We start from the raw sequence: 72,089 nt of genomic DNA on the forward strand, positions 1-72,089 counted from the left end.
CATCAGTCAAAGAAAACACTAAAGCCAACAAAGTCATAACCCACAATGTCCAAAAAATTTGGGACACCATGAAAAGACCAAACCTACAAATAATAGGGATAGAGGAAGAAGAGGAATACCAACTCAAAGGCACAGAAAATATATTCAACAAGATCATAGAAGAAAACTTTCCCAACATAAAGAAGGAAATGCCTATGAAGATACAAGAAACCTATAGAACACCAAACAGACTAGACGCCCCAAAAATTCCCCTTGCCACATAATAATTAAATGACTAAACACACAGAATATAGAAAGAATATTAAGAGCAGCAAAGCAAAAAGCCCAAGCAAATTATAAAGGCAGACCCATCAGAATAACACCAGATTTCTCAATGGAGACTTTGAAAGGCAGAAGGACCTGGACAGATACAATGCAGACACTAAGAGACCATGGATGCCAGCCTAGACTAATATACCCTGCAAAACTTTCAATCATCATAGATGGAGTGAACAAGACATTCCAAGACAAAGCCAGATTTAAACAATACTTATCCACAAACCCAACCCTACAGAAAGCAATAGAAGGAGAATTCCAACCTAAGGAAGTCAGACACACCCTCAAAAACACAGGCAATAGTTAACACCACAGCAGTAAGCCCCAAAGAAGAGAAGTACACACACACTACCACCAATAATAATAATAATAATAATAGGAATGAACAATCACTGGTCATTAATATACCTTAATATTAATGGACTTAATTCACCTATAAAAAGACACAGACTAACAGAATGGATACAAAAGAAGGACCCATCTTTCTCCTGCATACAAGAAACACACATCAAATTCAAAGATAGACACTACCTAAGAATAAAAGGCTGGGAAAAGTCTTTCCAATCAAATGGTCTTAAGAAGCAAGCAGGTATAGCCATCTTAACATCCAGCAAAATAGACTTTAAGCTAAAATCAATCAAAAGAGATCAAGAAGGCCATTACATACTCATCACAGGAAAGATCCACCAAGATGAAGTTTCAGTTCTAAACATTTATGCCCCAAACACAAGGGCACCCACATATGTAAAAGAAACATTACTAAAGCTTAAGTCACATATAAAACCCCACACATTAATAGTGGAAGACTTCAACACCCCACTTTTACCACTGGACAGAACTGCCAAATTGAAACTTAACAGATAAATATAGGGCATAACTGAAGTTATGACTCAAATGGACTTAACCAATATCTACAGAACATTCCATCTGAACAAAAAAGAATATACCTTCCTCTCAGCACCCCATGGAACCTTCTCTAGAATCAACATACTGGGCCACAAAACAAATCTCAACAGATACAAAACAATTGTAATAACCTCCTGCATTCTATCAGACCACCATGGTTTAAAGTTAGATTTCAACAACAACAAAAACTTCAGAAAACCTACAAATCTCATGGAAACTGAATAATGCTCAACTGCATGGGTTGAGCATTATTCAGTTAACCAAGGGGTTAAGGAAGAAATAAAGAAAGAAATTAAAGACTTCCTAGAGATCAATGAAAATTAATACACCACATATCAAAACTTATGGGACACTGTGAACACAGTGTTAAGAGGGAAATTCATAGCACTAAATGCCCACATAAAGAAGTTGGAGAAATCTCACACTAGTGACTTAACAGCACACATGAAAGCTATAGAACAAGAAGAAGCAAAGTCTCCCAGGAAGAATAGACACCAGGAAATTATCAAATTGAAAGCTGAAATTAATAAAATAGAAACAAAGATAACAATAAAATAAATAATGAAACAAAGAATTGGTTCTTTGAGAAAACCAACAAGATAGACAAGCCCTTATCCAAACTAACCAAAAGACAGAGAGAGAGAGCATCCAAATTAACAAAATCAGAAATGAAAAGGGGACATAACAACAGACAATGAGGAAATCCAGAGAATCATCAGGTCATACTTCAAAAACCTCTACTCCACAAAACTGGAAAATCTAAAAGAAATGGATAATTCTCTGGATAGGTACCACATACCTAAGTTGAATCAAGACCAGATAAACTATTTAAATAGTCCAATAACCCCTAAGGAAATAGAATCAGTCATTAAAAGTTTCCCCACCACCTATTGAAACTGAGCAACTTTTGTAGAGCAAAGGACATGGTCAACAAGACAAAGGGACAGCCTACAGATTGGGAAAAGTTCTTCACCAACCCCACATCTGACAGAGGGCTGATATCCAGAATATATAAAGAACTCAAGAAATTAGACATCAAAACACCCAACAGTCCAGTTAAGAAATGGGCTACAGAACTAAACAGAATTCTCAACAGAGGAAGCTCTAATGGCTAAAAGACATTTAAGGAATTGCTCAACATCTCTAATCACCAGGGAAATGCAAATCAAAATGTCTCTGAGATACCATCTTACACACGTCAGAATGGCTAAGATCAAAAACACTCAAGACAGCTTATGCTGGAGAGGATGTTGAGCAAGGGGAACTCTCCTCCACTGCTGGTGGGAATGCAAGCTTGTACAAATGCTTTAGAAATCAATATGGCACTTTCTTAGAAAATTGGGAATCAATTTCCCCTGAGACCCAGCCATACCACCCTTGGCATATACCCCAAGAATTCTCAAGCATACCACAATGGCACTTGCTCAACTATGTTCATATCAGCATTGTTTGTAATATCCAAAATCTGGGAACAACCTAGATGCCCTTCAACTGAAGAATGGGTAAATAAAATGTGGTACACAATGGATTACTACTCAGCAGAGAAAAACAATGACATCATGAGGTTTGCAGGAAAATGGATGGATCTAGAAAAAATCATCCTGAGTGAGGTAACCCAGACTCAGAAAGACAAACATGACATGTACTCACTCACAGGTGGATACTAGATGTAAAACAAAGGATGACTATACTGTTCCTTACAACTCTAGGGAGGCTGCCTCAAAAAGAGGACCCTAAGAAAGACACAGGGATCACCCAACAACAGAGAAATGGATGAGATCTACATGAGCAAACTGGACATGAATGGGGATAATGAAGGGCAAGTTTCAAGGGAAAGAGAGCTTAGGGGAGCGGGAGATCCCAGCTGGGTCAAGAACAGAGAGGGAGAACAAGGAATAAGAGACCATTATAAATGAAATACACATGAGAATAGGAAGAAACAAAGTGCTAGAGAGTTGCCCAGAAATCCACAATGATACCTCCACTGTAGACTACTGCAATGGTCGAGAGAAAGTCCAAACTGACCTACTCTGGTTATGGGATAGCCAAAAACACCGTAACTATTGTGCTAGATATCTCATCCAATGATTGAGGGAAATGTATGCAAAGACCCAAGGCCAGGCCCCAGATAGAACTCCAGGAGTCCAATTGGCAAGAAAGAGGAGGGATTGCATGAGCATGAATTGTAGAGACCAAGAAAAGCATAGGGACAAATAGCCAAACTAATGAAAATACATGAGCTATGAACCAATAGCTGAGGAGCTCCCAATTGGAACAGGCCCTCTGGATAAGTGAAACAGTTGATTAGCTTGACCTGTTTGGGAGGCACCCAGGCAGTGGAACCCGGACCTGTCCTTAGTGCATGATCTGGCTGTTTGGAGCATGGGGTTTATGCAGGGACACTTTGCTCAGACTGGGAGGAGGGGACTGGACCTACCTGTACTGAATCTTCCAGGTTGAGCTGAATCCCCAGGGGAGTGTTTGCCCTGGAGGAGATGGGAATGGGGAGTAGGCTGAAGAGAAGGTAGGGTTCGGGGGGAGAGGACAGGGGAATCCATGGCTGATATGTAAAATTAAATTAAATTATAAAATAAAAAATCCAATAATAATAATAATATTAACATCCAAGGAACTATTTGAAGGTAAATACTGAGACATAGGAACATTACACACTACATAGTCAAGGAAGAAATGATAGAGAAGCCACAGAGATATGTGAAGGGAGAGTACCCAGTCAGGGGGACAAATATGTGCAAAAAGCTCAAAGATGTAATCATCCTCAAGGGAAGAGAACAGAGGTTAGTTGATAGGGGAAGGGAGAGAGACATAATATCTGAAAGATAGAGGTGCTGGCCACAGGATTAACAGGGAACGCCATACATGGTCATGTAGAGTCTTGTAAATGATTGTAGAGTCTTGTAAATGATGGCCAAACAACCGTTAGGCTAGGTCAGATCAGGCTTTCTCTCAACCATTGCCAGCAGTCTACAGAGGATGTATCATTGTGGATTTCTGGGGACCTCTCCAGCACTCTGCCTATTCCTGTTCTCATGTGGTCATCATTTATCATGACAACCTAGATGCCCTTCAACTGAAGAATGGATAAAGAAAATATGGTACATATACACAAAGGAGTACTACTTGGCAGAGAAAAACAATGACATGAGGTTTGCAGGAAAATGGATGGATTAGAAAAAAATCATCCTGAGTGAGGTAACGCAGACTCAGAAGGACAAACATGGTATGTACTCACTCATAGGAGGATACTAGATGTAAAACAAAGATGACTAGACTGCTACACAACTCCAGGGAGACTACCTAGAAAATGGGACCCTAGGAAAGACACAGGGATCACCCAATGACAGAGAAATGGATGAGATCTACATGAACAACCTGGACGACAGTGGGAGTAATGAAAGGCAAGATTCCAGGGAAAGAAAGCTTAGGGACGCAGGAGATCCCAGCTGGATCAAGAACAGAAAGGGAGAACAAGGATTATCAATTTGTGTTTTTAAAGTGTATATAAGCTATTGTTCCAGCCAGCAGGATCTTTAGCAGAGACCCTAGAAGGGAGAATGTTGAATGAAAGGGACAAGAGACACAAAGAACTGACAGCAAGACTGTATTCTGATCAAGCTGCAAAATTTTATTTTTCTCAGGTGGGTTTTATAGTAAGCAGACCAGGAAACTTTCTTTGGGAAAAGATCAGGGGACTGCCAAGCAACCTAACCAGAAAACATTGTTACTAATGGTCACTGTAAAAGAAAGATAAGAAAATGTTACATTATTTTCTAATAATTCAGGACTTGTCCAGGCATGTCAAAATTTTTGGTTAGTGGCTTAATTCTGGACAACAGAGACTTTACTCAGGCAGACAATATGGCATGGCTCTTAAAATTGTCCGTGGCAAGCTATTACACTGAGAATAAACTACACAAGAGAGAACAAGACTTAAGAACTACTGCAATAGTGCCTTCTGGAGATAAAGGAGACCCAGACAAGAGTGGTACAGTGAAGGCAAAGGATGTTTTTTATCAGTTAGATGATCACAATCTCAGTGGCCTACAATAACCAAGATTTATTCTTTGCTATGGCGACCCATGTTATCATTTCTATAAACTTAGGCTGTCACAGAAGCTTCTTTCTCAGACACTGATAGTAAAAAAGAAACCTTGGGGTTAGTGAAGTGTCAAAGCAGATAAAAATGCTTTTTCTAAAAGCCTGGTGATCTGAGGTTGATTCCTAGAGTCTACCATGGAAGGATGGGATTGACTCTTGAGAGTTTTCCCTTAACCTCCACATATGACACATGTGTGGACCTGAACTCATACTCATATGTGATATACAAAGAAACAAACAGATAATTAAATAAACAAACAAACAAATAAATAAACTAGCCAAAGCACATTTTAAAACTGATCCTGGGCTTAAAAGAGGAAGGAAGACAATCTTCCCTTGGCAGAGGCAAACAAAAATCACAGCATTGATAGAACAGGTACAGGATTTCCTGCATGGTCAAACCCAGGCTCCACACTAGAGGCAGGGATAATGGAGTAGCTTTGGCCTCCACATGGGCTGGCCTGTTTCCTGGTTTCTTTTTGTTGCTGTGATAAAATGCCCTGGCAACAAGCAACTCAGGGGAGAAAGGAGCTTATTTTAGCTTATAATTCTAAGTTATAGTCCATAATTTCAGGGAATTCACAGGGACAAGAGATTCAGACAGTTGGCCACAACACAGCCACAGGGAAGATTGAGAGAAATAAATAAATGCATATTTAGTACTTTCTCCAATCATATGCAACCCAGAAACCAAACCTGGGGAGTAGAACCATCCACTTTCAGGTTGAGTCTTCCCATATCAATCAAGACTACCATATATACTCATGTGCCAACTTGATCTAGATAATCCCTCATGGAGACTTTCTTCCCAGGTGACTCTAAATTATGGCAAGCTAACAATTAAAACTCACCATCATGGTCTGAACCACTGGGAAGATGAATTTGTGATTCCCCAAGTTGGACATAACTGTAGGGGGAACAGGTGTGGAGTATTCCAGCTGGAGGGGCTGGTTAGATGCCTAAGTTTTATATATGTAATTATGGAGCCAGATACACAAATAATAATTTTAAAAATTTCAGGATGGTGATATGAATCCGGAGGTAGTACTCAGTGGAAAAAGAACAGAAGGTATATCATAGGTAAATATTCTAAAATGCATGTGACTTTTTAAAATAACTCCATGATCATTTAGCTAATAGAGATATTTGAAGATTCCAAAATGTAGCCACAAGCTCTCTAATGAAACTAACACATCAACATTAAGCTCTCTTCATCTCTGCCATCCTCCACCTATTCTCTGCTTCTCCAGCAGTGTAGGGCTGGTGCTCAGGCCCAGTCTAATGTATCCATGATATCTCCCACTCCAATCTGTCTACAGTCTGGAGCTCATGTAATGGATACCTAAACCCATTTCTCTCTGACTCTGAAATCCAAATTCCACTGTTCTAGTGGCTCACAGTTTCCCCCAGCTTTAAAATTCAGACCATGCACCTGGGTTGTAGCAGGAATCTTAAAAGGTCTTATTAATAAAACAAACCTGGAGCCAGGTATTGGGGTGAACGCTGGAAGATCAGAGAAGCAGAACAAGCCACAGCTACCTCACCTTGCCAGTTCCTCAGCTGATCCTGTTTCTTCAGACTGGAAGCCTCTGAGTCCTTATCTAAAAGAATCTCAGCTGAACTGCTGCTCCAAAGCCTGAAAGCTTAACTAGCCAAATGCTTCTAGTTTCTAGTCTTCACACCTTATATATTTTTCTGTTTTTGCCATCACTCCCTGGGATTAAAGGCTCACTTCTTGAGATTAAAGGCATGTGTCACCATGCCTGGTGTTTCCAATGTGCCCTTGAACTCACAGAGATCCAGAGGGATTTCTGACTCTGGAATGCTAGGATTAAAGGTGTGTGCTACCACTGCCTAACCTCTATGTTTAATATTGTGTCTGTTCTGACTCTGACCCCAGATAAGTTTATTAGGGCACACAATATTTTGGGAAACACAATACCACCACACTGGGTATGGCTTAACTACCACAAGGAATTACAATAGAACCATTTTAAAATACACAAGTCCCAAATATCATGAATATTTAAAAGCCATGAAGGGCAATGACTGACTTTATGTAAACCACCTCCTTGCCCACCACTACCACCACTGGAACATTCTGAACAACTTCCTGGCCTCAAAATATCATACAGCTGTGGCTCAGTCAACATTTAGTGAACATTTACTCAATATTTTCTCTGCCACAAGTTTTGTAATAGATGTCTTAGACAACACACAAATAATCAAGAATCCGCCCTGCTGTGAAAAATCCTGTACTGTCTAGGTAGCTTTCTTTACTTTGGAGCAGACCCATTAGACACATTTTCTGATGTACATTCAGAGTATTCTGGACAAGAGCAATAGGAATACTATGCATGCCTTAGGATGACAGATATAATAGTTACCTTGATTTGATCATTGTACAGTGTGCACATGTATAATAGATGAATGTTATATCCAATAAATATTTATGATTATTATGTGGCAGTCAAAAATAAAACACAAAAATTTCAGCTCACTACAACTTCTACTCATTGGCCATTCTACATTTTATCCACTATAAAGTGTCAAAAAAAGAAGATGTGGGTGGAAAGGGATATTTCTTCTCCCTTGTGGGAGTTGCCAATTTAGTGGGTGGTATTTCAGGCCATAAATTTTGCCTTGCTAGGGCAGAGTTACCATGTGTGACTCACATGATGCATATGGCTTTTCCCTCCATGTTTTTTTCCACACAGAGGGCTTAGAAGCTATAGCCAACTTAATGTCCAGCTATTATTACTTCTTGTTTCTTGCTTGCATGCATATCCAACAAGCTTGTGATCATTTTGTTTTCATGAACAGTGCCTCAAGATGTGGAGCTCATGATGTTAAGATCCACTGGAACATGCTATAAGATAGAAACCTCAATGTTCCTACATTGCTCTAACAACTCTGCACCAGATGTTCTCTTGTGAGGTCAAACAATGTCCCAATCCATCACAAAATATTTTTCTTATTTACGTTTCTCCTTGTAAGTAGCTTGCCTAAGAACATCATAAGGAGAGGTTGTTCTTAGCTTTCTTGACTATATTTCCATCAGAATCCCATCCCAGTTTTAAGAGAATGAACTTACAGTCTTTCATAGTAAAGTAAGTCATTTTTTGCACAAATGCCAATAGTCTCTTCTAAAGAAATTCATGCAGACTGTTTTTATACACATACAATGGCAGGGACCTTGTGACCTTGCAAATCCTCTTTCCAAACTTTGTACACTTTTGAGGAATAAAAAAAAATTTTTTTTTTCATAAGTGAAGATCCTCTATAACTTCTATTTCATGTCCTTTATATTATTATTATTCCTTGTGAAATGGGATAAATTTAACAACTTTTCAACTCAACTACCTCTTCTCTAGTTATATCACAGTCAGGACATACCCTCAAGAAAGAGGTATCACCAAGCATCTGCTCTTTTCCTGTAATTGACTTTTCTGCTCAGTGCTCAGGTCAGACAAGCCACTGTTCATCTGCTGATCAGAGATACCCTTGTTCACACAGCCAATGAGCATGGCAGCTGGGGTAGAAGTACTGCTAGGGATGAACTTCAGGGTTCTATACCTCTCTATTTCATTTGTAAGGAAATAGTCTCTTCTCCAGGCCCTAAATGAGACTTGGCATTTTGTTTTGTTTTGTTGTTTCTCAAGACAGGGTTTCTTTGTGTAGCCCTAGATGTCTTGGAACTAACTCTGCAGACCAAGCTAGCCTTTGTGCTGGGATTAAGGGTGTGTGCCACCATCCCACTGACACCTGGCTGAGACTTGGCTTTAATAATCAATGATGCCAACATTTTGGTGAATGTGCACACAAGTGATACTCTTGCTGAGATGTCAGATGGATGGGTTGGAACTAAACTAGACCTGGTTCATATCTTATCTCTATCATTTCACATCTTTGGCTCTCATTGCAAGACAGATTTCATTTCTGTCTCATATTTGCAAACCAGAGAGGTAATGCTCTCCTCACAGGGATTATGTAGGGATAAAACAAGTCAAAGGTACAAATATAGCATCTGAAGCATAATAGATGCCCTAAAATGTGAGTTAGCTTCAATTCTCCAGTTTACAAGGCTGTTTGAATGTATTATCCAATGACACTTTGAATTTATTTGATCTAAGTTTCATCCTGCAGGCAATGTCATTGTGTGTATAAATATATTCTTCTCCACAAAGAAGAAAAAAATAAACTGTACAAGAGATTGTGCAATCTTCTTCTTGAAAAGTTCTCCATTATACCCAACTTTCATTATTAATGCTTCCATCTATCTGTCTACAAAATGCTTAGGTTGAACTAGATGATCCCCAAGGCCTTGCACTCTATTCTTACTCTCATCTATTATCTTGATGCAGTCTAAAACTATTTTTATTCTGTTCTTGAAGGAGAAGATGAGGAGAGGAGTTACATTCTGAGTGCTCCTTTCCTCTAGAGATTTTGTGTGTCTGTCTGGTTCTTTTCTATTCTCACTGCAAATCATGATGAAAGTATTATTATCACCCTTTTCTCATTCATAGGTGGAAAAGGTCATATGGTTGATACACTGACCAGAGAAAGTATCAGAGGTTTTTAAGTTCTGTCTACAGTTTGTAATCTGTCCAGGACACAACTCTGAGAGCTTCCAGAAACTTCTCCAGGTATTCAAACATTTCATTACTATTAAAGATTTGTTCCACTTTTTGAAAGCATTTTATGCCATTACATACAGATTAGCCTTTCCACGATGCCAGCTAACTCAGCATTTTGATAACTAGAGCAGCTACATCAGTCATCTTTGAGATAACATCAGAGTGAATGGAGACCCACTGAGGGCATTCCCTGTCTCCAGAGGCAATTGTGTTCAAAGTCTCCTGGATATCCTGGATACAAGTCCATTAATATTTTCACAGACAGTATCCTGTCTCCACTCAGGAACAGTGGGCAGTCTTGACAGACAAGTTCCCTGATACAAACTCTATTAAAACAGAAGTTAGAGGTATTATGAACAGAATTTATGGGTCCAGTTAGCATTTATGCTGAATGACATTTGAAATCCTTTGAGATTTCAATTGTACATATGTCTAACATCTTCATATTAACTGCAGGATTGGTTGTGCAGTTTTCAGGGTACATTACCTAAAATGACCACTAAAGTAAATTAAGTGTGTAGAAATTATAATTGCACATAAAAATGTAAAATCAAGATAACTTGTATGATTAAATGCAGATATATACTGAAAAAATGTTCATATGCAATGTAAAATGATTGTGAATTTGTACCATTTTTCTCTCTACTCCTGTTAAACTAGATTGTTTTAGATTCCAGATATAAGTGGCAACATATAACTTTTTCTGTATTGGGATTCTTCCATTTAGCATAACAATTTCATCCTTGTTGGTGATAATCTGGGGGGACAGGAAGAGTGAGCAGTGATAATTAAAGGATACAAATCTTCAATGAGACAAGAATAATTTTGGTGTTTTACTTTTTGAATGCTTTTGGCACAGTATGGTGCTTATAGCTGCTAACTGAGTACTATTTGTATTGGTAGGAAGATGTCTTAGTTTTACTTCTTGTTGCCATGATAAAATACCCTAGCAAAAGCAACTTAAGAGAAAAGGGTTTATTTGAGCTCACCATTCTAGGCTATAGTCCATGACTGTGGTGAAGTCACAGTGGCAGGATCTCAAAACAGCTGAGAATGTTGCATCATAGTCCAAAAGGAGAGCAGAATAAGTTAATACATGCATGATTGTGGTCAACTTGCCTTCTCTGCCTTTAATCTCTTCAGGACCCCTGCCTAGAGAATGGTATCACCTATTGTGGGTGAGTCCTTCTACTTCAACTAATGTAATCAAGACAATCCCCACAGACATGTTCACAGGCCCACTTGCTCTAGACATTTTCTTTTGAAGCTTTCTTTTCAGATGATCTTAGATAGTGTCAAGATGACAATTAAAACTATCACAGAGGGTATATCTCAAATAGTCTTATTGGGAAAAGAGAAAATAAAATGACAAGTACCTGAGATGATTGAGTAGGTTAGTTGAATTGATCATCCCACATTATATTCAAAACTCATATTAACATTTTTACTTTAGACTTATAAATGTATGCAGATATGGTTTGTCAAAAATTATGGTGATTTATCTTCTCAAATCATTATGAAATTCATGATAGTAAGGTAGAACATTAAGCCAAGTGTAGGGAATTTATGAGTCTGGGACTAGAACAATTGCCTAAGTTAAGGACTAGACATTTTTTCCCTTGATATCTATGAGTACAAGCTCTACTTACTAATTTGATGATATTGAGGGTGTTGGTGGATATATTGAGGTCAGTACTATCCCTAGGCAGATGCACCTGGAGTATATAAGAAAGATAGCTGAATATAAACCTAGGAGAAAGCTAGTTAAGAAGCATTCTTCCATGGTTTCTTCTTCAAGTTCCTACCTTGGCTTCCTTACGTGATATATTGTAACCTATAAGATAAAATACCATGCCTCCAGTTGGTTTTGTTTGTGGTGTTTATCACAGCACCAGAAAGAAAAACAGAACAGAAATATGTAGCAATAATAGTTACATTGCTGGATAATATACTATCAGCTCATTTCCCACATTTTATTTATATTTCATCAGCTGATGGATCCTGGAAGTCCTAAACTGCCACTCCCTTGGTATTTAGCCTGACATTTTAGATTCTCTAAATGGCCTAAATGCTTGGGAGTGGGTAGGCAAGTTGTGTGTGCTTTTACTATATCCTGCCCACATTCCTCCTAAGTACCTATTGCAATGAAAAAAGACCATAGTATTTAAATGAATGCATGTAGGGTATCTGGAAAAATGCTTGAGATAAGCTGAGTGTTCCTCATGGGAAAGCCACTGCCATTGTTGTTGGAGTGATTTATTAAACTGTGAGCACCATCAGTTTACAAACCATGCATATCTCATCCCCTACTATATATTCAGTACCAAAACTCCAACATTGAGAGGACACTCAGTTTGTTTAATGAATGGATGGATGATGATACGTGCTTTCCTAAATTTAGAAGGGAACATTGTGGTAGTTAATACTCGTTGTCAGCTTGAATGGATTTAGAGTCACCATGGAAACATGCCTCTGAGACTATTTCTTTCAAAGGGAGAAAAATCCACTCTCAGTGTAGGGGACAGTATGCCATGGGATGAACTTCCAGACTAAATAAAAAGTAGAAATTAAGCTGAACACCTGCATTAATCTCTCTTTTCTTCACAACTACAGATGTGGTGTGACCAGCTACCTCCTTCCCTTCCCATCATAAGGACTTTGCTACCAAGATGAACTATACTCATGAACCACATAAATCCTTTCTTCCTTGATTTATTATTACATGCTATTTATCACAGCAACAAGAAACTAACTAATACAACATGGACTCAGGGAAGGGGATGGCTGTCCATCCTACTGCTCAGAAATATAGTTACCCCTTTGGTAACACATCACAGAACAGAGAAAGTGCATCTTGTCTCAGGAGTCAGGAAACCCACCTTTCAGCATTTACTCTACCTCTAACTTGCTCTTTAACCCTATTCTGTTCTCCTTTTGAAACCCAAGTTCTTATCAAAGGGAAACATACAGTAGTAGAATCTGATTTAAATAAGGGCATGTTCTCTAGGTTGCACCCAGCCATCAGCACATGTGCACTATCTTGCACTTGGTGGAAAGTAGTGGGAGGGATTGCTAAATTTAAACCAGGAAGTTTCATATATAACTTTGGATGTACATTCTTCCCTCAAAACCTTGGAGATCTTAGAAATAAATAAGAATGTCAAAATTGGAAAAGAAGAAGTTAACTTGCTCCTGTTTATCTGATCTTATATATGAAATCCAGGAAGAGCCAAAAAAAACCTTATTAGACTTGATAAATGATTTCAATAAAATTGTAGGCTACAAAGTCAAAATACACAAAATAGCAGAGTTTGTAGTAACAACGAGGTTCTGAAAAAGTCAGGAAAACCATCCCATTTATAATAGCTACAAAGATAAAATAAAACACTTAGGACTACAATTAATCAAGGAAAGGAATGACCTATGCTAATAAAATACTAGTGAAGAAAATTGAAGAGATAAGTAATTAAAACTCCACCAGACTTCCCAGAATAAATATCTTGACAGTGAATCCCAAGAGTTTGTGTCTCACTAACTGCTTCAGACAATTCTGAGAAGATCCTCAGGACAGGTGACACCTGTACACACTTGGCAAAAATTCCACCATGTGTGATTCTCAGGCTGACATCAACCCTAAGGGAGGCATGGGTATGAAAACTACTAGGATCAAGCCCCCAAGGTGGGAAGCTTGGTAGCAAGTCAGTAACCCAGATGTACGGTCCTTCTCTGAGTTGAATATCTACCATACTCTATGTATGCTTCTTCTCTCCTTTTCTCATGTACAAGATAAAGACATTATTATTCATGGCAAGAGAAAGATACAGACATTTACTCAAGGGGCTTCTGGAACTTGGGTGAGGCAACATGATGGGTTCTTCACAAAGAGACATTTGCTCATCATTTTGTCTCTCTGGTCTTCATCCTTAAGGAAGTGGCTCATGCTTTAAGCAATGAATCAATAGAAAACTAAATAAACAGTACAAAGTCTTTATAGATAGAACATGGACCATGTTTCCAAAGTAAGAATATGTTCAGTTCCTGGTTTCAACTCTCTCCTTCTTCTAGTCCAAATTCCTGGGGCAGGCATACAGTTAAGTGACAGACCATTTCTCATCTCAAAGGCTTATCTCCCATGGCCAAAGATATAGGATCCCTAATAAACATGAAGGAAGTGAAAGAGCATGAAGGAAGTGAAGCAAGGTCAATGAACTCACTAGGAGAAATGTTCATTTTGTGAAGGATAGGTGAGAACTCTCCAGACTCCTTGCAAAGACCGGGGTTGTTGGCACCATAGAAGCCAACACTGTTTTTACAACTTGGTGAGTGAAAAGACAAAAGTTACAGCTAGCATGCACAACAGTGAGGAAGAATTTTATTATCTGCAGGCAGGAGTTTCCTGAGATAGCATTCTTTCCTCAAAGAATAAGTAAGGAACTTATTAAGGATACCCATGCATAGTTATATGGAAAGGTGCTTTGGAGAAGGTACACATGCTCAATTTAAGGTACATACTTCTGACAATGCTGTTAGAGTCATAATGCCCTCATATATGATGAGGTGGCATTGTAAAGCCATGGGGTGGGTGACTCCAAGTGGTGCATTCAGCAAGTGTCATGGGTGCTCAACAGGAACTCGAACTTTCTGGTCACCTCTGGCTGCATCATCAGTAGCCTACAAGTGAGGTAATAGGAAAGAGAAAGCAAAGAATGATTAAGCTTGACTTCTAAAAGTAATACAGAGATTCCAGCAGACTAACCACCTCCTCCAGGCCTTTTTCCCCAAGCTTCACATCCTAGCATTCTGCACAATGTCTCCCATGCAGGGGAGAAAATCTTCAAGCTTTTAATGACCAAGTAAAAGAGTACCTTTGAAGAAGAGTTGAAATAGATCTGCTCCCAGTCCCCTGCACTTTTATAGCCTGTAACACCATCATGTGCAGGGTAACAACAGAATCCTGTCAGTCTCCATTGGGTGTCTACAATTTATAATGCTAGATGCCAGTTTTTAAAGTTCACAGACAAGGAGGACTGAACACACATATAGTAAATGGAAATTGAATTTCCTATTCTATAAATACTTCAGAGTTTAGTATAAACAAGGGGATGTGTCTTAATATAAATTACTATTATCTTCAATGCAGGTTATGTTTAACACTAGATTACTGAATCCTCATGTTACATAAGAATATGAAAACGTCCCCCCCTCTGTTTTATAAGGTCGTTAAACACATAAAATTATTTTTATTTACATTTAGATTCCAAATTGGCATAATATAGGAAATCATATGAGATAAGTATTTTCTTACTAAACCTAAGCTGTGGAACCAGCTCCTTCTCCAGCCCCAGCAGCAGCAAAATGGGCAAGTTGGATTTCATGATGCCTTACTGCTGAAACTGTCTAGGTTTTATTCATGTCCTGTTTATGGGTAATTTGTGACTGCACAGATGTCTAATAGGTACAGTACACTCTCATTCCTTTACTATAAATAAAAATAATAAAAGGACCATGTACAGCAGTTGGGAAAACCAAGAAGTGCTAGTAGAGCATCTAGAAATTAGTGACCCTGGGACGCACTTATCCTATACTTCAAGAGCTTATAACCTCAGGGAGGGAATTGCCTGCAGCTGGCAAGGAGGGAGCAAAAAGAACAATAGCTGCACCTTCAGACTCCAGAAGGTGAATTGTAGTCACTGAACTCACTCAGAAACCAAGGTGTAGGGGAGTTCTGGGCATCTACATACTGTGTAATAAGGATAGGTGCCAGATGTGTCTGCCTCCTCTCTCAACCCATATAATCGTCCCTGCCTCCTCAGCTACTATAAGGTGAGCAGCCACACTGTTCCATTCTCCTGCTACTGCCATGATGTTCCTGCCTTGCGTCAGACCTAAAACTGACCAAGGAAGGTTGGAAATCTCTGAAGTCATGACCTAAAATAGAGCTTTCTTCTAATCTGCTTCTTCAGGTATTTGCTACAGTGACTGAAAACCTGGCAGTAATTCAATCTTAACACTAGAAGTTAGAGACAAGCTGCTGCTTTGTCCTCAGTCAAGGACAGCAAGCCAGCTGAGAACCACCTCTAAGGTGACACACTCCCTCCTCTATAGGTACCTTTCCTCAGTCTCTCTCTCTCTCTCTCTCTCTCTCTCTCTCTCTCTCTCTCTCTCTCTCTCTCTCTCTCTCTCTGGTTCTTGCTAATTAAGACCTTTTAAACTCTCCTCTAGTTCATCCTTTGCTGTACTTTTTTTCTGAAAAGCCCCTCCAATACTCCTCCCCTGTTCTCATGGTCAGTGTAGGGAACAGCCATCCTCAGCTCCTATGTCCCTTAGACTCTTGGTGGCTTCAGCTACTATGAGACACTGAACTGAAAACAGGGAAGAATATCTTGGGACTCTCTTTCTCTCTGGCTTTGAGAAACATCTCCAGACACAGTCACCTCATGATGGATCTGCTCAAGAATCCATCTCTGCTGCTGTTCTAGCTTTCACTGAGGAGACTCCCACTATGCCTCTCACCCCCAAGGGAGTAACAGCTTCTCCTACTGGAACTTCGATGTGGCTGTAGGTTTGACTTTTACCCCAGTACCCTCAGTGAACCTTCTTATATTAAACTCCCTCTGGTCTACATACTTTCTGTATTCTTGAGTGGCCAGACAGCATCTCAGTCCCCAAAGAGAGAGGCAACCTGGAGCTATGACAAGAGCATTCACCAGACTCACAAAAGATGTCGGGAATCAGATTAACATTCTGCCGTTTTCATCTTGGTGGGCAATGTCTGTAACCTCTGCCCAATGATAAAGATACTTTTACTCAGCCTTACTGGGAAGATTTTAACCCAATTCACACATATGAAATGACATAAAATGACCTGAGCTACAGTAGATGCTGAGAAACCTAGAATCCGATTCTTTGATAACAAGAAATAGATTCATCTCTTTTGCTGGTTACTCAGTTCAAAGTTGTTAGGGCTTCAGCTGTTTGCAGATACATAGCCTACAGTCATTATGGTAAAGAACTGGAAGGAAGTGGGGGTAAACAGAGTAAGAGAAGGCAAGCACAAGCCAGGCATGGTGGCACACACCTTGAGCTCCACACTTAAAAGGCAGAGGCAGATAGATGTCTGTGAGTCTGAGGCCAGCCTAGTCTTTCTTTTCTGATGTTTTTTAGTCATCAATAGGAAAGCAGGCAGACTCCAGATTAATATTTCAATGGTATTTGTTAACTTCCCAGTTTAACTCACATTCTTTTATGACATTCAGCCATGCGAATTTGAGATCATTTTTCTGAAATTGCACTAAAATTACTTATACTTGCCTGTAACTTTTTTTAAATGTTGATGAAAGAACACTACAAACATACCACTAGTGAGGCAAAATAGGAACAAAGCTCAAAACACCAGACAAAAACCAAGAAAAAGTAAAAGTGCTCATTTTATCAATCTGTTGTTCCCATCTCCACTGTATAGCCCATGATGGCCTGCTGGAATTTCAGGCCTGTATTATCACATCTAGCTAATCCTCTTTCAAATATTTGAATGCCCTCAGTGTCTGAGTTTAAACTCTTCCAATGTTAAATGGAAGGCTGGTATGGATGGAATTATTGTCATAAGAGTCTAGAACAGATAAGCCAGGCAAACGGCCCCACTGGGTGTTGCCCATGCACACACCCTACTTAGACCAAACTACTCAGGCTGGCTGGGCTCAGATGCTGAACTGGACCTTGCAAGTCATTCTTACTCATTGAATTCTATTTTGTTCCATATTTGCTTGTTCCACTATTTTGTAATTAGGACAAGATGAGAGGTTCAATTAGTCTAAGAATGCTTAGTCACACCTCAAACTGTCTTACTCAAATATTTTTATCCTTCTGAACATATACCTAATTTACACCTACAGTTATTTTAAAGATGACAGTAAGTCATCTGAAAAGACAGATGTGTCATGGGGCTAAGGACTGCCACCACCCTTGGGCATGGCTCTGGTGAGTGAGTTGCTCAATGTTGGTGGGCAGGACCATCTAGTGAGTTTTCTCCAAGAAGACCTTGCAGCACCTGAGGCATTGCTGGTACACCACTTCGAAGTCAGAATCATTGCCATAATAGGAATCTTCAATAATCCCAAGTAGCTTAATTTTAGATTTGCAGTTTTTAAGTTGATTACTTCTTCTATTCAAATCTCTCAGATTGCTTTCATCCATACATAGTATATAATAGATTGTGGCAAGTCTTCTCTTGTAATATGTCTTGCCTTATGGGCTGTGCTAATGCCATGACTTCTTAGCTGACAGCTCTTGGGGTCTGGGGGCCAGCCAATATTCTAGTCAAAAGCAGCGCTGCTATCAATGGTCCAATTATCTGAAACATTTTCATCAGTTACCAATTTTCTGAAAACTGCTTCTGCAATGGGTGACTGGCAAATGTTACCCAGACACCTGTACAACATTGACTTAGACCCAACCTCTGCCATCTTTCAGTACAGCCTAGTCTACATACAAAGATGCAGGCTAATTGGGGCTCCATGATAAATTATTGTGTAAAATATAATAATAATAATAATAATAATAATAATAATAATAATAAAATAATGGTGATTCCATTCTAGGAGATGTGCTAAGTCCCTTAAGTAATTTTCTTGACTATTTAAAATTATATTAAGTTATTTTTTGTATTATTAAAAATTTTTATTTATTTTGCATACCAACCACAGCTTCCCCTCCCTCCTCTCCTTCTGTTCTCTCCTCCACCTCTTTTCCACCCCATTCTCATTCACTCCTCAGAAAGGGTAAGGTCTCCCATGCATGTCAAAAAGCATGGCATATCAATTTGAGGCAGGACCAAGCTCCTCCCTGCTGCATCAAGGCTAAGCTAAGGCATCCCACCATAGGAAATAGGTTCCAAAAAGCCAGCTTATGCTCCAGGGACAGGTCCCGATCCCATTGCTAGGGGCCTCACAAACAGACCAGGCTATACAACTATCATCCCCATGCCTAGGTCAGTCCCATGCAGGCTCCCTAGCTGTTGGTGTAGAGTTCAGGAGCTCACATGAGCTTGGGTCAGCTGTCTTTTTGGGTTTCCTCATCATGATCTTGACCTCTCCCTTGCTTATGTAATCCCTCCTCACGCTCTTCAACTGGACTCCTGGAGCTCAGCCTAGTGCCTAGCTATGGACCTTTGCATCTGCTTCCATTAGTTAGTGGGAAAAGGTTCTATGATGACAATTAGGGTAGTCACCAATCTGATTACAGGAGAAGGCCAGTTCAGGCCCCTCTCCTCTATTGCTAGGAGTCTTAGCTGGGTTCATACTTGTGGATTCCTGGGAGTTTCCCTGGCACCAGGTTTCTCCCTAACCCCATCATGCCCCACTCTATCAAGATATGCCTTTTGTTGCTCTCCCTCTCAGTCCCTCTTGCAACTGAACCATCTGATCCTTCATATTCCCATCCCCCATTCCCTCCCTTATATCACCTCCCCTGCCATTAGTTAACCCAGGATAACTTATCTATTTTCCCTTCCCAGAGTGATCCATGCATCCCTATCAGGGTTCTTCTTGTTACCTAGTTTCTCTAGGAATGTGTCTGGTTATTCTTTGCTTTACATCTGATATCCACTTTTGAGTGAGTACATACCATGTTTGTATTTCTGTGTCTGGGTTAACCTACTCAAGATGATTTTTTTCTAGCTCTATCCATTTTCCTACAAATTTCATGATATCATTGTTTTTTTATCACTAAGTAATACTTCATTGTGTAAATGAACCACATTTTCTTTATCCATTCTTAGGTTAAGGGGCATCTAGGTTGTTTCTAGGTTCTGGATATTACAAATAATGCTTCTATGAACATAGCTGAGCAAGTGTCCTTGTGGTATGATTGAGCATCCTTTGGGTATATGCCCAAGAGTACTATCACCAGGTCTTGAAGTAGATTGATTGCCAATTTTCGGAGAAACTGCTATACTGATTTCCAAAGTGGCTGTACAAATTTGCATTCCCACCAACAGTATAGGAGTGTTCCCCTTACTCTGCATCCTCTCCAACATAAGCTGTCATCAATTTTTTTTTTTATCTTAGCCATTCTGAAAGGTGTAAGATGGTATCTCAGAGTCGTTTTCATTTGCATTTCCCTGATGGCTAAGGATAGTGAGCAATTCCTTAAATGTCTTTTAGCCACTTGAGATTCTTCTGTTGAGAATTCTCTATTTATACCTGTACCCCATTTTAAAATTGGATTATTTGGTATTTTGATGTATAATTTCTTGAGTTCTTTATATATTTTGGAGATCAGCCCTCTGTCAGATGTAGGGTTAGTAAAGATCTTTTCCCATTCTGTAGGCTGTCCTTTTGTCTTATTTACCATGTCCTTTGCCCTATAGAAGCTTCTCAGTTTCAGGAGGTTCCATTTATTAATTGTCAATCTCAGTGTTTGTGCTAATGATGTCATTTTCAGGAAGCAGTCTCCTGTACCAATGTGTTCATGGCTATTGCCTACTTTCTCTTCTACAAGCTTCAGTGTGACTGGATTTATGTTGAGACCTTTGATCTACTCAGACTTGAGTTTTGTGCATGGCAATAGATATGGATCTATTTGCATTCTTCCACATGTTGACATCCAGTTATGCCAGCAACAATTGTTGAAGATGTTTTCTTTTTTCCATTGTGCAATTTTGGCTTCTTTGTGGTGTTCGTAGGTGTGTGGATTTATGTTAGGGTCTTTGATTTGATTCCATTGATCAACATGTCTGTTTTATGCCAATAACAAGCTGTTTTTATTCCTATAGCTCTATAGTAGAGAGTGAATTCAGAGACGGTTATGCCTCCGGAAGTTCCTTTGTTGTACAGGATTGTTTTAGCTATTCTGAGCTTTTTTTTTTTCCATATGAAGTTGAGTTTTGTCCTTTTGAGGCCTGTGAAGAATTGTGTTGGTATTTTGATGATGATTGAATTGCATCTGTCCTTGTAACTCTCTCTGAGCAGAGTAGCTATAAGCAGCTTCTTCCTGTGAGTAATTTTGGAAAAGAACTAGCAAGTTCGAAATGAATGACTTACAAACATTTTCTTTGCTAGAAACAAGAGAAAGGCATTCCTTGGAGAGTTAACTACTGTGCTAAGGTAATGTCTCAGCAGTTAGAGTACTTGACGTGTGAGGTGATAACCTGAGTTCAGATCCCCAGAACCTATATAAAGCTAGATACAGAAGTGTGCATTTGCAACCCTGCTGATCCCTTAGGACCATGGAGGGCACAGGCTGGAAAATCCCCAGAAACTCACAGGTCAGCTAGCCTGGCATAAACAAGCAACAGTGAACAAAAGACCCTGGATCAAATAAGGTAGAAGGCAAGGACTGACATTTATGTTGTCCTCTGATCACCACATGTATACCATGGTACACGTGTGAGCATAAGAAAACACAAAAATTAAAAAGAATGAGTTAAGTTCTGAGTATTACATTTAATCATTCACTTCCAGCAAATGGAGGAACACTTTTATGGTGACCTCACAGATGATAATGACCTTGAGATGACAAGGTCTCTCTGTTGCCACCTTCTCTACTTCTATTTCTTTTTGCCTTCAAAGATGTCCTTCAGAGGTGGATTATGTCTCCTGTGACAGTTTCCTGAGACAGAATTTTCTTGGAACTGGGAAGCTGGGGAGGACTCTGCATTAGAGAGAAGCAGCTGCTTATCTCCCCTGTCTCTGCTGCCTCCTCCTTATCTCTCCTTGGCTCTTCATATTCTCCAACTAAATCACATTTCTCTTAAATCTTTTTTTGTCCTTCTGCTTGCTCATGTCTCTTGGGTTTGCTTTACAAGACTAAAAGGAAAGAAGCTTACTATCCTCTGTCTTTTCAAGAAAGTTTAGCACTTTTTTCTTCAACCTCATATTCTCATTTGCAACTTCAGATAGTGGGCATGGAAAGTTTTAGAATCTAACCACTGAACTAGTTCATAATGCTGCACAAGACTTCTACTATATCTTTCAAAGATCTGGTTTTTTCCTCCGTTAAATTCAGGGGACATTCCCTTGAGGCAGCCCCTGAGATACTACCCCTGTTCCAGCAGAGGACAATACTGAGTGGATTCTGTAGGTTTAAAGAAAACAAAATAACACAAGGAGTTTGGAGAAAGAGTTGCAGGAATACCTAGAGGGAGAGAATGAGGGTAGGCTTGGTCAAAATACCTTACATTCATGAATGAAATTCTCAAACAATCAAAAATAACTAAACTATGCTGGTTTTTTTTCATATAAAATTAACTATTGTTCTTTCAAGGTCTGTGAAGAATTATTAGGATTTTGATGGGGATTGTATTGAATCTGTAGATTGCTTTTGGTAAAATTGCCATTTTTACTGTTAATCCTTCCTATCCAAGAGCATAGGGGATCATTCCATTTTTTGGTATCTTCTTCAATTTCTTTCTTCAAAGACGTAAATTTGTTGTAATTCAGTAGGGTTGCAAATGCCCACTTCTGTATCTAGCTCTACATAGGCTCTGAGGATCTGAACTCAGGTCATCACCTTGCACGTCAAGTACTCTAGCTGCTAAGACATTTCCTTAGCACAGTACTTAACTCTACAAGGAATGTGTTTCTCTTATTTCTAGCAAAAATGTTCACAAAGCCATTCATTTCTAACTTGCTAGTTCTTTTCCAAAATCACTCACAGGAAGAAGTTGCCTATAACTACTCTGCTCAGAGAGTGACAAGGACATAACTGAGTTTAGGAATAACCAGCTGGACCTTGCTGCACACCTGAGCAGTGTCAGGAAAAATGCCCCAGAGTCTCTGCTTCACTCCTTCATCTAATAATTTTCTCAGCCACACCCTGGGATGGACATCACGATTTCCTTGGATAACAGTGTGGGGTAACTAGCACTCAGAATGGTTAATGACATACCAGGGTCATATGAATCTAAGATCTTCTGTATCTAGGCCAGATACATTTCCTGAAGTTATACACACATACACATACACAACATACAAGATTGCTGTAGGTGTGTCACTTATAAGCCCTTACAACAAAATGTTAGGACTTAATGAGTTTATTAGAGTAAATTTTTATATAATGAATGTCTGGTGAAAATCGCATACCAACTAGTATGCAAAATTCATAAATCAATAATATCACTGCTCAGAGGAAACTAGTTATGTATATTATTTTATAAGGCTATTGAGTCTATGATAACACTTAATAATGAATATAATAGGTAATATTTTATAGGTTATAGTCTAAGCTAATCATAGGTATAAATGAATGTGTATAATTAGTTCTAATAGGTTTGATATTATCATTTTATGCCTCTATGTGGCCACACAGCTTGTAAACAGCAAGTTAGGAATTTGAATTGAGGTAGTAGATATGGAGAGGCTGTGCTCTAAATAACTATTTTAGCCACTAGGTTATGCCCCATTTGCGTGCAGTTTAAAAGTAGATATTCTATCATGAATCTCAGGCGTGTGGGCAGAGACATTGACAACAATATCTATTGTGCCCTTCTTACAGAATAGTAGAATTTGGTCTCATGCATAGAAAGTTAGCAGCACAGACTAGATTCTGGCCAATAGAGAACTAGCAGAATGAGCATATCAGGTTCCTGGCATGGCCTTCTTTGTTCCTGCTGCTTTCTAGCTGGAATGTGAAAGGATGGTAAACACACTGGACCACACAGAGACAAGCCACCAGAGAAGTCAGAATGCAAAGAGCAATTTCCAGAGCACACAATAGGTAAAGGAGTCTTTCCATGACCTTAGCTTGCTTCTGCAACTTCTCTGCTACTTCCCTGAGGATCAACCCTTGGCTGTGTGATTCCAGGTAGCTTTCCCACGGTCCTTGGAGAGTCAGAAAAGAGACAAGAGCAGATATGAAGAAGTGTCCTGTTAGAAGCCCCTCCTTCACCTGCTCATGTCACTCACCCAACTGATCTTGGCCCCACTGAAGTGGGGGAATAATCAGGAGACAGCTCTGAGGAGCAGGAACTGAACATGAAAGCAGTAAATGGAATAGCACTTGAGCAAACTTGGATTCTAAAAAGCACAATGTGTTAATGACTTTCCTCATCGCTGTAGTAAAATAACTGAAAAGAAGGAACTTAAGAGATTGATTCTGGCTCACACTTCTAAGTGCATGTAGTCCTTGATGGCAGGAGAGGCACATATGTGACATTTCATGGTGAAAGGTGCTTGCAGTGACTGGTTACATCACAGTACCAGCCAGCATTCAGAAAACTCCACCAGGAAGCCCAGTTGGTCAATAACTCTCTTGCTCTACGCTTGGGGCTCAATTCAGCCCCATGTCCAAATGACTGTATGACCTCCTCAAACAGGACTACCAGCTGATGACCAAGCACTCAAATCTGTGAATCTGTGGGAGAAATATTTCACATCTCTATCACAATACAAATGGAAAGTGGGAACACTCTGTAGTGCTCTCAGGTTCCAGGGAGATAGAAGGCACTCCTGCACTGAAGACAATTTTGATCTCTTTTAAAAGAATATGTTTTGGATGAGAGTTCCAGCACAACTATTAGGGTGTTTGGCCATCTGATCACCAGACTAGGTCAGATAAGGCTTTCTCTCGACCATTGCTAGCAGTCTACAGAGGATGTATCATTGTGGATTTCTGGGGACCTCTCCAGCACTCTACCTATTCCTGTTCTCATGTGGTCTTCATTTATCATGGTCTGTTATTCCTTGTTCCCTCTTTCTGTTCTTGATCCAGCTGGGATCTCCTGCTTCCCTAAGCTTTCTATCCCTCAAATCTTGCCCTTCATTACTCCCACTGTCGTCCAGGTTGTTCATGTAGATCTCATCCATTTCTCTGTCATTGGGTGATCCCTGTGTCTTTCCTAGGGTTCCATTTTCTATGGAAGTGGATGCAGAGATCCTCAGCCAGGCCCCAGGTGGAGTTCCAGGTGTCCAATTGTTGAGAAAGAGGAAAGACTGTAAGAGTGAATTGTTGAGACCAAGATTGGAAAAAGCAGGTGAAGCTCCAGGTGTCCAACGGTCGAGAAAGAGGAGGAACTGCAAGAGTGTGAATGGTTGAATCCAAGATTGCAAAAAGCACAGGGACAAATAGCCAATCGAAAGAAAGCACATGAATTATGAACCAATGGCTGTGGAGCCCCCAGCTGGATCAGGCCCTCTGGATAAGTGAGACAATTGAATAGCTTGAACTGTTTGGGAGGCATCCAGGCTCTGGAACCAGGACCTGTCCTTAGTGCATGAGCTGACTGTTTGGAACCTTGGGCTTACACAGGGACACTTTGCTAAGCCAGGAAGGAGGGGACTGGACCTACCTGTACTGAATCCACCAGGTTTAAATGAATCCCCAGGCGAGTCTTGGTCCTAGAGGAGATGGGAATAGAGGGGAGGGAATGGGGGGAAGGTAGGGGTGGGGGCGGGAGGGGGAAGACAGGGGAACCCATGGTTGATGTGTAAAATTAAAACACAAATATAATAATGAAAAAAAGAAAAAAATATGTTTTGCTCTAATGATGTATTTTATAATTCAATGATTTATCATTATCCACAAAGGGTGCTGAAGAAGGAAAAACTGAGTCAAAAAAACTGTAAAATAAATTAAATGACACTCTCTTCTCCACATGGTCACCATGTGAGAGAAGGTGGAGGTGAGATAAAACAACAGACAAGTAGAGATCAACACTATGCCAAGTCCAATTTGTGATTTGATCTCAAAGACAATGGCATTCTTAGACAAGTGCTCCATTGGTGAGAAACACCCTAGACCACTTGGAGATTTTAAGGCAAGTACCAAAATCATATTTTCATTTTTTAAAAGTTCACAGTAGCGTCACCTCAAGCTCTTTAGAGATCAGTTCATACCATACCAGGAGACAGTTTGGAGTCAAAGGGGGAAGCAGAAACCCAGCTTCTTGTGGTCTACACTGCCAGTTCTGACTTTAACGTCTGTGATTCAGGCTCCCAGCTAATAACAGGATAGCATATTTCCATCCCAGAGGTGAAGTAAACTAATCTCTATAAGCACTCAGAACAATGACTGTCACATAAGACTTGCCTTTATTGTCTCCAGCTGCACAGCATCTCTTCAGGAGTCAGATCTGAAACTATATGCTCGTCTTTATAGCAATAGTGATCAGTGTTATCTCTGTCCAGGGCCTCTGTTTTCTCAAAGTTTTAGGAATGATTAACACTATATACAGGGTCTGGAGACAAACAGATTTTTCAAGCAGGTTTTTTTTTTTTTCCCAGAAGAATTGGGAGCACATGTTTAAATTTTATGATTTGCAACCAGATTCAGCAAAAAGCAAGAACAGCTCAGGTATTCTTTTTATAATGCAATCAATAAAAATGGAACAGAGAAGTATTTGGGAATGATTAACCTCATTGCTACACCCTCCTGAAGTCTCATAGATTGGATAGAGGGCTGGGAAAAATTGTCAGGCCCTTAGCTGGCTATACTGGTTAAAGATCAGCTTCACAATGGTTCATCCATAGCTCTACTATCAAAAGGAGAGAAATAGCCAAGGTTTGCTTCCAAACATCCATCTGTAAATGATTCAGAAACCTCAGGCTTCTTTTTCCTTTTCTTTTCAGAATATAAAGCAGTATCTCAATACTGGTAACTACTTGAACTGCAATGGAATCCAAGAGTAGGAGTTATAAAATCATCTCTTACAAGTTCTCAGCTAACTTGTCCCTAGGAATTATTGAATGTGTGGAGGACAACCAACATATTAAAAAGTGAGCTTTATAACACAGTTCTGTTTATTCTCAATATCTTAGTAGTTCCACAGGTTAATTTATAACAAATATATTAACCGATCTTCTGTCCTGAGAACAACACTATTACAGGATTTGTGTCTTAGAAATGTGAAGAGGTAAAACAACTTGCTCAAGATCATGTAATAGGGCTAGGGATACAGCTCAGTGGTAGAGCACCTGCATAGTGTGAGTGGAGCCCCAGGTCCTATCCCTCACAACAAACAATAAAACACTAAAACGATCACTGTGGTGGTTTGAAAGAAAATGGCCCCCAAAGGGAGAGGCACTCTTAGGAATTGTGGCCTTGTTGGAGGAAGGCATTACTGTGGGGGTGGGCTTTGAGGTCTCTTTTTCTCAAGCTTCCCTCAGTGTAAGAGTCAAGTGACTTCCTGTTGCCTGCAGGATGTAGCACTCTTAGCTCCAGCATCACATCTACCTGCAGGTGGCCATGCTCTGCTTCATGACTATAATGGACTGAACCTCTGAAACGGTAAGGGAGCCATCCTCAATTAAATGTTTTCTTTATATGAGTTGTGGTGGTTACAGTGTTTCTTCACAGCAATAGAAACCTAAGTAAGACAATCATGCAATATAAAAGCACTTTGGTGGTCTAGTAGTCTGGCTTGAAAACTAGATGATAGAGCCCTGCTTTTGTGTTTTATTACCATTTCCATCAAGTTATAGTTAAAAGATGGGCACATCAATGCTTCCCTCTAAGATCCCCAGTTCATCCCAGCTCTGCCTCTGCTGTTCCTCATTGTGGTCAAGGTCTTCCTATTTCTTTTTCCTGCCCTCAGGCAAAGTCTGACTTCATATCTTTTATGGACACTAAGAAAAACTTTGTGATGGAAAGTTAAATATTTAAAGATCCAGTACTATCTGAGGTTTGGTAACATTCAAATTCATGCCCCAAATAATTAAATTTCCCAAAAGATGTTTTCAGTTTCAGTTTCAGTGGAGGCATATTGTAAGGTTTTTTTTTTTTTTTTTTTTCATGAACCCAAACTCCACAACTTGAAAACAGACAGCACTCTTTCCCATAGCCAGCTACGCAGGTTGGCCATTCTCATGTTTGTTTGTTTGTTTTGTTTTCCTTCTGAGTGGTAGGGCACTGCCATGGAGAGAAAATGGGCTTTGCCTCCTGGCAGATCTGATCCTCTGGGCTAATTCTCTCCCCACACCAAATTCCAGTCAACAATGTGAAGTCTGCAATGTCTCTCATTGACCAAACACAGATCATGGTGAGTGTTACTATGTTGTACATTTCCCAGAAGGAACTTCAAGTGCAGATCCACCTTTCTCTGCGACCAGAGACAAGCTACCACTCCACAGTCTCCCCAGCCAATGGGCTATGTGGACATAAGCACTGGCCTTACATTCTTACAGTTCATTCCATCACAGTTTGTGCTCCCACCAAGCAGCCATCCCTAGCACTTCCTAGAAGCCGCTCAAATCAAAGTTAATAATGACTGTATATTGCTAAATCCGTGGTCATTGCTCATTTCAAGTAACACATTCAGCAGCAGCATTTGATACATGCAATGATTCTTCCTTTTTACTTGAGTCTAGCACAAAATAATTGCTTGGTTTTTGCTGCTATCTTTCTTGATGTGCCCTGTTCAGATTTTTTAATATTTCCTGAACTCCTCAGCTCTCTAGACTCAGTTCTAGAAACCGTCCACATATTTCTAGAGCACCAGACTTCTAGTTCCAGCACAGAGCTCTTTTCATACCACAGGCTCATCAGTACAACACCTACTGCCATCTGCACTCAGAAATCAAGCAAGGATATTGAATTTAGCTCATCTAATAATTTATTCCTAGCCACATAACTCACCTGCACTTGCTGCATTCTTTATTTTTGTATATGATCCCTTCATCTTACCAATTGTTTAAGCTAAAAACCTTAGCGTTACAATGATTCTTTGCCCACACTACTTGAGACAGTATCTAGTCTTTTTCTAAAATACAACAAAATGTTTAATGAGCAAATTCATATTAGCAAATATGAAACTGCCACAGAGAGGAGAAGTGGGACAGAGACCAAGGGTTGAGGGTCAGGATAAGACTAAAAAGAAGAATCAACTACTTAAGAAACCTGGGTGGAGAACAGGGAAGACCAGAGAACAGGAGCTGGGGTCCTGCAAAGAGAGGGCAGGGCACTGAGGGCCAGACAACAAAATTTAAAATAGTTTGGCCATAAAATATAAACACGTTATGTTCCTACTATGGGGAAAGAGAAGAGGAAAGGGGTGTAAGGGATAAGAGGAGGCCATTTGGGACGGGGTTTGGGGGTCCTACCCGCCCTGCTGTGCACACAGTCCCTGTCCCAGGCCATTCCCTCTGTGTCTGTGTGGGTGCATGTGTCTGTGTGGGCCTGTGTGCACTTGCCCAGACCCCTTCCTTTGATGGCATCATCTTCCAGGGTCAGTCATTGAAGATTCGAAGGCCTCATGACTACCAGCCACTGCCTGACATATCAGATAACCCTACTGTGTATGTTCCCAAAGTTGTGTCTACTGTAGTCCCAGACTCTGCCCACAAACTGTTCATCGGGGGCTTGCCCAACTACCTGAATGATGACCAGGTAAAGTAACTGCTGACATTCTTTGGGCCTCTGAAGGCCTTCAACCTGGTCATGGGGCTCTCCAAGGGCTGTGCCTTCTATGAGTATGTGGACATTAACATTACAGAACAGGTCATTATGGGGCTGAATGGGATGCAGCTAGGGAACAAGAAGCTGCTTGTCCAGAGGGCAAGTGCAGGAGCCAAGAATGCCATCAATCAGACACTTGTGACCCTTTAAGTATCTAGTTTTGTGTGACCTGAATGTGTCTGTAATCTGACAATTTCTTACCATCTCCCTTGCTATTAACTTTTGCTATAGACTCCAGATCAGTCTCCTGCCTTTCATTATACTCTTACAGGATCTATATACTCTACCCAGCAAGCAGGAAATACTTAGAAAATACTTGTTACTTCCCACCACTCATCAGCTAAAACTGTCCTCTGCTTTCTCATGAGCTCAGATTCAGATCAGCAGTCTGGGGACTGAAGACACAGCTTGGTCAGTAAGATGCTTGCTGTGCATCAGAGTTTGCCTCCAACACCCATGTAAAAAGGCTGTGTGTATTTGGGGAGGCAGAGATGGGAGGATCCCTCATGCTCCCTGGACAACCACTCTAGCTGAAATGGCAAGTGCCAGGTTCTGAGAGAGACTATATCTCTAAAGATAAGGTGAAAGGTGATTGAGGAAGACACTAAACATCAACTCTGGCCTGTACTAGTACTAGCATGGGTGCAGACACATGCACATACACACAGATGACTCAGATGCACATAAACAAAATATTACAGTACCATACTATACATGTATATTGTGTTTCCTGATTTCCCTCCAATTCTATACTCTCCACTCCCCCATACTCCCCACCAAACCAGCTTCCTTGCTTTTCTCAGTCACACAAAGGGCTCTGTTTCCCCAGCTATGTCACCTGTGTTCCACCACTGCCCCACACCAGCCTATTTACATGTAACCTCCTCAGAGAGCTTTTCCTGGATAATTTCATATAAAATGGTACCTCTATTGACTTTCCACAGCCCTTATCTGCTTCATAATTCTCTGGAGTAGTCCTCTACACCATCACTCCACCAGTTTTTAGCCTGTCACTCTTCATTTGGAATATCAGCTTCTGAAGAGCAGGAACTTTAGCTCTCCTGTTACTACTGTCTTACAGTGTTTGCACGAATGATTGACACTGAATTTTCTGTATAAATGCTTGCTTAGAAAAGCTGCATTTTGCCCCATTTCTCTCAAACCAGTGTCAGCTCTTGCATATAGTTTATACACAGATTTAAGCACATTCCTCACCCACCATCTCATATCCTCTAATGTATGCTTATTCCTTCATACTTTCATATTTATACCACTACTTGGTTTCCCAGAGTCTCTAAGCATGCCTTTATTACCAGGTAAAAATCCAAGACTTGTTCTTTAGGACTAGTTAACATAGAAGACAGCCAAAATAAAATTTGAAATAAAAGTGGAGAAATAAAATGAAACACACATATTTTAACTAGTCATCATGGGCTAGTTACGTGTGCTCTGGTAAAGGCTTATATATGTGCACCAAGAGACTTCAGAACACACCTTCCATGTGCACAGATATGCACATTTACCATCACATATACTCAAGATATACCTGCATACATTTGCTAAACTATTTTAACAACTCATACACCTGTTAACCATTCCCCACAGAAAACCATCCACATTCTGCTCCAATATCAAAACTTTCTTTACAAACATTCCTTCAGGTTAATAGTGTCAAAATAGTCACATCTCAAAGTAGTGCTCACACCTTCCATCATCTTCTAACATGGAAGAAGAACTCATATACAGTCACCAACTTATCCATATTCAGAATCACATAAATTCCTACTAAAGATACTCATACATGCTCCATCCCATAGTTACAGCACAACAGCTTTGATAGAACACACACACACACACACACACACACACACACACACACACACACACACTTTTAAAAAAAACAGTCTAAATTACTGCATCCTGTTGTTATGGTAGTGAAAGTCCTTCGATTGCATAAAAAAGGACATGGACACACAGAGATGAAAGCCCTTCTGCAGCTCTGTATGGAGGACCGCCCTTACTGGTTTCTGGTGGAAACTCCCACATACCCACCTGGCAGACTCTCTACAATCTCTTTCTCTTCACTTTTACCTGATTCTTCCCAGTAGAAGCCCCAGTGTTTTGTGTTCTGTGTGGCCATTGTGTCTCAATCTCAACCTCAGCATTGCTCAATCTTCCTAATTTTACACACTTTTCCCAAATGAACTGCTACAGAAACCTGTTAAAATATCTTCACCAGTTGGGGGGGGGGCATGCTTAATGGTGAATTCCCCCTCTAATTGTTTCTCTGCCTTATCTTCAGAATCACAGTCCTCAGAAGTCCTCTGCACTTGATATTTCCACTGCCTACTATCATCCAATTGCTCCAGCAAGGATCTTCCTAATTGTCTGCCTGGCAATCATCACCATTGACCACTCCACTAACAAATGCAATGCATACATTGGCAGCCTTAAGAACATTGATTTGGGTTTCTTTTTGTCACGCTTCTTTCATCTCTGGCCATGTTTTCTTCAGCTGTCCTTGCAAGCCTGCCTATATTGTCCTTCTCCCTCCATAGCGCTTCCTGTTCACTGAAAGTCCTGGCATTCTCTGCTTCTCTCTAGTAAATGCTAAACATCAAACCCCCTGAAGTGTTGCACTATTCTACATCTCCATCCACTGACAACATCAGTTTTATGCATTCAACTACTTCCCAGAGCCAGTGTTAAACCTCCACCTAGCTAATTTTTATGCATTCTATGTTCTACTAAATTCTATTTGTATCCCCTCAACTCCTTTACAATCATGCTTTCTGATCCAGTTAGAGTACTACAATGCAGCTATCTACTTAATCTAGGAACCTGGTCATTGCTGTAGTTTCCTCTACTCTCTTTTGGATCCAATCAGGTATAAAGTCCTTAAAATTCTGCTTTTCCATGTTAGCTCTCACATTCTTATTAATTTTATATCTAACTTTCTCGGTCATGTTCCATTCTCCATTAAAACTTCTAATCATGGCTTTAAGTCATAGTGTAAATTTTATAGCCAGGAAACAACTCTTTGGTGGCCTCTTGTTTCTCTGTTTCTGCCACATTGCCCCTGTAACTCTATACTCCTGACCATGTGAATATACTTGAGTTCCCTTGGATGGTTTATGGCTGATTCAAGCCTCCATGACATTGCTTATACTATCTGCAATCCCTGGCTACCCTGGCCTATTGCCACTTTAGCTGACAATGCTCTTCTATCTTTAATGACTATATTAGTTACTTTTTGTTGCTGTGATGAAAGACCATAGCAGAGGCATCTTAAGGAAGAAAGGCTTGTTTTAAGTTTCTGGTTGCAGACAGCTAGAGTCCTTCATGGAAGGAACAACAAGGTGTGGCAGCAGCAGGAAGAAGCAGAGACATGGAGAGGAAGTGACCCACCCTCAGTGACACACTTTCTGTAGCAATGCTCAAAGGCTCCATAATCTGCCCAAAGAGCATCACTAAGTGGGAAACAAATGTTCAAATACGTGAGCCTATGGGGGGCATTTCTCATTTAAGCTACCACAATGATGCAGGAGCCACTGCCTCCTTGGGGGCTTTAATAACTATTCTCACCTCACTCCTTTGTTCCCTATTCAGCAACTATGAACAGGCTTTTAACACTATAGTACTTAAGGGCCCTTGCTTCAAGTCTCCCTATTGGACGATTCCCAAGGCCACTCTGCCTGCTCTCAGATACCACCATTTTACACTTGCCTAGACCCTGTCCAGATCTTAGTCACTGTGCATTAGCAACCTCCTCAGTGTTGTGATAGGTGAACTGCCAAATTTTCAAAGTCCATGGGTACATCAAACATGGAAAGACTGCTGTTCATTGGCAGAGTGACATCTACAATGTACCCAAAGCAGCATTGCTATTTCCCAGCCCATGGACTGAATCCAGAAAATCCATTTTGCTTGGTGCACACAGAATGTCTCTAATTTGCTGCAGGCTGACAATTTTCATTTCACTCAACACCTCACCCGTGCTTATTACTTGCCTGGTTCTTGAATACAATTAAGATCATGATCCCCTAACTTAAATAAACACAAGATTAGGGCATATAAAAATGAATAAGGGTGTTTCTTTGTTTGATAGCAGTTACAGGAGGAGATATCTCAGAGATAAATGGCCTACACCTTTAGGTAGAATGCTTCTTTTCCTAACTATATAAAATTGAATAGTTTAATTCTCCATTCTGAACCTTGGGTTCTTCCACTGTAAACAAGACATTAATTATACCCAATTCATTGTGTTACTATCAAGGTTGAAAAAGTAACTGCGTACAGGACATTAGCGCTGTATACTCACTGAAACTAGCTATTACTTATTATTCATCAGGCAGCAGAAATCACAGGGGAAGGTCTTCAGAGTTTGAAAGACCATTGTATGTTTGGGGAAAATTAGATGCCATATGAAATGAATGGGAAGTAGGAAGAGGCAGATATCAAAACTCATTGTTTTCTAGTATCTAATAGAGATATCAAAGTGTGGCAGGCACCCAGTATACCTTAGCAGGGGGTAGATTGGATAAATGAACACATACTCTTGTCTTAGTATGTAAGTCTTACTTCAACACAGTACCATAGACTGGAGGATGTAAAGCAATAGAAATGTATTCTGTGGGCTGAACTTCATTCACGGGGTCGGGGACTTAGCTCGGTGGTAGTGCGCTTGCCTAGCAAGTGAAAGGCCCTGGGTTTGATCCTCAGCTCAAAAAAAAATTCATTCACAAGGGTAAAGCTCACACAACCTGATTACTCTTTCAAAGCCTTGAGGTTTGAAGAACAACTTATGAGTTTAAGAGGGTATATGTACTTAAACTATCTAGCCCGTGAGGCTTTCATTGGCTGTAATGTCTGCCCACCATGAGTCCTGAAAGAGGTTGAAGGCTTCATTTTATGGTTTATACTTTATGCAACTTCTTTGTGCCAGGATCTGTGAACAAAATAATGATATGTTCCCTTCTAGGCCCAAACAATAAATGCCTCCAACTGTTCTGGGGAATAGACTGGGTGGTAAGGGTATAGGCAAACATCTTTTAAGGGGTTGGGGTGGACAGCATGGGTAATGGTGGCAGAGTATCTCAAGAGTAAGGGATTCAGTGGGACCAGAGCTTTGAAATGACAGAAGCAGGAAGCTTTATTAAATAGTGTGGTTGGTCACAGTAAAATGGACATTTGAGCTAAGAGATAAAGTGGGTAAAAGTTAACTAAATGGCTGAATTTGGAAAAGGAGCTCTGAACAAAGGGAGATCTTGAACAGAGGAAAAGCACGTCTGGGGAATTTGAGACCATCTTGGACCTGGAGGGGAAAATGGGAAGGAAAGTAACAGGAAGATGGGCAACACCAACTGGAATACAGGCACCCAGAAGATCATTGTAAGGGCACTGGTTGTCATTGTGAAGAAACAGGGAGTGAGGACAGCGCTCTGAGCCAAGAAGTACATAGCCTCACCTGAGAGAGGTCTCTTTGTTCTGTGCACAAACTGGTCTGTGAGTGTCAAAAGCCAAGCTTCACTTAGAAGCAGAAGAGATGCTGATGGAGCAGCGCAAGTATGCCCTCCAGCAGTGGACAGGGCTCACCAATAAATAAATAAATAAATAAATAAATAAAATAAATAAATAAGTGGATGAATGAATGAATGAATGAATAAATAAATGATAAATAAATGAATAAATAAATAAATAAAGATGAAGAAAGGCCGATTGGTGAAAGTGCAGAGTACGGTGAGATGTGGCAGACTCTACTGCATCTGTCATCCCTCCACACACTTAGGTCCATGCTCTGCTGTCATCTCTCCTATCATGGAATTACTTACCTACTTGTAAAAATTATATCTACAGCCACAGTATTTTGGCACATGATGTGTATATGACATCTGGCCGGAGACAAGCCTTGTTATGAAACTGTGCTTACATGAACCCTTTGTAGTACGAGGCAGTTTGTATTCCTACCACATGAAAGCAGATGAACAAGGAGGCGCAGGTAATGTTGGGACTTATCTAAGGTCATGCCATTAGGTGACAGAGCTGAGGTTTGATCTTGGGCTGTGTAACTCTAAGCCTGTACTATTTGCCACTACTCTAAATTTTTCTCCAAGGAATATAACTGTAAACTTGAGAATGTTTTGTCTACTACTGGTTAATTCTTCATTCCAGGCATGCTTTTCAACTTCATGCTGTCACCAGTTCCTGTAAGTGAATTAGATTCGGACCAGACAGCTGAGTACTAGGGGTGTTATTTACAGAGCCCTCTTGCATACAGTCAATGATACATGAATGCCATTAATGAATGTCTTTATATTTTGGTGACTATTTTGTTTTCAAGTTCATGGGTGCTTATAAATTTTTATTCTGTATTCTTTTTACTGTTTTATACCCTTTATTTCTCTTAAGAGACAACCTCAGCTCTTAGGATTTGGAAGCAAGATTAAAGTGTTCTTATTTGTTATAAAATAAGAAAAATATTTTATTTGGCCTTCCAATTCTAGAGAGGTAAGAGTCCACTGTGGCAGGTGTGACAGCAAGGAGCAGGAATAGTGGCAGGAGATGGAAGCTGAGAGATCACATCTTCAACAGCAAACAGGAAACAGAGAGCAAACTGAAAGTGGGGCAAAGCTATGAAATCTCAAATCCTTCCCTAGGTGATATACTACAAGCAAGGCTGCACCACCTCCCCAAAGTCATACCAACTATGGACCAAATATCTGATCCTATGGGGGGGATTTCTTATTCAAACCACCACATCCCAAGATTTCTATATGAAAGATTTTCTAAAATACCCCTAAAGAATGTTAAAGCCCTGAGGTTGTATTACCAATATCCCTCAGTAATTACCACCTTTACTTTTGTACAATAATTACTAACATAGAAAGTACCTAGGAAAACTGGGCTTTTTTTGGTTGGGAGACTTTTAATGACTGATTCTATTTCCTTAGGGGTTATTGGACTATTTAAATGGTTTATCTGGTCTTAGGTATGTGGTACCTATCCAGAAAATTATCTATTTATTTTAGATTTTCCAGTTTTGTGGAGTAGAGGTTTTTGAAGTATGACCTGATGATTCTCTGGATTTCCTCATTGTCTGTTGTTATGTCCCCCTTTTCATTTCTGATTTTGTTAATTTGGATGCTCTCTCTCTGTCTTTTGGTTAGTTTGGATAAGGGCTCATCTATCTTGTTGTTCTTCTCAAAGAACCAACTCTTTGTTTCATTAATCCTTTGTATTGTTCTCTTTATTTCTATTTTATGGATTTCAGGAAACTTTGGTTAGGGTTAAATTTATAATACTAATTTATAATACTCAAGCTTTTTTGTACACTTTGGGATGATCAGTGATAACCAGAGACTGCATAAGTGGGGAGGGGAGGATTTGATTCTTTCACTGTAGAGACAGCCTACTTCAATGCTGAAACGTTTATAAAGAAAGGTGGGGTGATGGCAGTGATTGTGAGTTTGTGTATGTGCGCGTGTGTGTGTGTGTGTGAGAGAGAGACAGACAGACAGAAAGACAGACAGAGAGTATGTATGTGTGTGCATATATGCACACATATGCATACATATATTTGGTGTCCTATTAGAAAAGCAATCAAATTAAACTATTTTTTTATCCTTCCAGGTTTTCTCATGTCTTTCTGAGAACTTTTCCTTGATAACCTCACAGTGTCTTGTGACATGAGTTGTTTTGTTTACAGATCCCTGAGCCAGAATTGTGTCTTCTGTTAGGTGTTCTTAAGCTTTCCTCTCTTTTCCAAGTGGAAAATTTTGTGTATTATGGGCCATTAAAGTTGAATCCATTATCTTTTCCCCACCTCCCACCACAACCCCAAGACTGTCTTTGTTCTGTAGTTAGAGTTTTTCTCCAGGTCCCACTAAGCCCCAGCAGTCCAGTAGCCCACTTATAAAGTGAACACACTTTTTTTTTTAACTTTTTTTTTTAAACTGCTTGGTCATTAGCTCAGGCCTATCATTGTCTAGCTCTTACTCTTATATTTAGCCCATTTCTATTCATCTATATTTTGCCACATGGCTCACGGCTTACCAGTACCTTACATCTTTCTTGTCATGGCAGTGGCTAGCTGTGTCTCCCCTCCTCTGCCTTCCATCTCCTAGAATTCTCTTCTCTCTTGTCCTACCTATACTTCCTGCCTGGCCACTGGCCACACAGCATTTTATTTACACAGAGCAATATCCACAGCACTGTTTCCATGGGTGTCCCACTGTAAATGACAACCATGCCCCAGACCTTGGAGCCCAGTGTGCCTTCAGACTCAGATCCAAACATCAGTCACAAAATTCTAGCTTAGATTGATCAAGAGATATATTTACCAGAGTTTATCTTTACTGACCCTATTTGTATCTTGTTTCAAGCAAACTGTATTTCTATATTTATACATAAAAATAAAAGCTTGACATAATTGAGGAAATGTTACAACATTGAGAATTATTATTTTTAATGTGATAATGGCAAGGTTATGTTTTGAAAGTTTTAATTCCTTTAGAAATGAGTGTTTAAAACTTTCAGAGGTTGCACTATACTCTTTAGGATTTACCTCAAAATAGTCCAACCATGGAGAAAGCAGGGCTTAATACATGAATCCCTGAACATAGTGAATAATTACTGAAGCTGGTGATAGATAGACTTGGGTAAACTGTATTGCTATTGCTTTTTACTTACAAGTGTGTTGGGGGCTGCTGTGTGGCATGGCTGTGGCTATGTGGCTATGGCTGTGTGTGTGTGTGTGTGTGTGTGTGTGTGTGTGTGTGTGAGTGTGAGTGTGTTGGGATAGCCAAACGTCAGTACTAATGTCAATTGGATAATTATCTTTTTATTTACATTTATTTTGTTTTTTGAGGATTTCATGTGTGAATAGTGTCTTGATATCATTTTTACTTCATCTTCTTCCCATCCAACTTCTCCCATGGCCCTCCCAAATTCACAACCTCTTCTTTGTTAATTATTATTGCTGCACACACATAAGTATGTATACACAACATAAATATGTATGTACACACACACACACACACACACACATATATATATATATATATATATACATCTATGTGTATATACTGATTCCATTTAGTGTTGTTCATATGTGCATGTGTTTAAGCTAACCATTTATAATTGGATAGCATGTGATAGCAAATTGCATGCATGGGCTCCTAATAACAAGGCCACTTTAATGACACCTGCACAATGACAACAGTAGTGGACATTCTGACATGGATGGGGAAATTTCACAAGACCTCACTCCCTGGATAATTCCCTTTTTGTGTTGGAGGTACCTGTCTTGTTCATGCTAAGCAACACCCCCAAATTCACGTACTGGATACCACAGCCACTGATTCCACTGTGAACATACCTTTGGATGATGTTGACAGTTTAGTAGGGAACAAATATTCCTGTTAGAGAACCTTAGCTCTATTCATTGCCTGTTTAGCAATTACCACTGCTTGGCTTTATGTTATATACTATTTCCTTGGTTTGTCTTCTAGCTAAGCACATGCATGGCGCATTAGATGATTTCATTAGCTGTGTTCCACTAGAATGAAGCCCCACAGTGCCTTCCATGCATGGTGTGCAAGGTGATTCCATTAGCTGTGTTCCACTGGAATGAAGAAGCTCCACAGTGTCTTCCATGTCTTCTTCCCTGTAGCTTGGGGATTTTGTACAAAGTAGAAAATCAATTAATATTTGTTGCTTGATAAAAAAAAGTCTTAAATAAAAGCAAATCTGCAATTTCATTAATCAGAGGGACATGCATGCTTCTTATACCCATGGGGAAACTACTTAATGTCTCTCTGTCTCCATGTCCCCACCTACAAAATGGGGGTGATAACAATAATGACTTTGTGGATTCCTTAAGTGACCCATCTTTGCTTGGGAAAGTCTGTGTTTTGTTGTTACATGGTTATTAATGATATCCTCCACTCTCAGATGTGTCCTTGTTTTGAAGATAAATCATAAGACCACTTGAGCTAGAGTACTACTGCCTGCACAGTACCTGGGGTTACCAAGGATATGGCACATCACTATCTAGGTGCCACCCTGATATAAACTCAGAGGTTTCCCATTGTGTGTCACAATAAGAGTTGTACTGTGGTGACAAGCCCCTTGACACTTGCTGGCTCTCCAGCCTCAACTTCCCATCTTCTAGCAAGCCAGATTCATTCTTCCTCAACCCCAAGACCTCAACTTGCTCTTTTTCTAACTGGAAATATCCTTTCCCCACTGTTACCTGCCTACACTCCATGTGTCCTATAGGAATTAGTACTAATGTCACATTTTCCAAGAAGCCAGGCTTTAATATACACTCTGATTTCCTTGGATCTACATGGCTTCAGTACGTAGCAGGCTGGAGGTTTGTGACACAGTGGCTTATTTTTTTTTCTAAATGTTACTTCCCTGAGTTGAAGTTTATGTATTCACTCAGAAATTATTTCTTTGTTGTATGAACAAATTCATTCATTAACGTCAGACCTTGCCTAAGCACTTGAGACTCAGCCTTGTAACCATATCCAGGGTAAATGTATCACATTTCATGCTCTTGTCATCAAGTAAAGTAACCCCTTCTAAACCTAACCTTTACCAGTTCATCTGGGCTTAAACCCAGGAGTAGGAGACAACCTCAAATTTCCCCTAATCATACTTGAAGGATAAGATTCTGATAACAAACGGAAGATGATTTTGTTGTAATAGGTTTTTATTTTCATATTGCTATGTTAGAAAGCAATTCCAAGAAAAAAAAAAAAACCTGGAGTGTGTCCTAAATGGTTAATGATCCTCAGCAACAATCTGTCCAATGTAAGAAGGATTTAGTTTGCAATCTGACAGCTGATCTGTAATCAGGTTCTGCTTGGCTGCTATGCTGAGTTCCTACCCACACCTCTCCATGGGGCTCAGTGAACACCCTACAGAGGGAAAAGCCCAAACCTTTTGTTTCACATATTTCTGATTTCCCAGAAGCTTCTAAACAAAGTGGGGGCGTGCATATGCCTGCCAGATGTTCTATCTGACTGGAGAGGCGTGCCTCCTCCAAGGACATTGCGGTTTCCAGTTGGTAAGATTACAGGGCTGGCATACTTCTTACATCTTTTCCTTTATGTATTAACAGACATTAATTTAACAACTACCATCTCAAAAACCAAGATTGCAAAGGTAAACAGCATCATTTCTGCCAACTCAAATTCCAACTTAATATGGGATGAGGTGAAATTAAGCAGATGATTGTAATATAGGCTAGTTCCTGTGCTGGCAGGAAATGCAGAGGGGGTGCAGTATCTCTTGCTCATTTTTCACAGTTTTTAAATTATTACTAATGAATATTAACAAACATTTATGTGGTACAAATATAAGAGCTTTTGTCAAATATATTATTTGCAAATATTTATCTCTGTCTTTTTCTCTTGCCTTAAAAAGTAAATTTTAAAGAGAAAAAACTTAATTTTAATGTGGTTCCATATTTCATTCTATTATGATTTGGGTTTATGTCTGAAAAGCCTTTGTTTCACCCTAAATTCAAGTTTTTTCCCCCTTTATTTCTCTCTTAAGTTTTGTATTTACAGGTTTTAAATTTGAGGATTTTTAATAATTTTTTCTCTTTTATTGAAAATAGATTATTTTCCATATAATACATGCTGGTTACAGTTTCCCCACCTCTATCCCTCCCACTGTCTCCTCGCTTCTCTTTCATCCAGATCCACTCCCTTCTTGTCTCTCATTAGAAAAGAACAGGCTTCTAAGAGATAACAAACATAACAAAATATAATAAGATAGAACAAAAACCACTATATAAAAGTTGGATGAGGCAAAGAAATGGAAGGAAAAGAGCCCCAGAGAAGGCACAGAATCAGAGACCCACTTACTCACACACTCAGGAGTTCCATAAAAACACTAAACTCGTAGCCACAATATATACAAAGAGATCTGGTGCAGACCCATGCAGGCCCTGTGCTTGCTTCTTCAATCTCTGAGTTCCTATGAGCCTTACTCAGTTGATCCAGAGGGCTTTATTCTCCTGGTGTCCCCCTCTTACTCTTACACTTTCTGCCATCCCTTCTATGGGGCTCCCTGATGAGTTAAGGAATTTGATGGTGATATCCCATTTAGAGATATGTGTGCCAAAGTGTGTCTCTCTGTCTGTCTCTGACCTGTGAGTATAGCAAAATATCATCAGGAGTCATTTTATCACTACCTTTTTTGTTTGTTTGTTTTGTTCTTATTTTTCAAGACAGGGTTTCACTGTGTAGCTTTGCACCTTTCCTGGAACTCACTTTGTAGCCCAGGCTGGCCTTGAACTCACAGAGATTCTCCTGTCTCTGCCTCCTGAGTGCTGGGATTACAGGCATGCACCAAAACTGCCCGGCTACTACCTTTTTTTTTTTTTAATTACTACTAGTAGTATGTAGTTTTATGCTAGGTTTCTGGGCTATATATAGTCTCTAGTACTTGGTCCCCAAGCAGTGTTGAATATGAGTTCCATCTTGTGATGTGGGCCTTAAGTCATATCAGACATTGGCTGGTTACTCCCACAAGGTTTGTGCCGCCATTGTCCTAGCATATCTTGGAGGCAGGACATATTGTAGATTGAAGGTTTTGTGGTGGGGTTGGTATATACATCTCTCTTTTGGTAGCCTGCAGAGTATCTTCCATACCAAAGACACTAGAACATATGAGTGAAGGTTCTATAGAGGCACCAGATCAACCTCTTCATGTTTAATGAGTTGTGTGGGTTGTTTGGAGATTTCCTTGGGACCCATTTGGCCAGTAACTCAATTGGATGTCACCTAGTCCCTGTTCCTGGAAGCTTCATTTGGTGACAAGAACGGCAAGTTAGTACTCTGTCTCCCCTATTATTTGGAGATTTCATTAGGGTCACCTTTGTTTATTTTAGGAAGTTTCAACTGCACTGTTTCCATACCACTCCTCAGATGCCCCTCAACTCTAGGTGTTTCTGCCCGTATTCCACCCCCCACTTAACCCTTCTGTTCCAGTTCTCTGCCTCCAGTCCACCCATAAAATATATTCTATTTCCCTCTCCAAGGGAGATGCGCATGTCCCCCTTAGTCCCTTCCTCTATACCTAATCTCTATGGGTCTACAGACTATAGCTTGGTTATCATTTAATGGCTAACATCCACATACAAGTGAATACATACCATACTTACCTTTCTGGGTTTGGATTACCTCAGTCACTATAATTTTTTTTCTAGTTCCATCCATGAATCTCATACTGTTATTTTTAACAGCTGAGTAACATCTATTGGTCTGACTGACAGATAGGGTGGAGCCAGGAACCATCCAGCCGGTCTCTCCTTTGGGCTGAGCGGGATGATGAGTGTCAGATGGCCCAGAGTGGAGACAAACATGTTAGGCTGGGAGTCTTGTTGAAGCAGGAACTCACAATATTGCACCAGAAGTGAACTTATATAGGTTGGGGAAATGGGGGATGGGGTAAGGATAGTGGGCCAATGAGATAATGCCATCTCAGCAGTTAATAGACAGAGGCAATTCTAGGTCCGGTAGGGCTTAGTCGCTCATATGCAGAAGACATGTCCCAGGACAGGTCACCAAACTAGAGCTAGGCTCAGGAAGTTACACTGGGCCTCATGCCCAGGCCTTGTGGGACCCAACAAACATCCACGCATAAATGTACTGTATTTTCTGTATCCATTCTTATGTTGAGGGACATCTTGGTTGTTTCCAATTTACAGCTATTGTGAATAGAGCAGCAATGAACATGGTTGAGCAAGTGATCTTGTGGTAGAATAAAACATCCTTTGGGTATATGTTCAAGCTATATCCAATATAACTGGATCTTGAGGTAGATTGATCTCTGTCTTTCTGAGGAACTGCCACACTGATTTTCACAGTTGCTGTTTGCACTCCCACTAACAATGGAAAAGTATTCCCCATATTACACATCCTTATAAGCATGAGCTGTCACTTGTATATTGATCTTAGCCCTCTGAAACATGTAAGATGAAATCTCAAAGTAGTTTTGATTTGCATTTTCCTGACGGATAAGAATATCGAACGTTTCTTTAAGTGTTTCTCAGCCATTTGAGTTTCTGCTGTTGAGAGTTCTCTGTTGGGATCTCTACCCAATTTTTAAATGGATTGTTTGGGTTTTGAATATCTAGGTTTTTGAGTTGTTTATATATTTTAGATATTACTTCTCTATCAGATGTGGAGTTGGTAGTCTTTTCCCATTCTGTAGGATGCTGCTTTGTCTAAATGACATTGTCCTTTGCCTTACATAAGTTTTTCAGTTTCATAAGGACCCATTGATCTTATTGATTCATTGAATCATTGATCATATTGCCTATACTAATTGTGTTCTTTTCAGAAAGACAATTTTTATAAGAAAAAAAAAACCAGTGTGACTGGAAATTTGTAGATAGGTAGACATATAAACAGATAGATGAGAGATAGCTAGCTAGCTAGATAGATAGATAATAGATAGATAGATGATAGATAGATAGATAGATAGATAGATAGATAGATAGATAGATAGATAGATAGTAGAAAGATAGAACTACTTCTACATTGTTTAAAAATTACACTTTGTATACTGAATTGCTTTTGCACCTTTTTTGAAAGTTGAGAACTTAAGTTGGGGTCAAATTTACTCTGACTCTTGATATCTCTGTCTTTACACCACTATTATACTTCTGTAAACTTATAAGTCTTTAAATTAGGTAGTTCAAATCTTTTCTACTTCATTTCCAATTTGGTTTTGGCAATTTTTTGTTTTTCCTTTTTCCATGTGCAGATTAGAATGGTCTCATTAATTCCCATAAGAAAACAATGCTGAGTCTTTATCTGGACATGTTGAATCTATGTATAAACTTAAGGGAAAACTGCCCTTCTTTGAATTGTGCAGTTTTCCAATTTGAAATTACCACACATTGATTCAGTATTTAGATCATCCTCTAATCTTCTTGTAGTTTTATATAGACATAGTTGGGTGACAGACTTTTCCTGGGGGGACACAACACATATCTACTCACCCCAGAAAGGAAGCTCATGACAAACCAAAGCATAGATAGCACCAAAGTAGAACTTACTGAATCAACATTTTTATTGGTGTTACTTATAAGAATATGAGTGGGGGTTACTTACAGGAGCAGAAAAAAGGATAGCTGAAACACCAAAATGTGGTGATATTTTATTTGTGCTTTAATAAATAAGTTTGCCTGGAGATCAGAGGAAATAGCAAGACATTTTAAGTAAACAAAAGTCAGGCAGGGGTAGCACACACCCTTAATCCCATCATTTAGTGGGCAGGATCTCTGTGTGTTCAAGGCCACACTAGGGAACAGAGCCAAGTATGGTGACACATGCCTGTAATTCAAGTTGTGAACACCATAGTGTTTTGGAGGTCTGTACATACAGGAAGTGACAGAGCTGGCCAGGAAGAGGAAGCGATGTAGCTAGACAGAGAGAAAATCAGATAGCAGAACAGCAAGGCATATAAGCCTGAGTAGACAGGAAGTTGCTCTCTTTGGAAGCTGCAGAGTTGGTGAGGTAAGGTTGGCTGGTGGTTTTCCCTATTTTCCTAAGCTCTCTAAGGCTTTCACCCCTATATTTGGCTCCATGTTTTTTTTTTTTTATTTAATAAGATTATTTAGAAATTCATCTATATGAAACCACATTCCATGTACTGCGGGCAGCTCAACAGGCTGGAGAGTGTCGTTTCTAGGCAGCTCAACTGGTCTTTTGCTTCTAGGCAATTGATCTAGTCTCTGTTTCTTTCAGCATGTTTTGTTCTTTGTTTTTATCTGGGTGACTGCAAAGCCTCCAGGCAGCTCCTTGGAAAGGAAAGTTGGCAGAATAAAACTGCTTGCCTCATGGTAGACAGGAAGCAGAGAGAAAATTACAGAGGAAAGGCCTGGAGAAAAGAATATCCTTCAAACCCATATTCCTTTTGACCCACTTCCTCCAATGAGACTCCCACCACCTAATCAATTCATCCCCTAGTCTTTCTTGGATTCATCCACAAATGAAGTCAGTGCCCTCAAGATCCAGAAACCCAGATTTGATATCCAGTGGCACAATCAGCTGGATATCAAGTCTTCAAACATAAGCCCTTTTGGGAGGAGATAGCTTACATCCAAACCATATGAATCATATTAACTTTCAAATGTTAAAATGTTAGTAGGCCAATTGACTTTTAATTCAGTCTGCAAATTTAATTCCTCCATTCCATGTTCTGCCTTCCTGTTGCTGCAGTAACATATTATTGCAAATGTAGTGTCTAACAGCAATGAAGTTATTCAATCCCAACCCCCAACCTTGGAGGTCAGCAGTTCAAAATGAATTTTATGGGCCATCACCAAAATACCAGCAGAGCCAGCTCCAGTGGATAATCTCTTTCTTGTGTCCAAGTTCAGCTTCCAAGGCTGACAGCACTCATTTGCTCGTGGCCACATTACTCCAATCTCTGCTTTCTTAGTCAAATCATCTTGTTACTTTTGGCTACCACCCAAGTAGACATTCATTAAGACCATTCAAGATCCAGTAAATCCATTTAAGTGATCCTCATCTCAAGATCTTTAACATATTCATATCTACAGTATCTTCTTTATCTATATAAGGTTACACAGTTCCTAAAGATTACAACATGGACACCTTTTGAAAGGCCAATTCAACTTATTGTGCTGGACAACAATACAGATTTAGGACTTGGGGATTAGGACACAAACAGATTTAGGGGTCCATAATTATTTTTTCTTTAAAGATGTGTGTGTGTGTGTGTGTGTGTGTGTGTGTGTGTGTGTGTGCTCCAGAGAGGCTAGATAACAGGAAAAGACCCTAGGAGGGACACATGGATGACCCTGCAGAGGAGAAGTGGATGAGATCTATATGAATGGACTGGGTGTGGGGGTGTGGCAGAGGGCAAGGAGTTCGGGATGAGAACATAGGGAAATGGGAGGGTCAAGCTGGAACAGGGACAGAGTGAGAGGGCAGGGAGGAAGATACCATGATAGAAGAGGACATCATGGGAATAGGAAGAGGCAGAGTGCTGGGGAGGCTCTCAGGAACCCACAAGGATGACCCTACCTTGGTCTGCTGGCAGTGGTCCAGAGGGTACCTGGACTGGTCTACTCTGGTGACCAGTCTAGCAAATAACCTAGGTGTCATCATAGAGCCTTTGTCCAGTGACTGATGGAGGCAGATGCAGAGATCCATGGCCAGGCACCAGCCAGGCTGAGCTCTAGCAATCCAATTGATGAGAGAAAGGAGGGATTCTGCAGGCGAAGGACGTCAAGATCATGATGGGAACACATGCAGAGATTACTGGCCACACTAGTAGAAGCCTATGAGCTATTGACTGGTGGCTGTGTAGTCCCCACGGGACTGCACTAGGCCCTCTGGATACGGAAGACACTTGTTTGGCTCAAACCATTTGGGGGCACCCAGGCAGGGGGATCGGGATCTGTCCCTGGTGCATGGGCAGGCTTTTAGGAATCTGGTGCCTGTGGTGTGATGCCTTGCACAGACGTGGTGCAGTGTGAAGGGGCTTGGACCTGCCTAGGCTCAGTGTGCTGGACTCTGGTGACTCCCTATTGGATACCTTGATTTGAGGGATGTGGGAATGTGGGGTGGCTTGGGACAGAGGGCTGGGGATGGGAGGAGGGAGGAGGGGAGATCTGTGGGTGGTATGTAGAGTGAGTAGAAAATTTCTTATAAAGAAAAAAAAGATGTGTTTGTGTGTGTGTGTGTGTGTGTGTGTGTGTGTGTGTGTGTGTGTGTGTGTGTGTGTGTGTGTGTGTAAGCAGGTGCTCACAGAGGCCAGAAGAGGATGCAATATCATTTGGAGCTGGAGTTACAGGCAAGTGTGAGTCGTTTGATGTGGATGCTGGGAATTTAACTTGAGCCCTCTGAAAGACCAGCAAATGCTCTTAAGAGCTGAGCCATTTCTCCAGACTCTCAAAAATTCTTTCTACCATACTCCCCTTGCATATGACTGTTCTGGAAATGTTAACAGATAGTTATTAGAATTTCTGCATCTATTCTTCATATTTTTTAACTCCTTTCTCATACTTCCTGACTCACTACTCAACATTTCTAGGCTAATTACTTTGTTCAGTTTTTCAGCACATTAGCTGACTCCTTGGCTATTTTATTCTACTATTTATCTACTAATATATATCATATATCTTATTTATATCTCATATATATCCTAATTATCTTCCTTCTGAGTTCCAGAAATATAGCTCCAGTTCATAGCAGCCAGTTTCTTAATGCCCTGGAGGATATCTATTCTGAAATATAATTTTTCTACATCATCAGGTAAATTTGCTTTTGAAGGGTCTACTTTTTCTCATTATCCAGTCTGATGCTTCCTTAAAGGTACAAGGTTTATTTTTTCAAATATTTGATTTTGTTTTTCATTTGTACTTAAAAGCTAGAATTAACAATATTGGAAGATGAAACATGCCATTTTAGACCAAATACATGTCTTTGCTTTCTTGTTGTAAATCCAAATTCAAATTGTTATAACTAGTCACAAATAAGAGGAAGGGTGCACAGTCACAGTTTGGGGTGATTCTAGACATGGAACGATTCATTGAATCTCCTGTGTTAAACTTGTACTTATGGATTTTCTGTAGTCATTAGCTTTCACTTTCAAAATTAAGACTTTCTTAAGCCAGATAAATTGATGCATGGGTGCAATCCAAGCACTACGGAGACTGAGGCAGGAGAATCACCCAAGCTCAAGACTAGCCTAGGCTACATACTGAGACCATTTCAGAGAGGGGGGGGGGGAGGGAGGGAGAGAAACCCTTGAGGCTCCATTGTCTTGCTCCAAACCTGTGACCATCAAATGGTCCTGGGTAAAATCAGTGGTTCACAAAAGAAAAAGGAAAAAAGGCTGGTGACCTGTGAGGATAAGTAGGGAATGGCAGAGGTGGGATATAAACAAAAGTGGGTAGGCAGAAATAGTAAATAGGATGCACTAAATATGTCCATAAAATTGTCAAAGAAAAAAATTAATCAATTAAAAATTGAATAAAATCTGAGAGGGGGAGAATGAGTCTTTACTAGGGATGGCAGGAATGGATAATATGCATATATATATATATATATATATATGAAAAATAAGACCATAATTTTGAGAGAGAGAGTGAATGGGGGATGGTGGAAAACATCAAAGGGATTTAGAAAAAGATTAGAAGGGATTAGGGGTAAGTAAAGTAATTCTACTTTACTTTATATTTTTATTTGTTTGTTTGTTTATTTGTTTTCCAAGACAAGGTTTCTCAGTGTAGCCCTGACTGTCCTGGAACCAATCCTGTAGATCTGCCTGCCTCTGCCTCCTGAGTGCTGAGATTACAGGCATTCACAATGACTACCTGGCTATATTTTAAATAAAAGTTTAAAATCTTAATACAAAAAATATTCATGAAAAGGTAAAAATACCATAAAAAATAAACCCTTATGTATGTATATCCATGTGTTCTTACATACTTATGCAGATTCTGGGCTACTACATTTGTTTTTATGTGCCAATGCCCACACTAAGAAATGTTCCAAGAGAAGCCACTCATTCCATTTATATATTGCTTCTTGAGGTTGCCCTCAAAGGCAGAAACCATTGCCACTGGGTCTTTGGTACAGACAAGGGAGAACAGTACAGTGTAGAGCTGCCTCACATTTAATCTTTGAATTAATTTCTCTGATTATTTCCCTCCAGCTCTCTGTGCTTGTTTACTCTTAGCTTTTTATTTCTCTGGAGATTTTTGTGTGGAAACAACTTTAACTTTTCAAAATGAATTGCACGTGCCTTTAAGATTTTTTCCTCTACAGCAATCAGCTTTCTTTCTTCTTCCTTTCTGATCTTTCCTCTTTCCCCTGCTTTTCTTCCCTTCTTTTTCGTCCCTCTTCATATTCTTCCTTTCCTCCTTTTCTACTTTCTTCTTTTTTTGTTTTTGTTTGTTTGTTGTCTGTCTGTTTATTTGTTTTTCAAGACAGAGTTTCTCTGTGTAGCGTTAGCTGTCTTGGAACTCAATTTGTCGACCAGACTGGCCTTGAACTCATAGAGATCCATCTGCCTCTACCTCTTGAGACCTGGGATTAAACATGTGTGCCACCACCACCTGGCTTTTTTTTAAAGATTTATTTATTTGTATTTTATGTGCATTGGAATTTTACCTGCATGTATGTGTGAGGGTGCCAGATTCCCTGGAACTGGAGTTACAGATACCCATGAGCTACCATGTGGGTGCTGGGAATTGAACCTAGGTTCTCTGGAAGAGCAGCCAGTGATCTTAACCACTGAGCCATCTCTCCAGTCCCTTTTCTATTTTCTGAATCTTTCCTTCCTTCCTTCCTTTCTTCCTTTCTTTCTTCCTTCCTTCCTTCCTTCCTTCCTTTCTTTTTTTTCTTCCTTTTCCGCTTTCTACTTCCTTCCTTACATCCTTCTTATCTAATTTTTTGTACCATTGCTGTGTTGTCCCATGATTTATAACCATAATCACACTAACTGGGTGTGTTTATCTTCAACCATAACAGACACCATATTGCTCTAAGGAGACCAAACACTTTCTATTCCTAACCAGCACAAGAGACCTAACCCTTTTCCACATACTCACAATGTTTGGTGCCATTATGTTCTCTAAATTCTGTTTACTTGTGTTTTTGTAAACCTTTGCTTACATGTCTAACAGATATAAAAACAAATTCTGTTCTATTGTTTTTAACTCTCCTGGATATTGCTGAAAACCATATATTTTCATATTTTACTGAGTATTGTGTGATCCTGTCCATGAATTAGCACTTTATTGGCTAAAAAACTCTTTCTGCTGATAAGGACTGCCTTTTAAAATAAATCTTTTATTGATTAAATTTGTTCTTTGACAATTTCATACATATGCATAATGCATTCTGTGTATGCCCTCTTTCCCCCACTCTCCTCTTATTTCCCTCTGACCCTTATCATCTCCTCCTTTCCTACAATTACCTTTCACTTATTCATTTCTTTTTGTTTTGTTTTTATTTATTTTTATTTATTTATTTTTTATTATGTGTTTTAATTTTATACATCAGCCATGGGTTCCCCTGTCTTCCCCCCTCCCACCCCCACTCCCACCATTCCCCCAGCCCCTCCCCTCCATTCCCATGTCCTCCAGGCCCAAGACACCCCTGGGGATTCATTTAAACCTGGTGGACTCAGTACAGGCAGGTCCAGTCCCCTCCTTCCAGGCATGTGTCCCTGTGTAAGCCCAAGGTTTCAAACAGCCAGCTCATGCCTGGGTGCCTCCCAAACAGATCAAGCTATTCAATTGTCTCACTTATCCAGAGGGCCTGATCTAGCTAGGGGCTCCACAGCCATTGGTTCATAATTCATGTGCTTTCTTTCGATTGGCTATTTATCCCTGTGCTTTTTGTAATCTTGGATTCAACCATTCATGCTCTTGCAGTTCCTCCTCTTTCTCGACCGTTGGACACCTGGAGCTCCACCTGGGGCCTGGCTGAGGATCTCTGCATCCACTTCCATCAGTTTTTGGATGAGAGTTCCAAGACGACTGTTAGGGTGTTTAGTCATCTGAACACCAGACTAGGTCAGATCAGGCTTTCTCTCGACCATTGCCAGCAGTCTACAGAGGATATATCATTGTGGATTTCTGGGGACCTCTGCAGCACTCTGCTATTCCTGTTCTCATGTGGTATTCATTTATTCCCTTTCTGTTATTGTTTTTTGACTTACTTATTTGAGCCAGGATAGGGAGCTTGATGTTAGATATACAACTGAAAATTATTGTCCCTTTCTAATAAACCATCAGTAGCCAATAATTCAGAATGAGGGAGAGGACTTAATGAGCCCCTCCCAATCCATGATTGGCTGGTGATAGGCCCAATCTCCTGCAGGGACTATGCAATTGCTTCTGAGAGATTATACTTACAAACTTCTTCCCTCTCCCCTGCCTTTCTTCCCTTCTTCATCTTTCTCCTATATTTCCTTCCTTCCTTTCCTTTTCCTCCCATTCTCTCTTCTGTGATATTCTATGAGCTTGGGTTGTAGTGTTATTAATGTTCTATTTAGCATAAGCACTCGGCCATCACATAAAAAGCAATGGAAGCAGCCATGAGTCTCTGCATTCAAGGCAGCTCACTGCAACCCAAGACCAATGGGTTTCTGAAGTTATTCCATAAAACAGAAAAAGAAAGAATGCTTCCAAAAGTTTTATGAAGTCAACAGTACATAAAGTGGAGTACATAGGCATACACACAACCACAGCCACCTGATTTTTTTAAAAGTGCACCAAAAATACACACTGGAGTGAAGTCAGCCTCTTTAACAAATGGTGCTGAAAAACATCCTCTTTTGTAGAAGGAAACTTTTCCCCTCAAAATGCACAAAAATGAGCTTGATGTCAATCAGGGAACCTCAGTATAAAACTTTAAATCAGAAACTTTTAGAAGAAAAGGTAGGAAACACTCTGTAAGACATAGGCATTGGCAAAGACTTTCTAAATAGAAAATGATTACTCAAGGAATAAGGCCAGCAACTAACAATCAAAACTTCATGAAGTTAAAAGGGTTCTTACAACAAAGGAAGCCATCAATTAAATGAGTAGGCAGCCCACAGAATGGGAAAATATTTTCCAGAAATACATGTGACAAAGGACTAAAATCTAGAATATACAAATAACTGAAAAATAACTGCATTGAGAAAAACCCACTCAATAAAAAGATGGACTGTAGAACTGGGTAGATAGTTCTCAAAACAAGAAATACTAACAGCTAATAAATAATTTAAATGTATGCAATATAATTACCCATGAGGGAAATGCAAATTAAAATTAGTTTGAAATTCCATCTCACCACATTCAGAATGGCTACTGTCAAAACTTCAAATGACAACAGAGTCTGGTGAGGTTTTTAGGAAGGTGGAACCCTCACTCACTCTTGGTAGGAGGATAGAGTAATGCAAGCACTATGGAAAACAGTATGAAGTGTGTATAAGAAAGCAAAAATAGAACTAATAGTATTATACACTGTTAAGTAAAAGGGACTTATAGAAATTATTCTTCATATATAATAGAATGTGCTCCATTCATATTTCCCCTTTTTGAAAGAAATTGGCTATGTTCAGTCCTTCAATTTTCTGAACATACTCTGAAATCTAAATTGTTTTGACAAAGAAGTAACCCGAAAGCACTTAGATATTATTTAGAATAATCCTAAACATTTAGGTATTGTTTTAAGGACAAACTGAAGTATTACAATGTAATTGGAGGTAGAGCTTTCTGTCCTGTACACCCAATCATACCCAGCAGTTGCTCCCCAAATTAACACTCAGAGGCTTATGTTAATTATAAATGCTTGGCTGATGGCTCAGGCTTGTTACTACCAGGTTATCACATTTAAATTAACCCATATTTCTTATCTCTTCTGTGCCACATGGTTCATGGCTTGTTACCTCATTTTCTACATATCTTGCTTCCTTGGTGGCTGGCTGACTCCTCCCTTCCTGATCTCCATCCTCAATTTGATTATACCAACTAATCTTATCTTGCCTTGCCACTGGCCAAAACTGCTTTTTTATCCACTGTAGCATGAATCTTAAAAGGTCTTATTTAATAAAAATCAAACCCAGAGCCAGGTATTAGGGTTAAAGCTGGAAGATCAGAGAAGCAGAACAAGCCACAGCCACCTCACCTTACCAGTTCCTCAGCTGATCCTGTTTCCCCAGACTGGAAGCCTCTGAGTCCTCATCCAGAATGAATCTCAGCTGAACTGCTGCTCAAAAGCCTAAAAACTTAACCAGGCTCTAGTTCCTGGACCTCATGCCTTATATACCTTTCTGCTTCCTGCTATCACTTCCTGGGATTAAAGGCATGTGTCACCATGCCTGGCTGTTTCCAATATGGCTTCAAACTCACAGATATTCAATGGATCTCTGCCTCTAGAATGCTAGGATTAAAGGTGTGTGAGCCACCATTTTCTAGCCTCTATATGTAGTGGTGTTCTTGTTCTCTGACCCCAGGTAAGTTTACTAGGGTGTACAATATATTGACCAAAATCAACCAATGAGAGCAACACACAGTCACAGCATACAGAAGGACTTTGCACAGCATTTCCTTCTTTCTGTCTAATCAAAAGGGAAGGTTTTAACTTTAATGTAGAAAAATTATATACAATAAAAACAGATATCAAATAAGAATGTTATAATATCCAGTCTTTTTATATGTGGCAAAATTAAAGAAAATAGTCTATCTTATCTTTGAGAGTCTACATTTTCATATCTAATTTACCTTTTATCATAACTAAGGTAAACTATAATCATAACTGTAGCTGAATTGTTAGAAGTTCTTATTAATAAAACCAAACCCAAGGCCAGTTTTAGGGTGAACGTTGGAAGATCAGAGAGGCAGAACAAGCCACAGTTTCCTCACCTCACCAGTTCCTCAGCTGGTCTTGTTTCCTCAGACTGCAAACTTCTGTGTCCCCATCCCAATGGTTCTCAGCTGAACTGCTGATGGAAAGCCTGAATGCTTAATCAGTCAAATGCTTAACCAGCCAAATGCTTCTTGTCTCTGGTCTTCATGCCTTATATGTCTTTCTTTCTGCTGTCACTCCCTGGGATTAAAGGCTCACTTTCTGGGAGTAAAGGTGTGTGTCTCCATGCTGGCTGTATCCTTGAACACACAGAGATCTATCTGCCTAGCTCTGCCTCCCAAGTGCTGGGATTAAAGGCATGCACCACCACCGCCCAGCTTCTGCTATGGCTTGCTCTGACCCATTTTCTAGCCACCATTTTTGGCTCTATGTCTAGTGGCTGTCTGTTCTCTGACCCCAGATAAATTTATTAGGGTGCACAATATTTTGTGGATCACAATACCACCACACATAACTGTCTAGTCTTCAACTCCATCAAAGATCCCAGAAGGATATAATATTACCTGAATAAACAAGAAGTGCATTGCAACTTCCAAAACTCCAGAAATGACAGACACATCTGGCTGTCTAGACAGTCACCCAAAGTTCTGTAACATTGGGGCATCCATCTTCAGGCTATAGGTATAGAATATCTGGCAGACTTTTTAGTGAAGCAGGAAATTTGAAGAACTGTTCCACATATATTGACAAATTTTATCAGTCACTTTTCTCTGTGTCCTGTAGACTGTCTGGCAGTTTCTCCTGTGAAGCAGGAACCTGAAGGGCCATCCCCCCCTTGTTTTTAAAAAATTTAGTGGTCACTTTCCTGTGTATCCTGCATGTCCAGTTTATACATATTATTGCCAAGCAGTCCATACAAGAGGAGTTTCTTGACCAAATGGCTAGCCTTACCACATTGAAAGCAAACTCCATAAGGAGTTTTTTCTGTATCCATCATCCTCTTTGAAGTAATTTGTGCTGTCAGGAGCAGATACATCTCACTGTTGACAAATTTTTTTTAAACATTTTCAATGCCATATTCTGTAGGTCTTTGAAGTGTTTGAAGATTACCTATCTAGCTGAAATATATCTTTGTATACCTAGAAAACCTAACTAATATGGCTATAAGTTTTACAATTATAGATTAATATTAATCTATATTTTTAATTATACATTACAATGTAAATGAATTACATAAATATAATACCTTAAATAAGAGTACAAATATACATATAGTTCAACAAAATTGACTTTAAATTTGTATCAATAAACTAAAATCCATACTAATATAAAATATTTTGAGATTAACAGTTGTTTTTTGGATTAAAGTAGATTCAATAATCTACCCTTTTGTTCTATCATAAAAATTTGCTCTTTTCACCATCATTTTTATATGATATCCCCCTTTCTGTTTTAGAAAGAGGTTGACTATGACAAATAACAATTTATAAACAAACTCCTAAACAAAGACAAACATTCATAATCTATTTTTGGCAATGTGGGAGTAGTTCTCTATACTACTTCCTGCTAATTGGCAGCACTGGTAGTATTTTGGGGCCCCTGAGAAAATGTAGGATAATTGTTAAATCTTGGCTATAGTATTTGTGAAGCTGGATCATTTCAGTCAGTACCTTGAAGCTCTTTTGAATGCTGGATTATCTGAGCTGTTTTTATTGGTGTCTGGTCCCCTTGTTCTGAAAATACATAAACTTTTAAGGGTAACATACATGTCTGTATTAATATAAATATAAACTATGTATTGTACATAAGCCAGCCAAAGATAATCTTTTGTTTTATGTTTGAGCAGGTAAAATATGCATTGTGTCTTGTAGCTACTTTAGGGTTATTTTATCATGTCTGTAGTTTGGATTTCAAGGGGTCTTCCTTAATCAAACTTAATTTATCTTAATCCAGATGAGTCAAGATATTTTTTAAATATATAACTTGGTTCAATCTAGCAGCTTTTATAATTCAATGTCTATTAACAGTTATCATTTGTTCATTAACAGTAAAAATTTCAAAGAAAACACAATAAAATATAAAATCCAGACTCTCTGTGTATTTCCCATCTTTACATGACTATTATATTTTTTTATTATTCTATTCTTTTTTTTAAAAAAATTTTACTATTATTTAATTTACCCTTTGTTTCTCTTTCTCAAGTCTACACACATTTTTCAAATATACTATGACCCATTTGGAGACCTTTTTGTCTGAATCTTTTTTTTCCTGCATATCTCTCTTTCTGACCACGAGTCCTTAAACTGCTAATCAGGCATGGCTAGGATCAATGCGGCTCTGGCAGCTGACTCTGCCCCAGTTCTTTGTTCCCTGAGTCCTAGCTTCATGGCAGAAATACTGGTGGGAGTCATGTTTATTAATCAACTATGGGGAATTTTAGGGTCCACACTGCCAACAAGTAGAGCTTTGCCCCCTGCTGATCAGGAACCCTATTTAAGTGTTTGGTAGCAGGACTGTAGTGGGTAGCCATCCCAACCTTTTGCCTGGAAGTTCCAACCCCCATTGAGGCTTCGGTAATGATCACGCCCACAAGGTGGTGCTGAGGGAGGAAGCTGAAGACCCAGGATCAAGAGGAGAGGTCTCTCTTGGTTCTGGGATGCTGGATGCTGGAGGTAGACTGAACAGAGTTCTCCAGTGAACACTGCCGGACTGTGCCATGCCTTTGCCAGACCCTACAACGTATCCCTTCATTTGTAAGTTACCCCACAAAACAAACCTCCCTTTTAACTATGTGGCGTGGCCTTAATAATTTCACCAATTCAGGACCTCTTAAAAGAGCTGTCCAGCTTTTGCCATTGAGTCAGGAAGCCATCTCTTAAAGGAGCCATGCCTCTGGTAGTTGACAGCAAACAGAGCCCACCCAAGAAAATGCTGCTGCAAAGAAACCATGCTTGACTCCATTCTTGTGTGTCTAGAATCCTTTCTTAAGCTTTGTCAGATTTTACGTGGATATTTTGGCCCCACATTAGAATGCCATATGTAATCAGAGGCAGAGTTTTCTGTCTCATACACCATATTATACCCAGCAACTTCCCAAATTACCACTCAGAGGCTTATACTCATTACAAATGCTTGGCTGATGGCTCAGGTTTATTACTAGCTAGGTTTTATATTTAAATTAACCCATATTTCTTATCTATGCTTTGCTACATGGTTCATAGTTTGTACCTCATTTTTTACATGTCTTGCTTCCTTGGCAGCTGGCTGGCATCTGCCATGACTTCACCCTTCTTCATCTCTGTCCTTAATTTGATTATATTGTCTAACTTTGTCATGCCTTTCCATCAGCCAAAACTATTTTATTATCAACCAATGGGAGCAACACACATTCACAGTATACAGAAGGACATCCCACAGCATTACAATTTTAATTTATCAGTGTAAAGGGGCTAATTTTCCTTTGTTTTACATCATCAATAACACTGTTCTAGAATGTCCATCATAAATTTTTGTACATTGTCTTTAGACATCTTCCTTCTATACACCTGACTTTTTAATACTTTAGAAATAATCATTATTTAATCAACTGCCATTTGCTAGTGTGTAGAGATAGAAGTGTATTTTGTAGGACTGTCTTATTTCCAGATACTTTCTCTTATTAATTTAACTGTGTAAATTCTCTTGACTCTTGCAAACAGGTAGTGATAGTCCATGCAAGTTAGCACAGAGCTTTCATCACTGACATCTTTGTATTCTTCTCTAATATGCTAATAAGATCTGCATAGTTCTGGGAACCTCATTTGCATAGTGATGTCTATTGTGAGTACAACATCAGCAAAAAAATAGAAGCAATGCAAACAGGCAGCCTTGCTGTGGTTCCAACATCTTAAGAAGGATTCTGCTTTGCCCATTAACAATGGTGTTCTCAGCAGACTTTTCAAATATACTTTGCAGAATTATGTATGCTCCCTTCTCATTTAATCATGAACAGTTTTGTCCTTAATGGGAATTAAAGTTTAACAAATATTTTTCATTCCCTAAAAAGGCAATCACATAACTTTCTCCATAATCTTTTAATATTATGAATTGCAATAATGGATTATGTGGAGTTAAATCCTTTTGTTTTTTTTAAATAAATGAAAATTCCTCCTAATTATATGTATATAAAGGATGAACAACAGAGAAAGTATAATATTTCATTCATTAAGCTATTTTGATCATTTTAGCTTGTATATTCAGAAGTTTGGTAGACATGTGATTATCTCTTCAAGAGTAATTTTGTAGTATGAGAAGACAATGATTATTAGCATTAGTGTTAGTTATCGTCCTCCAAACTAAGACTGGCTGGATTTCCTACAAATGGCCTGACTTTCTGTGAGTATCCCAGAACAGCTCTGGTGAACCTCAACTTTTGCTCTGTTTGGGTGGTGTATTTTAACTCTTTTCCAATTCTTTAAATGGTATCTGCCTGAATGGTATCTGACTTTTATTCCTTTCTTAGAAGATTTATCTGTGTGTGTGTGAGAGAGAGAGAGAGACAGAGACAGAGACAGAGACACAGAGAGATAGAGAGAGACAGAGAGAGACAGAGGTGTGGGTGCCTTTGGAGACCAGAAGAGGGCATCAGAGTCACTGAAACTGGTATTATAAAAAGTTGTGGCCACCATATGGGTGCTAGGAACTGAACTCAGGTCCTCTGCAAGACATCAAGTGATCTTAACCACTGTGCTGTCTCTCTAGTCCCCAGTATTTTATTCTTTATGTTAGTTTCAGTAAGTTATGTTTTGTTTGCACTTAAGAAATTGTTCTAAAATTGTTAATTCCCTTCAAATTCCCAAATCTATATAACTCTCATTTAAAAAATAGTGTTCCTTTACTTTTCTTTTGAGTCTTTTTTGTCCTGGATGTGTCCTCTTTTTTTAATTCAATGCTCATATTATTAATTTGGACATTATCTTCTTCTTTCTGAAAAAAATCATGTTAGTTCATCTATTTTATTAGTTCATCTAGTTTATTAGTTTGTAAAGAAAAAATACAACTTGGGTTTATTTTAAATTTACTTTATATCTTATTGTTAGTTGTTAGCTTCACTGCTCACTATACTCAATTATTTTTTTAACATAATATTTTTATTTTTTGATTATTTGGAAACTCACACCATGGATCCTAATTGCACTCACCTCCCATTTCTCCCATGTCTGCCTCTCTCCCCGTGAACCCTCAAAAAAGAAGAAAGGAAAATAAAAACAAAAACAAAAACAAAAACAAACCAACGGTTAATTTTGTATTGTCCATATACTCATTGGAGCATAGTCAAACTCTCAGTGGCTAGTGCCCTAAGGGAAGTTGAGTCTTTCTCTACTCTCACTAGAAGCCATCAATTGTGAAGAAACACACCTCAGTATCTACACCACATTTTTTTTTTCTCTTAAGTTCTCTTTGATGGCCTCCTCTCCAGATTGTCACTCTTTTCTTTGTGGGTAGAGAAAGGGTAGGGTGGAGGTAGGGGTCATGACAGAAGCCTTCCATGTTCCTCCCTCTCAATTGTGAGTCTACAGTCATTGCCAGCACTGTAAGAATAGCTTTCTTGACCTTCACAGTCAACAGGAGCAAGGACCCTAGGCTTCCTCATGGTTTCTGGCTACAGCATGAATCAAAAATGTTCACTTGTGCTGGGCAGTGGTAGCATACGCCTTTAATCCCAGCACTCAGGAGGCAGAGGCAGGTGGATCTTTGTGAGTTTGAGGCCAGCCTGGTCCTCAGAGCGAGATCCAGGAAAGGCGCGAAGCTACACATGCTGTGGATATTGCTCTGTGTAAATAAAGTTCTGATTGGCCAGTGGCCAGGCAGGAAGTATAGGCAGGACAAGAGAGAAGAGAATTCTGGGAGTACAAGGGTGGAGAGAGACACCGCCAGCCGCCGCCATGAGAAGCAACATGTAAAGACACTGGTAAGCCACAAGCCATGTGACAAAGTATAGACTACCAGAAATGGGTTAATTTAAGATAGAAGAAGTAGATAACAAGAAGCCTGCCATGGCTATACAGTTTCTAAACAATGTAAGTTTCTGTGTGCTTTCTTGGTTGGGTCTGAGTGACTGTGGGACTGGCCGGTAACAGAGATTTGTCCTGACTGGGCCAGGCAGGAAAATTTTAACTACAAATGGCTCCCAACTTGTTGGCAAGAGTTTCCACCTAAAACCCGAGAAAAAAGATTCTAAAACAGAGCTAAAAATAGCTTCCTAATTGTCTCTTTCAAGTTAGCAGCAGCCTGCCAGTTTGAGCTCCTATGGCGGGTTCCCGGCGTGTGCATCTGATCTGCAGAGCGGTGGGAATGAGAAGTCTACAAGCGACACTTTACTCTGCTGTGTGGTGGATTTAGCCTTTGCTAGTTAAAAAAAAAAGGGGGGGGGGGTTCTGGGCTATGCGCTGCTTTGATAGAACTGCTTCTGATAGTTGATGGTACACATGGCTCCAGACCCAGAGCTGGCGGTAAACTGTACCACCGCCATGTTGGGAAACTGAGGTGGGCAGAGCCAGCAGCCACAGTGGCATTTCAGTCTTACAAAGATGGATATTACACAGAGAATCTAGTTTATGTTGTCTTTGGGATTTTTAACTACAGAAAAAGATTTGATCATAAAAGCTGTTGAGTTAAACAAATATGTAAATTTTAAAGGTACCTTGACTTCAAAATTTGGCTATCAGGATATGTTGCTTTGGAAAAGAGTCTCTGCTTTTGTTTCCACAGAAAGCCAGAGGCTGTGGATTTGTTCCAGATTAAGATACATCAGGTTTGATCAGCCAAGACCACCTGAAAGGTCTCCGATGATACCATGGCCCAGATGATCCAACATCCAAAATGGTTTCAAGGCAACTGGCTCAGAGGTTTACCCTCACGGACTACTCCATAATCCTAAAATTTTCTTTGTGTTCCCATAAGATACAGCGCCCCCCTACAGCAGGAAGTAGTAAGAGAAACTACGCCCAAATTCCCAGCTGGCTTTGGAGATGGAATTGGCTCACTCCTTCTCTAAACCCAGACATATTGCTAAAAGAAAAGGTTAAGAGATTCTTGTGTCCCAAATCAGAAGAGCCCTCTGGTATGGGACAGAGAAAAAACACTATTTTATTTAAAACAGGTTAAATGCAATCTTTTTCTAAAGATAAAAAGGGGATATGATATAGATATGATAGGATGAAAGGGTAGATTAATGAACTTACTTCTAAAGAGCAACAGCTCATTTAAAATGTTTTACATTGGTATAGATTTTAGTCTATTGATACAAACTTAAAGTTAATTTTGTTATACTGTGTGTATATTTCTACTCTTGTTTAAGGTATTATGTTTGTACAGCTCATTTTAAATTGAAATGGATAATTAAAAGTAGATTAATAATTAGTCATCTATGATAATCATACTTGTAGTCATGTTAGTTAAGTCTTCTAGCTATACAGAGAGATATTTCAGATAGACAGGTAATCCTCAAACACTTCAAAGGTCTACAGAATATGGCATTTAAAATATTTTTAAAATTTAGACTTTCTGGACAGTGAGACATGTCTGCTCCTGGAAGCACTGATTTACTTCAGAGAGGAGGATGGGCATTGAAGACACTTCATATGGAGTTTATCTTCACCTTGGCAAAAATAGCCATTTGGGCAAGAAACTGTTCTTGCCTGGACTGCTCTATCAACTGGACATGCAGGACCCATAGAAAGGTGACCACTGAAATTTGCTTGATGAAATGGTCCTTCAGGTTCCTGCTTCACAGAGGAAACTGCCAGACATTCTACAGGACACTGAGAGAAGTAACCAAGAGACTCTAGCACTATGGGCTGAAGACAAATGCCCCAACTTTACAAAAGAACATTATGTGACTGTCCAGGCTGCCAGCTGTCTCTGTCTACCCTGCAAGACTCCCGAAAGTTGCTTGCATCCTTCTCCCGGTTCTCAGGTAATATTATATCCTTCTGAGGTCTTTGATGTGGTTGAAGACTAGATAGTTATAATTTCCTCAGTTATGATAAAAGATAAGTTAGATATAAAACCTTAGACTCACAAATATAAGATAGATAGGATATCTTCTTTAATATTGTAACTGTAATTCTTGATTGATAATTGTTTTGTTATATGTAATTGTACTATGTAAAAGTTAAAACCTTCCTTAAAAAAAAGAAAAGGGGAAGTGCTGTGGATATCACTCTGTGTAAATAAAGTTCTGATTGGCCAGTGGCCAGGCAGGAAGTATAGGCAGGACAAGAGAGAAGAGAATTCTGGGAGTAGAAGGCTAGAGAGAGACACCGCCAGCTGCCGCCATGAGAAGCAACATGTAAAGACACTGGTAAGCCACAAGCCATGTGGCAAAGTATAGACTAACAGAAATGGGTTAATTTAAGATAGAAGATGTAGATAACAAGAAGCCTGCCATGGCCATACAGTTTCTAAACAATGTAAGTTTCGGTGTGCTTTCTTGGTTGGGTCTGAGCAACTGTGGGACTGGCGGGTAACAGAGATTTGTCCTGACTGGGCCAGGCAGGAAAACTCTAACTACATACACAGAAAAAGCCTGTCTCTAAAAACCAAAAAAAAAGGGGGGGGTGGGAGGTGGGGATTTAGCTCAGTGGTAGAGCACTTGCCTAGCAAGCGCAAGGCCCTGGGTTAGATCCTCAGCTCAAAAAAAAAAATGTTCACTTGTTCTCCAGCATCAATCTGTGCAAAGGACCAATACCTGTTTGCTGTCTGACCCAATGATATCAAATGGTCCTCTGAAGAAGCATGGACCGGTCTTTTGAGAAGGTCCAATCAGGTAAATGGACCATTCTTCATCTCAAACATCCTATTGCTCTCTAATGTCATCCATCCTTTGGCTGGGGAGCTTGTTCTGGGATTGAGTCCATGCAAGCTCCAGGCTGTTGCATATCTGTCAACCCCACTGGGAAACAACCTGCTCCTCTATCATTTGCAGCCTTCTCTCATACCCCTTATGACTGCCATGTCTTCAATTCATGTCTGCCCCACTCCTCTGTCTTTCCCACCTTTCCTTCAGATAGTCAGTCATTCGTTATAGTGGCACTGGAAGCTTCAGTATGTCACACAGCATACCCTTTTGCCTAAACAGCTTTACATGCAAATATTCATTGCAGTGTGTGGTTGGTCTGGTTCAAGGCCTCTGGCTTCTGCTACACCATCAATATTGGACTGTCACTGAAACTCCTCTCATATATCCTTGCCCCAAGTCATGGAGATCCTGCAGCACAGGACTGACCCCTTCATGTGATCCAGAAGCTCATAGATGGGTAAATGTAGAGGTGGGCCAACTCAAAGGCCTAATCTGGGCCTAAGTGGTAGCTGGGTTGGTCAGCCCAGGCCTCAGCCAAGTGGGTCCAGCTCTCCCTCTGCAGGTACCACAGATACCAACAAGTGGCTTCCAGCAAGGGGCAAGGCCAGCACTCTCTATTATTATTATTATTATTATTATTATTATTATTATTATTTACTGCACTTTATTTTATTCTACATTCTTTTTCTTGAAATTTTTAATGCACTTAATTTGTTTTGATTGTGTGTGTTTATATGGGTATAAGTGGAAGCCAGAGGACATTTATAGGAGTTGATTTTCTTCTACTGCGTGTGTCCTAAAGTTCAAACTCAGGCAGTATTGGCAAGATTGTATTCGCTGCTTATTTCTGAAATATTGATTTTATTATTCATAAATTAAGCATAAATATACAACACAAATTGAATTAATTTGTGTTGAGAAATGTAACACAACTAATTTTTTGGAAATTGAACTATTTTTATGACCTGTTACTGATTGATTTTTGCAACTGTTTATTTTATACTTTAGAATAACATTCTACTGTGACTTAGATCAATTTTGTTATTATACTGTCAACTGTCTTGCCCAATTGTTCACATAGTTTTTTCTGAAAATTATATATGAAGATATTTTACTATTACCATAATAATCTTAATTTTTGAAACTTTATTTGTTTTATTTGGGATTACTATTGTGATGAAACACCATGTCCAAAATTATGTTGTGGAGGAAAGGGTTTATTTGGTTTATCCTTCACATCGTAACCCATCAATGAAGGAAGTCAGGGCAGGAACTGATACAGAGGCCATGGAAGGGTGCTGCTTATTGGCTTGCTCTTCATGGCTTACTCAGCTTATTTTCTTATTACAAGCACAGAGATGACCCCACCCACAATGGGCTGGAACCTCCTACATCAATCACTAATTAAGAAAATGCCCTACTGGCTTGCCTACAGCCCAATTTTATGGAGGCATTTTTTCAATTGAGGTTCCCTCCTCTCCAATGACTCTTAGCTTGTGTCAAGTTGACCTGGGTGGTGGTGGTGCATGCCTTTAATCCCAGCACTCAGGAGGCAGAAGCAGGTAGATCTCTGTGAGTTTGAGGCCAGCCTGGGCTACCAAGTGAGTTCCAGGAAAGGCGCAAAGCTACACAAAGAAACCCTGTCTCGAAAAACAAAACAAAACAAAACAACAACAAAAAAAAGTACCCAGCATACTATTTTCCATTTTAAATTCTAAATTCTGTATTTATGTATGCATATGTGTATCTGTATATAATTTGTATTTTCTTATGTAACACACACATAGACATTTAGAATTGCCATATTTTCCTATGAAACACATTTTTAACATCATATAATTAGTCATGTTTTAACTATAAAGCTTTGGGTTTAATACTAATTTTTAATGCCAGACATGGTAGTTTATACTTGTAACACAGGCACTGGGAGATAGAGGCAGATCTTCCATAGGTTTGAATCTAGCCTTGGCAATAGTGAGTTCTGAGCCATCCTAAGCTATAAAGTCTCTATCTCATAAAATGAAAATAGTAATAACAAGTGGGTAAATAAGTGAAGTTGAATCTTTTTTCTGATATTGCTATAGGGCATTATGTTTCTTTCCTCCAGAATTTACCTGATATATCTTTCTTCCTAAGGAATTCCTAAATATTATTTAACTCTTTTGTGTCATTTTCTTTTAGGCACTTCTTATAAGATGAAATGAGTTGAATTTTATTGGCTTGCTAGCACACTCATAACAAAGTATCACACAGTGGATGTCTTATGCACAAAACATTCTCACAATTCTAGGAGCTGAAGGTTTGAGGTCAAGACCCTGCCAGACTTGGTTCTGCCTGTAGGGATCCATTCACATCTCTTGTCTGGGTTCTGGTAGTTCACTGATAGCATTCAGCACCACTCAACTTGTTGGAGCTCACCTGAAATCACAACCTTCCTCTTCTCATGGCTTGAAGCTTAGTTATAGGTACAGTGGTACTGTACTAGGGAATTTGTCCATTTCATCATGACTTGACCCTAGTTATATGTACAGTGGTGCTATTTCTAAATAAAGCTTAATTCTGAGGGACTGAGAGATGGAGAGAATATCCACGTATAGATTTGGAGGGATACAATCCAATCCATAATGATGAGTTTTTAAATGCACATATTTAAACATATATGTATTTATATCTACCTTGTTTGCATTCTACTTTACTTAGTTTACATCTACTAACCCCCTTCCTGAAGCCTGTCATTGCTCAAATAGTTTTTCTTCTTGTTTTTATGTAATTCATACTCAAATTTAAGTTTTTAGATCTCCATAACTGTACCGGAAACAGGGAAATACCATCATCATATACTCTATTATTTTTATTGCTGGGTATATTTTTTGTTTCCTGCTTGTTTATAACATCTTCTAATTTAGCTACTATTTTATCATAGTTTCACATAAACAACACTAAAATGTAGACAGTATTTATCTGATGTCTTGTGCTTTATCTATTCTGGTATTTAAATCCTTCCTCTAGCCCCCAAATTTCTTCTTGGTGTGTAAATTTGACATTAATTTAGTAAAATACTTTTGTTACCATATTCTTTTCTTCATAAATAATAAATAAGGTTTAATTGAGAGCTATTTTTTCTTTCTCTCTTTTCTTCCCTTCTGCTGTAGTAAATTCTAATTCTTTACTCTTATATCTTCAGTTGGATTTTATTTAATGTGTCCTTTTTTAAAAAATTCTTTCGATTTTCTAATCTGAAAGTACAATTCCTTCAACAACTGTGAAAAATCCTTGATCATTGTAAGTCCAACAATTGTTGCATCATCACTTACATAAATTCTTCCCCAGTGATCTGGTCAGAAGCCTCTTGTAAACTTCTCATTCTAGTCTTTTTGCCTAGGGTGTTTTATCACTTTTACACTCTGTACTATCTCCTGAGCAATTTCCAAATAGTCATCCCACCTCAGAAATACATGTATTCTCTCTTAAAACACATTTGTTAAATCCTTCCTTTCAATAATTTTTCTTGTTTTTATAAGGCCAGTATGACTCCTTGTCAGCCACTCTCTGCTTTGGAAGACACACCCAGCATTTTCACTATACTGCAAACTTCTGTGCTCCACCTGTTTAACTTTCTCTCACCTACCCTGTCAACCACTAAGTACTTTACTGATTTTACTAATTTGACATTTCTGGAATGTCACATAGTTGAAACCAATATGCAGATTTTTTTCTGATTTGTTTCTTCAGCTTAGTGGTATGTACTTAAATTTCTTCCCCAACTTTTCATGGTATGAGAACAGATTTCTTCCTGAATATCTTGTCTGAATATCTTGCCCATTGTCTAGATGCACCACACTTCATCACTTTTTGAAGGGCACCTTCTTGGTTTTCAGACTTGGGCAATTATAAATAAAGCTAGTATAAACATTGTTGTATAGATATAATTTTTCAAAACTTTTGAGCAAAATATCAAAAGGATGACTTTTGTATGTGATGGCAGGAAATGCTCAGTTTGGAAGAAATAGCCTAACTTTCTTCTACACCAACTGGGACGCATTTGTATTCCTACCAGCAATGAATGGTATGCTCTGCATCACCAGTATTTGTCCTTTCTACTGTTCTGAATGTACATAATTCTAGTAAGTGTGAAGTAGTAAATGCTTTGTACAATTTTTCATTGTTTTAATTTTATTTTCCTTGATGTCATATAGAGTTTGTTTTAAAATTTTACTTTCTATATATGCATCTTCATTGGTGAGGAGTCTGTCAAGGTCTTTGACCCTTTCAAACCTTAGATTAGGAGTTGGAGAGAGGGCTCAGCAGTTAAGAACACTTGCTGTTCTTGCAGAGGTTCCTAGCACCACATGTTGTCTCACAACCACCACTAACTCCAGTTTCAAGGGATCTGATACCCTCTTCTGACTTCTATGGCTACCTGTACACAAATGGTGCACATATACACAAGCAGGAAAACACCTATACACATAAAGTAAAATAATTAAATCTCTAAAATCATAGATTAAATTAAATCACTTTGACTGATATGTTTGTTCAAAATAATGAGATTCTAAGCAATATATTCAAAATATAAAGATTATTTTGAATGCATTTAATATGAACCAATGATAACAGTTTAATGTGAAAAACCCTAAGATTTTCATTACCTAATATATACATTTGTAGATGTAACCATCTTGTTAAATAAGAAACACAGAGCCAAATACAGAGTTAAAAGCAAAGAGGTCAGAGCAATAGCTGAGAGCTGAAAACCTTACCCTTCACTGCTGCTGCTGTCTTTCCTCTCCGCAAAAGACCTACTTCCTGTGTTTTTTCTTTTTTATAGACTTTCTGTTCTGCCTTCTCATTGGTTGTAAACCCAACCACATGATCTCCTCTGTGTTTTAATTTTACATATCACCCATGGGTTCCCCTGTCCTCCCTCCTCCCACCACCCCTGCCCCCACTTTCGCCCCAGACCCTCCACTCCATTCCCATCTCCTCCAGGGCCAAGACTCCCCTGGGGATTCAATTCAACCTGGTGGATTCAGTACAGGCAGATCCAGTCCCTTCCTTCCAGGCTGAGCAAAGTGTCCCTGTGTAATGAGCTGGCTGTTTGCAACTTTATTTATTAACATACAAGTAAAATCACATTTCAGTACAAATAAAATATCACCATATACATTGTATTTGTTACTTTTCTTGTTGTGTCAAAAATATATTATAAAATCAACTTAAAGAAGCAAGTATTTATTTTGGCTTACAATTTAAGGGGATAAAATCCACAATGGTTGGAGATGGAATAGTTGCACAAGTATGAGATAGCAGGTCACATTGGTTCTGCTGTCAAGACTGAAGTCTGGCCCTCAAAGTACATTTCCTACTGTCCCATGTGTGAAGCATTAGATTCCTCATGAATGGCTAATCTCTTGAAGAATTAGAGCTGCTTTCTCTATAGCCACCCTGTATGCAACCTTAAATGTGCTCTAAGTACTTTTCTCACCAAACTATGCATTTTTCATATATTTTTGCTCCCTCTTACTCACACTGTAAATGTGACTAAAAGCAATTACAAATAACCAATCCACCACATGGATATTAAATTGTCTTGAAATTTTCTCTGCCAAATAATTTAGTCCTCTACCATTGACTTCAACCTCATTCAGGCTCCCAGAACACAGGCATAATGTAGCCACATTCTTTGCCAGAATTAAAACATGAACAGCTTCTAGCTAAGTTCCTGAAAATGTCCTCATTCCTCTGTGAAACTTCCTAAGCTGGGACTTCACTACTCATATTTCACTCAACATTCTAATCTTTTATACTTTTGCCAAAATGACCCATTAAGCTCTGATGATAGCAAGGTAGCCATATGGACAGCCCCACTTTTCAACACCAGTTCTCTGTATTAGTTACATTGTTGTTGTTGTTGTTGTTGTTGTTGTTGTTACAAACATGGCAGAAGCATGAGGGCTACCCATGCATCTGCAGGAAAGAAACAGAGAAATGAATGTTGGCACTCATTTGACTTTCTCATTTCTTCCCTTTTATATTCAGCCTATAACCACAGCCCATGGTATGGTGACATCCACAGACTGGGAAGGTGCTTACTCTTCAGTTAAGACTCTCTGCATACACCCTCACAGATATGCTCTTTAGGTTTGTTTATACTTTTTCCAAATCTAGTCAAGATGACAATGAAGTCCAATCATCACACACATAAAGCAAAATATCATGTAACTTTAAATCCATATTGATTTCTTACCACCTGAGATGAACAATGACCTAAGAACAGTTGGGACAGGATAAAAAGACTTATTTGGAAAGCTAGCAAAGCAAAAATCAGAGAGACTGTCACCAACAAACACTATCTTATCCAGGTTTTGGGAACAGAGCTTAACCAGGATGTGGTGGAGAGGCATTTCATATAGTTTTCATATAGAGGCATTTCATATAGAGGAAATTATTGATTTGGGTATTCTTCTCTTGTCACTTTAATTACTGCTATCTATAGGTCACTGGGTAAGCTTAGGGTCTGTAAATCTAGAGGAAAGCTGCTGATTGAGAAGCCTGTGACTGTTTTTAGTTTCTTTGCCCAGGAGTTAATTATTATGTTACAAAGGTGTCTTTCTCTTGGAGAACCAGCAAAGATAAGGAATGGCTGTTTTTCCCTAAAGGTCCAGAGGAGATAAAGACGACTTCCCACATAAAAAAGGAAGGTGATATTCTCTGAGGGAAAATATTAACCCTCTAGGTCATTCACTCAGAGTCATCCTCTCTACCAATGTGGAAACTAAAATTATATTGCCCTACTATGTGAACACATGAAGGTAGAGAATTTTTTTAAATAATCAAATTTAAGCAGTTTTTATAGTATTATTTATTTCTTACTGATGCATTCTTCTTACATACTTTATCTTATACTGTCTCTTTTTGTTTCAAACCTACCCTTAAATATTTTTCCTACTATGTTCTAAATCAAAAAATCCTATTAGATGGAGCTATTGAAGGTCCAAATCCCAAGCTTACCTTTTATTCAGTCATATATTCTGGCTTGAATTCTCCCTATTTTGTTTTTATTTTTGAACTTAGATATCTTTATAAATGCATCTTCCAACTTTGAAAGCCTATGAAGCATGTACCAACCATTTTTTTTTTCCAGAAAGTGTCTCATTGGCTATTGAGAGGGGCCGTGGCATGGTTGATGGTTCTCAGAACCCCAGTTCCTTAGTGGGCAGTTGTGATTGTAATATGCAAAAAATGTTTTTTTTTCCTCTCAAAGCTCATATAAAAATAAACACTTTAAATTTTAATCTCTTTTCTTAGCAGAGCTTTTACTTTCTAGTCCATTATTTTGTCTATGGTATAGCCTCTTGAGGGTTTTATCATTGATTATACAGGGACTCAGTTCCAACTCTCACATTCATAAAAGACCCAAAGTCATATTTTCTTTCCTGGCAGTCATTAATACTCAGACTTCTGGGTTAGTAAGCATAGTGAATGATGCTAGGTTTGTCACTACATGGGCATTCTGGCAGCTTTAATTTTCAGGTGCCTTCCATTCCTAGGTGTCTGAAATATGTAAATCCTTCTCAGAAATGTAGACATACCTTCAAAAGTATGTTTGTTATATTTTACTTGTCATCTACAGTGGGTTTGGGGGTTTTGTTTACTTTCAGGAGGTTTTTGAAAAGTTTTTCAGTCAGAGAAAGATACTATGGCCACTTTCTGTATTTTAAATACACATCAAAATTATAGTCCACCTGCTTTTACATTTCCTGGTATTCTTGAGTGTTTATTGGTTTATTGTTACAGTATCATTTCTATCATATGAAGAGATTTTTATACTAAAGTCATTCAAAGGCAAGTAGAATCAGGTCATTATCCCAAACCAACATTTGATTCTTGAAGATTATCAGGAAGAATGGAGATCAAGGCCAGTCTCTGCTAAGGCAAGGCAATCAGGCAAAATGTGCTTTCCTTAGGGACAATGACAACTTAAGCAGAATTGGTGGTAATATCCATTAGGACAGAAATGCAGGATAAATCTAAAAGGAAGGTTGGTTCAAATTATTTTAAGAGGGCTTTTCATGCTGAAAAAAAATTAGGTCTGTCAAGTCACTCAGTAAAATAGCCACCATTTTTTAATACCTATTAAATGGTAGGCATTTCACTGAAAAATTTACCGAAGGACCGCTTGCTGTCGATGTTTGTGTATTCATATGTAATGATGCATGTGAAGGCCAAGGTTAGTTTAGGGTATCTTCTTCAATTTCTCTCTTTTCTTTCTTCCTTCCTTCCTTCCTTCCTTCCTTCCTTCCTTCCTTCCTCCCTCCCCTCCCCCTCTCTCTCTCTCTCTCTCCTTCTGTCCTCCCTCCCTCCCTCCCTTCCTTCCTTCCTTTCTTGCTCTCCGCCCTCTCTTTCTTTCTTTCAAAGCACAGTCCCTCACTGAACCTGTAACTCACTGATTCCCCTAGACTGGCTGGGCAGTGAGCTTCCAGGATCTAGGATTTGCTGACTCTGCCTCCCCACTGCCTTCCCATTGCCAGGGTTATAAGTTTTTATTGAGGAACTCAGCTTTTCTTTCTAAAGCATTTCACAGACTGAGCTATCTCCCCAGCTCTTTATCTACATTTTAGAAATAAACAAACAAATAAAAAGACAGCTTTGGCTGATAAGATCACACAGATTCTACCTAGGAAGTAAAGGTGGGTTCTTTCCAATTATAGCAATCATGAATTCAATCACTTCCCCCCAAGCAGCAAAGATAAGTCAACATATATTTTTATAGTCATAGTGAAGTTGTGTGGCTGTTTACTTAGGAAGATTATTGTATTGACCTGGTAGCACAATAGGTACAAGAATTGCATGACACTCTTACCTAACTTTTATCCCAGAGAAGAAAGCTATAATCTAAGACAAATGGATAGCTTTGAAAAAGAACAGAAAGGCCTTCATCTTTACCCTTGATGAGATGGGAGACATGTGAAAGTTATGCTTTATAAAATGCATCTTTAGAAATCCATGTAGAGGAATAATACAGGAGAGCAAAGCAGCGAACTATGTATTCATTACTTACATGCTCAGTTGTCTTTGTTTACAAGTATAGAGTATTTGAACCTTTCTGATTAGGTATCAGAAACAAGGAATAGAGAAACAATACAAAGTGTCCATTTCTTAGGAGACCAGAAGAGTGGAGTCCTCCAAAGGCATACAAGCTGTCTTTCTGAATATGGGAGGAAATAACTTTGGAAGCTGTAGGCATTGAAGGAAAGAGATGTCCCAAAAGCCAGCCATCAGTAACAGGCCTAGATGAAATTCAGACACAGTTCTTATGACCCTAAATTCTGTACTGTTTGAAAGCAAGTGTATAAAAGAAACTCTTTTTAAATCAAGATAAGAATTACTGTGCATTGGATTGGAGCTCAGAGGGGAAGCCAAGAAAATTGCAGTAGTAGCCTATATCAAGACATCCCAGGGGTAGCTTGCATATGAATGGATGCTTTCAAATGTATCACCCTGGGTAACTCTTACTTT

At 39.3% G+C, this 72,089-nt stretch overlaps 1 pseudogene; it reads right to left on the reverse strand.

The window, feature by feature from the left end:
• Positions 1–17,990: 17,990 nt before the first annotated feature.
• Positions 17,991–18,439, reverse strand: LOC118583509 (annotated as a pseudogene).
• Between the last annotated feature and the right edge of the window lie 53,650 nt (positions 18,440–72,089).

The sequence above is a fragment of the Onychomys torridus genome, chromosome 5 (genome assembly GCF_903995425.1).
Source record: "Onychomys torridus chromosome 5, mOncTor1.1, whole genome shotgun sequence".
Classification (NCBI taxonomy): Eukaryota; Metazoa; Chordata; class Mammalia; order Rodentia; family Cricetidae; genus Onychomys; species Onychomys torridus.